Genomic DNA, 62,460 nt, shown 5'->3' with positions numbered 1-62,460 from the left:
CACTCGCAGCCCATGACGACTGTCCTAGATTCTGGGGCTCTGTAACACACAATGTTGTAACACGTAATCATGTTAGTAGCGAGATTGGACAGTCATTAAAATGTTTGTTGTTTCCTGAAAAGACGCGAGCTAAGCTGTCTGATCCAATTCACCAGATCCCGCCTTGTTTACAGCTTACTTCGTCTTGGGACCCGGACCCACACTCCATTCATAATCTCTACCCACACACAGACAGAGCCGTCCCTTCACACCAAACCCCTCGGAGAACCACAAGGGACTGATCCCACAGCCGGGGCTCGGTCGCGAAGTCAAAACCGGGGCTGAGGAGAGCCTGGAGTCTCCAGTCGAGACAAAACCGCGCTGCCCACTCAGTCAACAACTGGACACAGGACTTTACGTCACACAGCACCGGATTCAGTGCTGAAACCCAAATTTAATTTTGTTGTTCCACATCGTACGAAACAAAAGGTGTTTTAAAATTGAAGCGCTCCCCCTGACGTGACGTCACACAGGAGCCCCCACGCGCCTGACGTCACCCACGGTCTCCTCATACCTGCATCTGCTGTCACGAGCACGGTGCCTTACGTCACACACGCGCTGCTGTGCTCGAGCTTTTTCGGTTTAACGGCTGAGCAATTGAGCACGAGCCAACGCCCCCCTCCCCGAACAGTCAACAGAGGAATTGAATTGATTGCAGAGCTGCGCTATTCCCATTGGTGCGAAGTGATGTCAATCACTGGGTACACCCAGTAGTGAAGGCGGACCAGCCGAGCGGGCGTTGAGCCGTCTGCGGCTGCAGCTCGAACTGCACGTTAAAGCAGAACAAATTTCAAAGAAAATGTCCCGCTTTTTGATTTATATCTATTTCCATCCGAGGAAAGTTGGGGGCGTTTCTGAAGCGTCTCCGACAGCCGGAGTCTAAGGAGGTAGTAGGAGACCACACGATCCGTCGCTTGATGCCGCTTCCCCGTGGAGGGATCAGACATAAAAAGTGAGGAGAGGCGGGATTTTATTGAAAGAATGAAAATGGTGTGGGAGGGGGCGGACAGGATGTTTGTACCGGTGGGGACAGGAGGGGCTGATCTGTGGAAATGTCTGAGCCCACGGTGGTGTCGATCAGAGGGATTCACCACATTGGGGGGCAAACACCGGCAGACTGTTGCCCTGCAAGCGGGGCCAATGGTCCGAGGCAAAGTGACAATTATTTGGGATTTGTTGAGACTGTACCTGGAATATGGTGTAAAATCCCGATCCCCATACTAACACGGGTTATACAGACCAAAGAACAAACTGCCGGAGGAACTCAGTGGGTCGGGCAGCATCTGTGGAGGGAAATGGACCGTCAACATTTCGGGCCGAGACCCTCCCTCTGGACTGAGAGTGGACGGGAAATAGTCAGAGAAAAGAGGTGAGGGGTGGGGATGGGGCAAGAACTGGGGAGTGAGAGGTGGATCCAGCTGAGGGGGGAAGTGGGGTTGGAAATAGTGACAGGGGTGGGAGTTGAGTGTTTGGCGAAACACGGGGCTACAGAAGATGGAAATTAATTCCATATAGGATTACCAAAGTTTTCAGAGAGTATTTGTTACAGAGAGTGCGATGAAGATTCACCAGACTGATCCCTGGAGTGGTGGGTCATCAGATGGAGAAAGATCAAATGCGATAACCCTTTCATTTAGAGAATCGAGGACTGAGAGGTGAACACATTGAAATGAACAACATCATTACCGGTTGCACCAGGGATCCCAGTCTCTGGAAAAGTGGGTGGGCTGTCTGGGACTGAGATGAGGGGAAATGTCTCCACTCCACGGGTTGTGAATGTCTGTAAATCCCCACCACACAGGGCTGTGAAGACTTGGTGACTGTCCTCACATAAAACTGAGGCTGGCAGGTGTGTGGAGACCGAAGGGATCGAGGAAATGAGGATCGGGGAGGAACGTGTGGCTGAGATGGGACAGCAGCCGTCATCTTGTTGATGTTTAGAGGGGCTGAGTGTCCCACCTGTTTCTCACTTGATGTCTCAGTGTTCCTGTCCAGTGAGGCCAGAGGAATGTGAATAGAAATTAGTGTTTATAAACATAGACTGATTTAAATGAAACCTGCACATTCCCTGTGTGGTCTGAATTTTGTGTTTGACCGGGATGGAAATCGAAACTCTAACTCCGAGAACTCTGTGACCTGGCGGTGTAGGGAAAGGGATTGGTTAAGATACGGAGGGAAAAAGTTAAATACGTATCCGGTGTACGTATGAAAATAGGATAGGGAAATAATGAAATGATGTGGGAAATGTGGCGGTGGATTGGGCAGCGTGTGAGGAGAGGAGCAGAGACTCCGGGTCACGTGGGAGACACAAAGTCACGTGACCATGTTTCACCGCGGATCCGCAGCACATTTGGGTTTGTTTCTGAGGCCCCGCCCACTGCCCGATGACGCTATTACAGATCGCGCATGCTCCGTTGTTTTTCGTTCTTTGTGGAAGCGGGTCGGCGGAGGGATCGGGATCGAGAGGGGTCCTCCACCCCTAGGACGGGGAGCCAGGAACGGATTATTCTCTGCGGGGCAACACCAACAATTTCCCTTCGGTGAGTACTGAAGCCGGTCCCGAGCGGGGAGGTCTGACGTTGGGCAGTGAGTTAAACTCAAACAAGAGAAAATCTGCAGATTCTGGAAATCCGAGCAACACGTACAAAATGCTGGAGGAACTCAGCAGGCCGGGTAACAGCTAGGAAAAGAGTACAGTTGACGTTACCGGCCGAAACCCTTCGGCGGGACTGGAGAATAAAAGATGGTGGGTGGGGGGCGGAGAGAAGCACAAGGCGATCGGTGAAACTTCAAGGGGGAGGGGATGAACTTCCCCGAACTGGCGGCCTCGCCTCGCTTCCTTCACAGAATCTGCCGGGGTCGGTCCGGGTTGTAAGACCTTCACACCGACCCGTCTGAGATGAGCCGCCGCTCAGCGCCTGTTGCTCTGGTCCTGTTAGCAGGATGACGTTAAACGTATTTCTATCTCTTTACTGACGGAGAATTGTATAACTTATGTTCTGTGTTATCTGAATGTACTTGCCTGTGATGCTACTACAAGTCAGTGTTTCTCCGTACTTGTGCACTTGACATCAAATTCAGCAGGACCTGAGAAATCTCAGTGAGATTTGATCAATGATGATCATCTTGGCAGCTCGGTAGGTCGAATGTATGAGACACACACTGTTAAATGCAAAACCCTGAACAGTGTTGATGATCAGAGGGATCTCAGACTCCAAGTTCATCGCTCCCTGAAAGAGACTGTACAGATTGATCGGGTGGTTAAGAAGGCAAATGGCATGGTTGTCTTTATTAGTTGAAGCATTGAGTTCAAATGTCGGGAAGTTGTGTTGCAGCTTTATAAAACTAGTTAGAACACATCTGGTCGCCCTCATTTTCGGAAGGATGTCAGGGCTTTGGAGAAGGTGAAGAAGAGGTTTACCAGGATATTGCCTGGATTAGAGGGCATGAGCTATAATGAGAAGTTGGACAAAATTGTGTTGTTTTCTCCGGAGCTGTGCTGGCTGGAGTGAGACTGGATAGACGTTTATAAGATTACCAGAGGATTAGAAAGGCAGCGTCCATTATTAAGGACCTCCAGCACCCAGGGTTTGCCCTTTTCTCAATGTTAGTATCAGATAGAGAGGTACAGAAGCTTGAAGGCACACACTCAGTGATTCAGGAACAGTTTCTTCTCCTCTACCATCCGATTACTAAATGGACGTTGAACCCCTAAACACTACCTCACTTTTAAAATATATAGTTTTTCTGTTTCTTGCACGATTTTAAATCTATTCACAGAAACATACAAAACCCTCAGCACAATACAGGCCCTTTGGCCCACAAAGTTGTGCCGACATGTCCCGACCTTGGACATTTCTAAAGTTACCCATAGCCCTCTAGTTTTCTAAGCGAGTTTTTCTTTTTTTCTCTGATGTCTCCAGGTACCTATCCAAAAGTCTCTTAAAAGACCCTATCGTATCCGCCTCCACCACTATTGCCAGCAGCCCATTCCACACACTCACCACTCTCTGAGTAAAAGACTTGTCCCTGACATCCCTCTGTACCTATTCCCCAGCACCTTAAACCTGTGCCCTCTTGTGGCAACAATTTCAGCCCCAGGTAAAAGCCCCTGACTATCCACACGATCAATACCACTCATTACTTTATGCACTTCTGTCAGGTCACCTCTCATCCTCTGTCGCTCCAAGGAGAAAAGGTCGAGTTCACTCAACCTATTCCCATGCTCCCCAATCCAGGCAACATCCTTGTAAATCTCCTCTGCACCCTTTCTAAGGCTTCCACATCATTCCTGTAGTGAGGCGACCAGAACTGAGCACAGAGGGGTGTATCAAGGGTCCTATATAGCTGTGACTTTACCTCTCATCTCCTGAATTCAATCCCACGATTGATGAAGGTCGATACACTGTATACCGCCTTAACCACAGTGTCAATCTGCATAGCAGCTTTGAGTATCCTATGGACTCAGACCCCAAGATCCCTCTGATCCTCCGCACTGCCAAGTCTTACCGTTAATGCTATATTCTGCCATCATGTTTGACTTTACAAAATGAATCACTTTACACTTAACTGGGTTGAACTCTATTTGCCAGTTCACAGCCCAGCCGTAACCTCTGACAGCCCTCAACACTATCCACAACACCCCCAACCATTGTGTCGTCAGCAGATTTACTAACCATCCCTCACTTCCTCATCTAGGTCATTTATAAACATCACGATGAGCAAGTGTCCCAGATATACATATACTGCATATATGTCAAACTCAAGGCCCGCGGGCCAAATCCGGCCCGCGGTGGAATTATCTTTGGCCCGCGAGATAATATCTAATTACTATTAAAGCTGGCCCCAGTAATCGAAGCGCCTACCGCGTATGATATGGCTAATGCTGAGTTTATTCAGGTACCAGGTTTTCAGGGTTTTTAGTGTTTATTCGGCAGTCATCTTCATAAGAAACGGAATTTGTAAAGTGAAACACTTTGTAGTTATAGCAGAGACTGAGACACATGAGAGCAGGCTGAAAAAACGGAGGCAACAAAAGCTGCGTTCGCACGCGTCCGACTGATCCGGCCCGCATGAAGCTGCATTTTGCTCAATCCGGCCCGTGACCTAAAATGAGTTTGACACCCCTGATACTGTAACTGATCTAGTTATTTATTTATATTGTTTCATTTTGTGTTTTCTTCTCTTCTGTATTATGCATTGCATTGAACTGCTGCTGCAAATTTAACACATTTCATGACACATGCCGGTGATAATAAACCTGATTCTGATTCTGAGAGGCACATTCAGAGAGCTCAGAGGTAATCTACTGTAAACAGAGTACAATTTGTCCGTAAATGATTGAAAATGATTTTTTTTTCTGTGCACTTCTCTCACCGAATCACCTACTGCAAGTTCTAATCTGATTAAGACAGTGCCAAATCGTCACATCACGGTATTGTTCCTTGAGAATTGTAGCAACACCAGATTTGACACTATGCATTACACTCACTCCGTCACTAGCAAAAGCTACAAGGTTCTGTTTCAGGTAAGAGTCATCAAACGCATGGTTATTGAGACAGTTCAATAGATGCTTAGCAATAGTTACAGCTTTCTGATCAGGCAGTTCAATTAGATCTAAAAACATAAAATGGGGACCACCTGCCTTATCACTTTCACATTTCAAACCACCTGCCTTATCACGTTCACATTTCAAATAATCTATTAGGGTGGTCTTAATGCTTGTTGATTCATCCATGAGAACAGAAAATTTGACATTTATCTGCTTGATATACTGGCAAATTTTCTTTTTCATGTTAATGGCCACAGTTAAAATGCAGAAGTTTACACACATTGTAGCCAATTACATTTAAACTCAGTTTTTCACAATTCCTGACATTTAATCCTAGAAAACATTCCCTGTATTAGGTCAGTTAGCATCACTATTTTAAGAATGTGAAATGTCATAATAATAGTAGAGGGTGTAAAAGAGGTTTACAGGATAATGTCTAGATTAGAGTACATGAGCTATAACGAGAGGTTGGACAAACTTGTGTTGTTTTCTCCAGTTACCCGGGCTCATCAAAAATGTGTAGACTTCTCTTCATTTGCATTCAGTGATCCAAACCAGGAGTCCGGGCTGTCTATTTCCGCAGAATTGAAAAGGAAGTCCCGCCAGCAGGTCACTTGAGGCTTTTTACCGCAGATCTGGCCTGCCCTCTGTTTTGTGATGCAAGATCACGTGGTGTGTTCGTACAGTCCCCGGATGGGTGGTGATGCTTCCTCTGTGTTGTGTTGGGACATCTGATGTTGGCCACTGAGTCCCGTTAACTTCCCTCAACTGGCCTCGCTTCCTTCAGCTTTATGGCTGTTGTTTCTCCCCAGTTGTGGTGGGTGAGAAAGAAGAACGTCCCAGGTTGTGGGGATCTTTGATTTCACTGCCTGCTTTACCGAGGGACTGGGAGGCCTGGGGGGAGAATGGTTTCTGTGATGTGCTGATCCAAAGGTCTCTGTAGTTCCTCGCAGTCACGGGCAGAGCAGTTACCATGCAAAACCTGAACTGTTCAGATGGGAAAGTTTCTATGGTGTGTTGATAAAAATGTGGTGAGGGTCAAAGTATATATGGCAAAGTTCTTGTTGTTTGTTCTAACTTTGTCATTTTAGAATCTTTCATAAGGTAGTGTATGCTGTTAATTCAGTATCTGTGTATTGATCACTGATTGTCCTTGATCCCTTCTCCCACCTGGTTCCATCTGCTCATTCCCTGCCTATCTTGTTCAACCTCTGTCCAGTCTCCTCACTCCTGCTTCAGTGATATACATCAACCATCTGGGTCAACCTCGGTCCACCCTGTATCCCACCTCCGCAATGTTATATATCAGCAATCTTTCTTTTAACCTTTGTCTTCATTGTGAAGTGTTCTTTTGCACCTTTGGCCTTGCTGAGTTATTTCCAGATTGGTTTTTGTTAGCTGGAATGACAGAGGGTCATCAGGTACCAGTTGTGTTGTGCATTGGTGTGGAGGTGCCAGTTTTTGAATAATGACTGGCTGACACACTATAGCATTTTACTGGCAGCAAGGAGTACTGGGAGAGTTGGTGCTTGGGCTATAATCCTGCGATCGGCATTCCAGGCATATGGAACTGTTGGTGTTTTGGCTTTGACTTTGGTTAGTGCTTCTACAGATGGGGCTGGATGCTCGTCCTTCTGCAATGAAGAAGATATCTCGAGAAGCTGAACATTGGTTGTGGGGAAATCCCGGATTGCACTACCCAGTCTGAGATGTGCTGACGATGTGTGAGACTCTCAGGGTGGGTAAGTGGCAGGTTCAGCTGTGTGACTCTGTGAGGTTGGATATCACAGTTTTAGATCCAAGTAAAATGCCCTTGGGGATCAAGCTGTCAGGCAGTGGGAATCAAACAGAAACTCAAGATACTGGGCATCTGTTCTAAAAACTGAAAATGTTTGAAGCCATTCTCATGAAACGTTATTAACCTGAATTGCAAGGATTGTTCCTCTCCCCACAGCTGTTCCTTACCTGCTGAGTGTTTCTGGTAATTCCAGCTTCTGTTTATTACATTCACCCTGGAATGGTTTATATTTCCTGAAATGGACCTGTTTGAACCTGGAAATGGAAATGGCTCGTTCTGTGATAGTAGTACAGTGAAGAAAGCACAACTTTGCCTGCAAATTACCCTGGTACCAATTTGTCTCTTATTCCTGGAAATGTGTGCAGTACAGTTATTGCTAAGAAGGTTTGCAAGAATAATATCAGCAATGATTGGCTTTATGTATGAGGAGCATTTGATGGTTCTGGACCTGTGCTCAATGGAGTTCAGAGGGACAGTGGGGGTGGTGGAGGGATGTATGGTTAAGTAAACCTACTGAATGCTGAAAAGCCTGGATACAGTGGACATGGAAAGGATGTTTCCATTAGACAGATAATCTGTGATCTGATAGCACAGTCTCGAAATAAAGATGTTTCTCTGTAAAACTGAGATGTGAAAAAATATTTGGCCAAAGGTTGTCTGATCTGTGGAATTTGTTGCCGCAGAGGGTGGTTGAGGCTGCCATTTGGGTATGTTTATGAGAGATTAATATATTGATGATTGCTAAGTAGTTTCAGGGTTACAGGAGGAAGGCAGGAATATGGTGTTGGAATAAAAATCAGCCACGGTTGAGTGGTGGGGCAGACCAGATGGATCAAATCACCTAATTCTGTTCCTGTGTCTTATGTCTTACCATGACTGAATGATGGCTCCTGCTTATCCCATATCGTTTTGTGACGTGTGAGGGACAATAAAAGATTGTTCACTGAGATCATTATATCTGCCTTCAATGTTTACATTTCAGTGAGTTTTGCTCTTAGTAACATTAAGCAGAAATGTTTGGTTCTTTTTATTGTTAATGTGCTTCATTATCTTTCATGTTAAAGTTAGACCTGGGGTGAGAGATTTATTGGAAGAAAAACCCCAAATGGAAGGAAACCATGACTGAAGACTAGGGAACAGCAACAAGTGAACCAGCCCGAGGATTGAGAGCATCAACTGGAGAGAACCCATCTGACTCAGAGATTCCAGTGATTCAGTCAGGAGAAAGTTTGGTGAGTCAAATTTACTCAAACACTGGTCATTTAGACATTACATACCTGTACAAAGGAAGGTAGGAAATAGTTGGAGTGAGACTGTGCCCAGAGGAACCAGTTGTGCCTCTGTCAGACCCAGTTGCAATCACTCCAGGTCTGGTAATGTGCTTCCAGCAGCCCAGTCCTTTAAAGCCACTCCCATTCTGTGGAAGTCGATTCTGGAGAAAGTCACTCAGAGACCGTATAAATACAAACTCTTTACTCCAAGCACCCAGGCCTTACTCAGTCGCTCAAACAGGAACAGTCTATGACTGTTGCTGCTCAATCCACTAACTGACTAACAATTCCCCTTACACCACAGATATATCTGTCCATGTACTCCCCACACAAGACAGGCTGGAGCCAAAGTTATTTACTACGTGACAGCCCCTGAAGGCAATTTACAAAATAGTCATAATGGCATACACACACAGACCAGACTGCAGCTGTCCTATCTGTACGCATGAGTGCACAAGGAGATAAGCATCTTGAAGCCCTATCTATCTTCCCTCAAGAAGAAATACGGCTCAGCATGGCTTAGCACATCTGTTGAATATCAGCAGTTTCTTTCAGAAAAACAGGCTGCTGTTGTTTAACAAAGTGTTAACCCTTTTACATACATTATCATTCCTTCCTTTTGATCATTATGTACAACTATTGGGCCATAATGCAATATCATGCCCGACATATTACCTAACAGGTCTTCAACCCTTCGGTGAACCCATGTAAATCCTGCCCTGCTTTCTTGATGCTGTCAATCTCCGTGGCAGTGTGCTTGGAGAGGGATGTAATGTTAGTAGACTCATCAGGGATATAGGTGCAGCATTCTGTGTCAATAATAACACAGGTTCCCCCTTTCTCAGCTAGGATAAAATCTAAAGCCATATGATTCTGTAGGACTGTTTGCCGGATTGCAATCATTTCAGTGGATATTTCTGTTACTTGGCCTGTGTTTCTGTCAGGGCCCCTGCAGTATTGTGGCCAGCTCCTCAAGCGCTGTGGCCAAATTGATTATCTTTGGTGAATTCCTGGCTACTCCATAGGAGAGAAAAGTGATCATCCACAATCACTCAGTCTCAGTTATTCCTCTCCGCTGCTGGGCACCTGCAAGTATGGCCAGGATGCATGTTTCCCAGTCTAGGAAGTTCTGTTTGGTGGGGGCCTGAGGTACCATCCCTCAGAACACTGACAGCCACAGTCTTCGCTGACTGGACCACAGTTCCTCATCTCACTTCCCCCGGTGTTATTTGAGAAAGTCCAGGCTGAGAGTTCCTCACTGTGGTTGAGTGGGATTACTGTCATTGGAATCATAATTTTACCAGGCTGTGGAATTTTGACACAAACCCAGCAGGTTCTACATTTTTGGCATAGGTGTGGCAGAGTGACAGAAAAATGTTAATATGGGGGCCCCCGGATGCTGGGGTGAGCCCTCTCAAAGACATAAACACAAACACCACAATCAACCAATACATTTTCCTTTAGTCCGAGAGAGTCCTTCTACTCAGTTCCTTCAGTAACACGTTTGTAGTCTGTTTGATGTATCCACCGAGATTGCCCCTTCAGTCTCAGAGCCGTGGAGTGGTCAGTAACACCTGATATGGTTGTCTCCACCGAGGTCCGAGTTTCCCACAATCCCAGTTCTTGGTCAGAACAATATTCCCAGGTTCTCTGGTGGGATAGTCACTCCTCTCTGCGGGGTGGTTCTCTTCCTTGTAAGCCTGTCGTACCTGTGAATGTAATGCTTGGAAAATTTTGGTTGGCTGGCATATATATTTCCCCATCACTTCCCCTAGGGTATGCAAATCTAATTTTGCTGGTAGACTTTCTGGGAGCAATGGTACACAAGTCCCCAGGGTGTCCTCATGGGCCATCCATGCATGATTTCAGCTGATGACAACCCTCTTTTCCCCTGTGGGGTAACCCTCATGTAGAATAGGCTAGCAATACGACCTTCAACCGAGTGAGTCCAGTCTCTGCTGTTGGTTTGGCTAATTTACTCTTCAGAGTGCCATTGGCTCTTTCCACTATGCCAGCGGCCCGTGGGTGGTGTACACAGTGGAATTGTTGCTTGATAGCTAGTTTGTTACATATCTGTGTAGCTCAGCATCTGTGGCAGGCCATACCTGGGAGTTATTTCCCGTAATAATACCTTATCAACAGTCATAGCAGTATTATTGGTAGTTGGAATAGCTTCAATCCATCTACTGAACACATCTATAATAACTAAGCAGTATCTATAGCAATTTACTCTAGGCAATTCAATAAAATCAACTTGCAGACAAGAAAAAGGTCCATCTGTCGAGGGAGTCGTACAAGGAGTGCAGGGTACAGATTACCAACCATTCCCTCCTTTCCCAGATGCGTACAGTTATGTATATTACAAACCAGTATTGGTGAAAACTGTGTAGGAACACAAACCTGTCCCGCTGGGGTGATCCAGAAACCTAGGTCGGGGTCTTTCTGGCACCCCACCTGGGATCACAGTTTGCGCTCCTCCTCAGAGGTGTCCCGCTGAAAAGTACGTACCTCCCACATGTCTGGCAAACCCGTTCTGCTTAAGTCACGGAAGGTTGCTTGACTGGAATCCCTGTTTCGTCAAGGTGTAAGCGAGGAACCCTAGGCTGTTTGGCTTGAACCCAGGACAAACCCAAACGGTGGTATGGGGAACCACCAGTCCTCTCTGTCGCCAAAGGAAATCCGGAACTTTGGCCAGAAATTCACTGCCCTCTCTCTTCCTTTAGCCTCTCCAATCACCGTGACTGGGAACTAATGGTCCTCGAGGGGTGCATAGTATTGGCTTAACTTAGTTGAGCACCCCATAGGGTCGTAGCACAGAGTCACATGATAGTTGGCCGCTGCCAGAAGTGGTTCAAACGCAGTGGAGTCCAGATTAAGTGCCACCATTGGGTGGTCAGAAACTGGGGAAGATGTCTGGTGGTGACTGAAATGAAACGTCACGCTGGTTCCCCCGGAATTCCACCTGCAGAACCCAGATGGACTGATTGTGGCGTCTGATGGCTGAAATACCTTTTCTACTATTATTTCCTGATTGAGAGTGTTTGTGATTGCCCCCACATCAATCAGAAACAGAATTGGAATTCCAGCAACCTGCAATATTACATTAGGCTCTTTCTGAGGGGTGGTACTCACGGTAGGAAGCATCCTTTCTCGTCAATTTCTAAACGGGTCGTTGTCCCCACCTGTCCCTTGGTAGGTTTTTGTTCCCATTTCTGATCCCCAGATATAACCCGCGTCCTTCTTCCTGCTGAACATATTCACTTTTAGTATTAGTTCCCTTCAGGGTTGATTGGGATTCAAAAGCCCGGTCACAATAATATGTCAAAGCTCGTCACATTCGATTTCGGTCATTGTGAGGCCAATCCATATAATTTGTTTTAATCATGTTGGCTAACCTAGTTGGTAAGCATTGGAGGAGTAAGTCATTAAACCTGCGGGACAGATTCCCATCTTTAAAGTCATGGTCTCCTACAGAAGGGCCATAGCAGGCCTCAAATCTCTCCCAATAGTCTGGTCTCAATTCCCCAGGCTTTGGTTTGCATTCAAGTGCTTTAGTGATGTTTACAGGTTGCTGGAGAGCCCTTTCCAAGGCTTGAATGAAATGGTCTATCTGTTCATTCTCATTATGGTTTCCCGCCTGTAACTCCTGACAGGTTTGGTATCTCAATTCTACCTTCCATTTCCACTCCTCAGTAGCTGAGAGAATCGTGCAGCAGAGACCGAATAAATCTTGCGGGGTGGCATTACACATTTGTATAGTACTGCGGACACACTGAGCAAACTGTGCTGGTTTTTCTTTTCTACCTGGGACCTGATTCATGATCATTATAAGTTCTGGAGGCTTCCAGGGTGCATACACAGGAATCACTGAGGGCTGTCCCTCCTCCTGCTCGTGGATTGGGCAGCATTCGGGTGGGCAATTGTCTTTGTGGAGCCATTAACTGGGGTTTTATTGGATTCTTCCCTCCCTGTCTCGGAATAATTCTCGGTATTCCCTTTCTGGATCTCAGGGTATAGGGACCTCCCATTCCCTGCCACCGCTGTTTTACCCGAGCCGTCTCCATGTCTGAGGTGGGTGGGGGGGGGTACGGTGGGTGCCCATTCCTCATCACGGTCACTGTCCTCAAACAGGGTTGGTATGCCAGACATGGGTTCGGGATCCCTTGTTTCCCTATCAGTTCGAACTTCAGAGTGAAGTTCCTGCCCTTCTTTCCTATCTAGGCCGGCCTTGGTTTGATTACGTTGTTTTTCCTGCTCTCGTTTGTGGCTCCCATCCAGCCATTCACGTTCCGTTGTTAGCGTCTCCCAACCTTTGGTGTTCCTCCTGCAGTACATACCTCTATCCCTTTGTCGCATGCATTATTCCTCCAACTTGCTAATGATATATTGTTCCACTTTACTTCTGCCTTTTTCTTCAAATCCCTTTTCAACAATTTCCACTTCTTTCCACATTTCTTTCTCCATATCAAATTTACTGCTTGTTTTCATGAGGTAGTATCCCTGGTTCCTCCCCAGTGGCCACATTTTGTTCCCCAATTTCTTATTCAGCGCTGCACTCAACATTCGCAAATCTTTTTCCTTGTCTGGAAAACTCTCACTCATATTGAGTAGGGCTGCTCCTGGCCCATTCAAAGCAATCGACGGCAATTGACCAATGTTCTCCAAGTAATATACCCTGCTGGTACCTCCTGCCCACGTAATAAATTTACCCAGCACATCTGCCTCCAGCCCACTTAGTAAAATTTTGCCTACCTTATACAAGTCTCCCGACAGATTCTTTCTCGATCTCATCAAGGTATGCGAACAGCCTTGGGCGAGGGACCATTCCTCCAAAGGAACTAACGGAGAACGACAAAAGATAAAATATCTATTGGGCACCCAGTCCATCTCCGCAGTCCCCAGAGTGGTCCAGCCGCTTACTCAGCCCGTCTGCTTGGCACTCCCTATATTGGGATCCTGTTGGTGACGCCAAATGTTAAAGTTGAATCTGAATAAAACTCAGGAGACCAGCTTCTTGTCATCACCACAGTTTATTGTGCATTCTCCTGTAGGAGTTTGAGACCCAGTTGTCAAAGGGAAGGCACGTAAGCACTGCCACCATCTGACAAGTGGACTGACTCAGTCAGGTTACAGCCGTGTATTTATACATGAACCCAGACATTTATATATAGTAAGCCCCAGACTTTACTATTGCAAAACTTAATTACATAGATAAGAGAGTTCACTAAATGAAGGTTTTAATTACAGGTGGATGTACTGTCCAGTCCTTATCAGTTATTCCCATTGCAAGGCCCTGACTTAATTACAGACAGATGTTCATTCCTGTCCTTATCAGCGAGTCCTCCTCCCTTCACTCAAATGAGGGTACAATGTATAATGTTATCAGCTAATGAGGGTGCAATGCATAATGTTATCTGCTCTCAGTGTGTCTCTCTGCAAGCCACAGAGAACTGGTAATGAGCCTGTCTTAGCAAACCACTGAACACAAAGTTGACTTCAGTTCAAAAATTCCTGTTCAGTCCCAAATATTCTTTTAGCCAGAGCTTACATAGGGTCAAAATGTTTTTTTATGTATGTATCCTTAATTCCTCAGGAGGTTTCATGGGAAATATTTATGTCCAATATAGAAACTGGTGTTACCTATGTGTATTGTGGTGATGCAAAAGTTGCTGGAAAATTTACAAATGGGAAGAAGTGGAGTGATATTTGAAACTCTGACTTTTTAAACCATAATTTAGCAAACAAACCACTTACGGACAATATGCAAGACCTTTGGTGAGAAAATCCTTCATTGACCTACAAGTATCTGGGAGTACAGTTAGACGAGAAGCTAGACCTCAGTATGTGCGGTTGGGAGACTGTAGGTCTGACACGGTGGTCAGCAGCACAGGAGCGCCGCAGGGAACCGTACTCTCTCCGGTCCTGTTCACCCTGTACACATCAGACTTCCAATATAACTCGGAGTCCTGCCATGTGCAGAAGTTCGCTGATGACACGGCCATAGTGGGGTGTGTCAGGAATGGACAGGAGGAGGAGTATAGGAAACTGATACAGGACTTTGTGATATGGTGCAACTCAAACTACCTGCGTCTCAATATCACCAAGACCAAGGAGATGGTGGTGGACTTTAGGAGATCTAGGCCTCATATGGAGCCAGTGATCATTAATGGAGAATGTGTGGAGCAGGTTAAGACCTACAAGTATCTGGGAGTACAGTTAGACGAGAAGCTAGACTGGACTGCCAACACAGATGCCTTGTGCAGGAAGGCACAGAGTCGACTGTACTTCCTAAGAAGGTTGGCGTCATTCAATGTCTGTAGTGAGATGCTGAAGATGTTCTATAGGTCAGTTGTGGAGAGCGCCCTCTTCTTTGTGGTGGCGTGTTGGGGAGGAAGCATTAAGAAGAGGGACGCCTCACGTCTTAATAAGCTGGTAAGGAAGGCGGGCTCTGTCGTGGGCAAAGTACTGGAGAGTTTAACATTGGTAGCTGAGCGAAGGGCGCTGAGTAGGCTACGGTCAATTATGGATAACTCTGAACATCCTCTACATAGCACCATCCAGAGACAGAGAAGCAGTTTCAGCGACAGGTTACTATCGATACAATGCTCCTCAGACAGGATGAAGAGGTCAATACTCCCCAATGCCATTAGGCTTTACAATTCTACCGCCAGGACTTAAGAACTTTTTAAAAGCTATTATTAATGCTTTTTGAGATAGTGATTTAGATGCATATCATATTTTTTTTACTGAGTTAAGTATTGTATGTAATTAGTTTTGCTACAACAAGTGTATGGGACATTGGAAAAAAAAGTTGAATTTCCCCATGGGGATGAATAAAGTATCTATCTATCTATCTATCTATCTATCATAGCACCATCCAGAGCAGAGAAGCAGTTTGAGCGTCAGGTTACTATCGATGCAATGCTCCTCAGACAGGATGAAGAGGTCAATACTCCCCAATGCCATTCGGCTTTACAATTCAACCGCCAGGAGTAAGATATGTTAAAGTGCCGGGGTTAGGACTGAATGTATTAAGTAAACTACTTAAGAACTTTTTAAAAGCTATTATTAATGCTTTTTGAGAGAGTGATTTAGATGCATATCATATTTTTACTGAGTTAAGTATTGTATGTAATTAGTTTTGCTATAACAAGTGTATGGGACATTGGAAAAAATGTTGAATTTCCCCATGGGGATGAATAAAGTATCTATCTATCTATCTACAGGCCTGCTATATAGTGTGAGAGAGCAGATGAACTCGATCGAACCCAGAGGAGATCAAAGTTCTTATTGACAGTGATTTGCTAGCTGTTAAAATGAATACCTCACTATATAAAAATCACTATGCACATTTTGTCACTGGGTAAAAAAATGCACAGTACAAGATTTATGTACACACCGGTGATTACAAATTAGAGGGGACATTGGTGGGAAGGTGGGGAGACCTCCAGTATCCCTGATGCCCTCACCTACAAGATGTGCATCCAGCTGCAGCTTGTAACCCTGCACCTTAAGGAGTTGGAACTTGAAATGGATGAATTCTGGATCAGCTGGGAGTTTGTTATATACATGAGGGGTAGAAATCTTTACGTTACGTCTCAATCTAAATGTGCAATGTGTAAGTTATAGTAATTTCTAATAAATAGTTTGTACATAGGATAGTCAATATAGCAGAAATGCAATTCCATCAGCATGAATTAATCAGTCTGATGGCCTGGTAGAAGATGATGTCCCGAAGCCTATTAGTCCTTTTGCTGTGGGACCGTTTCCTGGATGGTAGCAGCAGGAACAGTTTGTGGTTGTGATGAATTGGGTCCCCAATATCCTTTGGGCCCCTTTTAAACACCTGTCTCTGTAAATGCCCTGAATCATGGGAAGTTCACATCTACAGATGCGCTGGGCTGTCTGCACCACTCTCTGCAGGTTCCTGAGATTGAGGGAAGTACAGTTCACACACCAGGCAGTGATGCAGCCAGTCAGGATGCTCTCAATTGTCTCCCTGCAGAATGCTCTTAAGATTTGGGCCCATACCAAATGTCTTCAATGATCTGAGGTGAAAAAGGGGCTCCTGTGCTCTTTTCACAACACGGCCGGTATGTACAGACCATGTGAGATCCTTGTTGATGTTTCTGCTGAGGATCTTAAAGCTGTTCACCCTCTCAACCCCAGATCCATTGATATCTTGATGTCAATATGGGTTAGCCTGTCTCCAATCCTCCTGTCATCCACAATCAGCTCCTTTGTTTTTGTGCCAATGAGGGAGAGTTTGTTTTCTTGACACCAGTCAGATGTTGTTCATACCTCAGACAGTCAGCAATCAAATGGTTGAACATGGTGCGATGAATGTGCTGAGCTGTGTATATCACAATGCAAGAAGCATCGTAGGAAAGCCCGATGAGCTCAGGACAGGGAATTATGATATTGTAGTCATTACTGGGACTTGGTTGCACCCAACAGTCTGAGGGATTTAGAGGAACAAATTTGTAGAGAGATTGCAGACCATGCCAAGAAACAAAGGTTGATTCAGTAAATGATTTTAACTTTCCATATATTGACTGGGACTCCCATACTGTAAAAGACTAGATGCGGCAGAATTTGTCAAATGTGTCCTTAATCAGTACGTAGAATTCCCGATGTAGAAGTGTGCAATAAGCCGTTAGGAAGTGATCCAGGGCTGGTGACAGAAATTAGTGATCATAATCCATGAAATTCAAAGTAAAGGTGGAAAAAGAGAGGTCTGGACCACGGGTTGAGATTCTGAATTGGAGAAAGGTCAATTTTGATGGTATCAGAAAGGATCTGACAAGTGTGCTATGGGACAGGCTGTTTTCTGGCAAAGGAGTACTTGGTAACTGGGAGGCCTTCAGAAGTGAAATTCTGACAGTGTAGATCTTGTATGTGCCTGACAAAATAAAAGTTGAAAGGTAACTGGTGCAGGGAACCTTGGTTTTCAAGAGATATTGAGGCCCCGGATATTTTGTTCCTCTAAATGCCTCAGACTGTTGGGTGCTACCAAGACTCATTAATGACTACAATATCATAATCCCATGCCCTGAGCTCATCTGGCTTTTTTTTAGTCATCTTCTGTTGGTTTCTAAAAGCTTCCATATAGGTTTTGCTCTATATTTTGCCCTCTCTTTGGCTTTGGCTTCTCAGTTTAGCTACAGTTTTGTCCTCCTGCCTGTCCAATGCTTCCACTCCCAGGAATCCATGCAGCTCAGTGGGAACAGGGAATGGAGACAGTCAAATTGAGCCAGGGCACAGATTGTACATGGCAGAAGTGCCCCATTCTTAGAGATAGGAAGAGCATCAGAGAATTTGAGGGTCATTCCAGATACCAGCTCTGAGTCCAGTTAGAAGATGATTTCTCTCTCCAGCTTGGGTTGAACTTCATTGTAACAGTTTAATGCCAGATGACACCTTGATAACCCAAGTTTTCTCTTCTGAAAAGATGCCCTACACCCATTGATGGATTTTGTAAAATTTTTTTACAGGTTAAAAATGACGAAGACCTTGTCTACGGGAATCTCGAACACAACACACCAGTTTTGTTGTCTCTGTCCAGATATTTAAGAAGTGGAGCAAGGGATTCACTCGATCATCCTTCCTGCTCAGACTGTGGGAAGGGATTCACTTGCTCATCTCAACTGAAGGTACATCAGCAAGTTCACACTGGGACAAGGCCATTCACCTGTTCTGTGTGTGAGAAGGGATTCAGACAGTCTTCCCACCTGTGCACACACCAGTTAATTCATATTGGGAAGAGGATGGCCGCCTGCTGAATTTGTGGGGAAGGATTCACTTGGTCATCTGACCTAATGGCTCACCAGCAAATTCACACCAGGGAGCGGCCGTTCACCTGCTCAGACTGTGGGAAGGGATTCACTCAGTCATCTAAACTGAAGATACATCAGAGAGTTCACTCTGGAGAGAGGCCATTCACCTGCTCAGACTGTGGGAAGGGATTCACTCAGTCATCTCAACTGAAGGTACATCAGCGAGTTCACACTGGAGAGAGGCCGTTCAGCTGCTCAGACTGTGGGAAGGGATTCACTTGCTCATCTAATTTGAAGGTACACCAATCAGTTCACACTAGAGAGAGGCCTTTCACCTGCTCAGACTGTGGGAAGGGATTCACTCAGTCATCTAAACTGAAGATACATCAGAGAGTTCACTCTGGAGAGAGGCCATTCACCTGCTCAGACTGTGGGAAGGGATTCACTCAGTCATCTCAACTGAAGGTACATCAGCGAATTCACACTGGAGAGAGGCCGTTCAGCTGCTCAGACTGTGGGAGGGGATTCATTTGCTCATCTAATTTGAAGGTACACCAATCAGTTCACACTAGAGAGAGGCCTTTCACCTGCTCAGACTGTGGGAAGGGATTCACTCAGTCATCTAAACTGAAGATACATCAGAGAGTTCACTCTGGAGAGAGGCCATTCACCTGCTCAGACTGTGGGAAGGGATTCACTCAGTCATCTCAACTGAAGGTACATCAGCGAGTTCACACTGGAGAGAGGCCATTCACCTGCTCAGACTGTGGGAAGGGATTCACTCAGTCATCTCAACTGAAGATACATCAGAGAGTTCACACTAGAGAGAGGCCTTTCACTTGCTCAGACTGTGGGAAAGGATTCACTCGTTTGTCCTCCCTAATTGCTCACCAGCGATTTCACAACAGGGAGTGGCTGTTCATCTGCTCAGACTGTGGGAAGGGATTCACCTCATCATCTCAACTGAAGATACATCAGAGAGTTCACACTAGAGAGAGGCCTTTCACTTGCTCAGACTGTGGGAAAGGATTCACTCGTTTGTCCTCCCTAATTGCTCACCAGCGAGTTCACAACAGGGAGTGGCTGTTCACCTGCTCAGACTGTGGGAAGGGATTCACTCGGTCATATAAACTGAAGAAACATCAGCGAGTTCACACTGGGGAGAAGCCGTTCACCTGCTCAGAGTGTGGGAAAGGATTCACTCGGTCATATAAACTGAAGAAACATCAGCGAGTTCACACTGGAGAGAAGCCGTTCACCTGCTCAGAGTGTGGGAAAGGATTCACTCAGTCATCCCACCTACAAGCGCACCTGTCAGTTCACACTGGGGAGAGACCGTACACCTGCTTAGACTGTGGGAAGGGGTTTGCTTCATCATCTCAACTACAGAGACACCAGCGAGTTCACACTGGGTAGAGTCCTTTCTCCTGCTGTGAATGTGGAAAGGGATTCACTCAGTCATCTAACCTTATGTAACTCTCACTTCGCCCAGCAGCTTAATATAGGGGGTGTTCGCCCCCACCCCCAGCACGGCCAAACTTAAGAAATCTCGTTTGGGTGGATGCTGCGCGATGTGTCCCCTGTTACAGATCAGTACCCCGAAATAACAAACAGTACACAATATGTCATTAAAAGACTGGGCTCTATAATTCTTACTTTCACTATAGGGTAAGTAAAGAAAAAATACGGGCCCATGTTCTCCATTTGTGTCTTCTCATCTGTCCCGGCAAGCGACCGTGAAAATCTCTCTTCCAGACTCAATGAAAGAACATTTCTCTCATTGGATAGCATCGCACACCAAAACCCTGTTATCTCTGCTACAGAGAAACCATTACCTCAGCAGTGAAACATTACCGAGAGGCCATTACATTAGCAGTGAAACATTGCAGCATGTTACACATGTGACACTCTACCGGGTTCACACTGGGGAGAAAGTTTCAATAAGGTGCATGCTGGATATTTGTCCATCACCGTTGCTGAATGCAATTTTGAGAGTGACTGTCGGTGCTGAACTCTGCAATTATTGCTGCTGCTCACCACACCCAGTTCTGCACCCTGGTCACTGGGCACGGGAGGAGTTCCTTCTGCTGCATATTCACCTTTAATGGGACTGGATCAGTGACAAATAAATCAGTTCTATTTTAAACTGTCTCCGGTATGTAGTGAATTTATAACACACCTAGTGTACAGTAGAGAGTTAACTCATGCCGGCTGGACCCTGCCAGTGATACTGTTTGCAACAGTCCTTTTAAATCCTCCCCTGTTGTTCATCTGTCACTCTCCCTGTGGGAGGGGTTCCTGTCACCACTCTGTGGGTGAAGAGGTTTCCCTTGAATTTTCTGCAGAGTGAAGAAGTCGAGCTGACTGCAGTTCTGTCTGAGTTGTTCTTCCCCCCTCAAATCTCTGGGCTGAGGAAGAATGACAATGGGAGCTAATCCCCTTATTCAGGGATCATTTCCACATTATGGGTCATTTTCCCTGCTTCTAAAGGGTTGTTAGAAAACACCACTGTCCTCTAAACACTGAAAGCAGAATGGGAAACCATTACTTGGATGTTCAACGGAGCAGGGTCAGAAACCAGAGGCAGAAACAGGGCAGTGTTTGAGGCTCTGGATGATGGTCAGGGTAAGAACGTATGATGAGGAGAAGGGAATCAGCAACAGGGTGTGGCAACGAATGACAGATTAGTAACCTTTGGAAGCTGATTGACAGAGAAGATAATTCAGTTATCTGACTGATGACACAAACAATGCCTGTTGTGAGGTGCTGCACTGGCCGAGGAACGTGTGTGTGTTGGGAATGGTTTTGTCTATTGAGGGAGTTGTTCCTGCTTGTTTATCCTGTAATATTATATCCAGATGGTTATTATAGATTGTCCTATCTGATATAATGTATTGATTATCATATAATTTGTAAGATTTTGACTCTAAAAGTGGATCAGGCTTGAACTTACGGTGCCTCGATGAAGTGATGGAGGGCATTCATGCGTTTGTATTTTAAAGCAAGGTTTTGGTGAATCATATTTGCCACTGATTGTACCTTTGTAAGTAATCAGATTGAGTTGAACTGCTGTCGGGTCCTGAAATGTGTTGGATTGTGTCTGATTTCTCTTGGCATTTTCTACACAGACAGACAGACAGACATACTTGATTGATCCCGAGGGAAATGGGGTTTCGTTACAGTCACATCAACGAGTGTAAAAATTACTTACTGCCTTATTGTTTGTATTTCATGTACTTTCGATTTTTCTTTCCTTTCGTTGACCACATTGATGTGTATTTCTGCAAGGAACCCCTTGTCAGGTGATTTTTGACAGGTCATGACCATTGCATCTGTTATCTCTTCAGCAGCCTCTCTCAGGTGTTACGAATCCCTCGGTTTCGTTTGCAGTGGACTGTCACTTTAAGGAAGTTCCTGAGTGAGGCGGGACTAACAGTGACGTCAGCCAGCAGCTATCGCAGCTCAGAGAGAGAGCGAGATAGAGATTTAGAGAGCGCGATATATATGGATAGATATGAGACACACACACACAGTCGGAACGAGGGAGACAGAACAGCTGCTCTCGTAGTCTGAGTCAGACTTTTATTTAAGAACTGCCAGGGCAAGGTTTGCTCCAGAATGTGTGTCTGTCACTTCGTATAATCCAAAGGAGTAGATTTAGGAATGTAATGTGGGACCACTTGAAGTTAACCCTTACCTGGATATGTTATGTGGTAGTCACTTGAAGACGACATTCGTCTGATATATCGAAGTGTTTTTTGGTTCGATTCAACGGACAAGATCTTCGATGACAGTTTGCGTTTACCTGTGGAATTCGACGTAATTGCCTTCGCTCTACAATTACCCTGGACTACAAATATCTCTCACTCTGATCATTTATTCCTCGGATTACTGAACTTTCCTACATTACCATCTCAAGACTCTAAGCCTTGATCCCCCAGGCCCGATAGTTTAGGAGTTATATTTACCCATATTTATACGCATAACAATGTTAACTTTTGTTTAATTTGTCTAACTTACAATATTATAAGTAGTTACTAATAAATATAATGGTTTTAGCATCAAAACCAGACTCCGGTGTGAACTGTATTGCTGCTGGGTTGTTTCTAAAACGTTACACAGGACTCTGGGATATGCTCCATCTGGTCCAGGTGTCTTACCCACTTTAAGAACCTGAGTTTGCCTCGCACGTTTTCCTTTGTAATAACAATGACATTCACTCCTGCTCCCTGACTCTCACGGATCTCTGGCACACTGCTGTGTCTTCCACGGAGAAGACAGATGCAAAGTACCTATCAAGTTCATCTACCATCGTTTCCCCATTTCTACCTCATGAGCATCATTTTCCAGAGGTCCAAAATAAACTATCACCTCCCTTTCGCATTTTTATAATGGTGTATATTATTGTCTAGTTTGCTCTGATATTTCACCTTTCCCCTTCATATAGCTTTTTGCAATTGCCTGTTGTTGGATTTTCAAAGCTACCCAATTATCTAACTTCATATTCACTTCTGCTACCTGAAAAGCACTTTCCTTGGCTTTTATACAGTCCATAACTTCCTTTGTCAGCCACGGTAGCCTAGCCCCCCCGTTTGCGAACTACTACTGCGGGACATTATGACCTATTCTGTACATTATGAACTATTCCCAGAAACGTCAGCCACTTCTGCTTTGACGTCATCCCCACCAGTATCCTTCTCAAATCCACCTGGGGAATCACCTCTCTCATGCCTCTGTAATTCCCTTCATTCCATTGTGATACTATGCATGTGACCTATGCTTCTCCCTCACAGATTTCAGTAGGAATTCAATCAGTATGGTCACTGCCTTCTGATGGTTCCTTTACATTAACCTCCCTAATAAGATCTGAGTTATTACACAACACTCAAACTAAGATAGCGGTTCCTCCAGTGGGCTCAACCATCAGCTGCCCAAAAAATCCATTTCATAAGCATTCAATACATTCCCTCTCGTGATCTCACACCAATCTGAATTTCCCAATTTTCCTACAGAATGAAGCCACCCGCTGCTTTTACAAAGGAGAGAACGTGTTTTGGAAGCTGAAAGGCCTGAAGAACACACCAGGGTGCGGAAAGAGGTAGCTGAATAGATTGTGAAGGCATTAGAGTCATAGAATACTACAGCACTGGAAGATCTAGTCCATGCTAAAGCATTAGTCTGCCGAGTTCCAACAACCTCCACCTGGACCATAGTCCTCCATATCCTATTCATCCACAAACATAAGCAAACTTCTTTTAAAGGTTGAAATCATCCCTGCCACTTGCTCTGGCAGCTCATTGCACACTCTCCCCGACTTTGAATGAAGAAGCTACCCCTAAGTTTTCTCTGAATGAAGAAGCTACCCCTAAAGTAATGAGTAATGATCTATCACGAATCACTAGATTTTGGAACGGTTCTGGCAGACGAGAAAGTTGCATATGTCACTCCACTCTTTAACAAGTGAGGGAGGGCAGAAGAATGAAAATTATAGGACAGTTAGTCTGACCTCAGAGGTCAGAAAAATGTTAGATTGTATTAAGGGTGTGTGTTTTGGGGTACTGTAATTTGGAATGCATGATAAAGTAGGCCAAATTCAGCAGGTACCTTTAGAGGAAATTGTGTCTGACAAATCACTTGCAATACCTTGAGGAAGCAACAGGCAAGATAGATAAAGCAGAAGCAGTGGATGTATTTTACTTGGATTTTCAGATGATGAGTTCATGAGTTACTTTTCAGATTCATAAGTTGAGATTTAAGGGGCAAAATTTAGGAGTAACACGAGGGGGAATTTCTTTACTCAGAGTGTGGTAGCTGTGTGGAACGAGCTTCCAGTAGAAGTGGTAGAGGCAGGTTCAATATTGTCATTAAAAAAAAGGATATGTATATGGACAGGAATGGAATGGAGGGTTATGGGCTGAGTGCAGGTTGGTGGGACTAGGTGGGAGTAAGCGTTCAGCACGGACTAGAATGGCGGAGATGGCCTCTTTTCGCGCTGTAATTGTTATACGGTTATATGATCTTTAACAAGGTGCCCCCATGCAAGGCTTATTGAGAAAGTAAGGAGGCATGGGATCCAAGAGAACATTGTTTTGTGGATCCAGAACTGGCTTGCGTACAGAAAGCAAAGTGTGGTTGTAGTTGGGTCATGTTCAGCCTGGAGGTCAGTCACCAGTGGAGCACCTCTGGGATCTGCTCTGGGACCCAAACTGTTCGTGATTTTTTAAAATGACATGGATGAGGAAGTGGGGGGATGGGTTAGTAAATTTGCTTGTAACACTAAGGTTGGGGGTGTTGTTGATAGTGTAGAAGGTTGTCAGAGGTTACAGCGGGATATTGATAGGATGCAAAACTCATTGAGTTTAACCCAGAAAAGTGTGAGGCACTTCATTTTGGGAGGTCAAATATGATGGCAGAATATAGCACTAATGGTCAGACTCTTGGCAGTGTGGATGATCAGAGGAATCTTGGGGTCCGAGTCCATTGGACACTCAAAGCTGCTATACAGGTTGACTCTGTGGTTTTGAAGGCATAAGGTGCATTGGCCTTCCGTGGGATTTACTTTAAGAGCCGATTGGAAATGTTGCAGGTATACAGGGCCCTGGTCAGACCCCACTTGGAGTAATTTGCTAAATTCTGTTTGCCTCACTACAGGAAGGATATGGATATGATAGAAAGGTGCAGAGAAGGTTTCCCCAGCACTGGTCTTGACCTGTCAAGAATCACTTGCTTTTGGCATGGTCCCGGAGGACAGGAAGATTGCAAATGTCAATCGACTCTTTGAGAAGGGAGGAAGGCAAAAGAAAGCAAATATTAGTCTAATTAGCCTAATCTCACGCTGGGGAAGTGTTTAAGTCTATTATAACAGATGAGATTTTGGGGTACTCGGAGACTAATGATAAAATAAGTCAAAGCCAGCATAGCTTCTGTACAGGGAAATCTTGCCTGAACAATCTGTTAAGAGTTCTTCGAGGAAGTCATAGCAGGATGGACAAACAAGAGGCAGTGGAGATCATATACTTGGATTTGCAGAAGGTATCTAATAAGATGTGACACATGAGACTGCTTATCAGGATAAAAATCAGAAGAAATACTGGCATGGATAGAGGAAAGCTGACAGCCAAGAGGGAGAAAATGGGAATAAAAGAAGCCTTTTCTGTTTGGCTAGCAGTGACTTGTGGTCTACAAGGGTCAGTATTCGCTCCGCTACTTTTCACATTGTTTGTCAATGAGTTGGATAATGGAACTGATGGCTTTGTGGCAAGGTTTGCGGATGATACAAAGATAGGTGGAGGCGTTGGTAGTGCTGGGGAAGCATTGCGATTGCAGCAGGACACAGATAAATTTGAAGAATGGGCAAAAAGTTCCAGATGGAATACAATATTAGGAAATGTACGATAATGCATTTTGGCAAAAGGAACAATAGTGAACTATTATCTGATTGTGGAGAAGGATCAAACAACAGAAAAAACAGAAGAAAATATGAGTCCTCGGGCAAAACTTCCAGAAGGTTAATTTACACGATGAGCCTGTGGTAAAGAAGGCAAATGCAATGCTGGCATTTATTTAAAGTAAAGTTGAATATATAAGCAAGGAGATAATGCTAGGACTGTGTAAGACACTACTTAGGCCGCACTTAAGAGTATTTGGGACACATAATTGTCGCTGGAGAGACTCCAGAGGATGTTTCCGGGAATGAAGGGGTTAAGATACGAGGAGCGTTTGCCAGCCTTGGGCCTGTACAATTGCACTGACCTATGTTTAATAAATGCGGGTGGGGGTGCTAAATGTCACTGAAAACCACCGAATGTGGAAAGGTCGAGATAGGCTGGATGAGGAGAGGACTTTTCATATGGTGGGGGGTAGCCATAACAGAGGGCACAGCCTCAAAACTGAGGAGCGATCTTTTAGAGTAGTTCAGGAGGATTTCATTTAGTCAGAGAGCAGTGGATCTGTGGAATTCTCTGACACAGACGGCGGTGGGGGCCAAGTCTGTATATTTAAGGCAGGAGCTAATAGTTTGTTAATCAGTCAGGGAATTACGGAATATCCCGAGGAGGCTGGTGCATGGGGTTGAGTGAGAACCGGGATCAGCCATGATAGAACGCTGGAGCAGACTCGATGGGGCTGAATGGCCTAATTCTGCTCCTATGTCTTATGGTCTTATACTGCTAGTGTCTTACACAGTGAAGATTGGCACAAAATACCCGTTACGTTCAGCCGCCATTTCTTTGCTTTATTACTAACTCGCCAGCATCATCTTCCAGTGGTACAATATCAACGCTTGCCTCTCTTTTACTCTTTATGTATCTGAACAACTTTTGATACTTGATATTATTGGCTCACTTACCTCAATTTTTCATCTTGTCTTTCTTGTGTGTGTTTTTTAGTTGTCTCCTGTCGGTTATGTAAAAGTTTTCCAATCCTCCAACTTCCCATTATTTTCTTGCTATATTTTATGACCCCGCTTTTGTTGTTATCAAAAACAGGAGAAAATCTGTGGATGCTGGCAATCCAAGCAACACAGACACAAAATGCTGGAGGAACCTAGGAGGCCAGGCAGCGTATATGGGAAATAGTAAACAGTTGACGTTTCGGGCCGAGACACTTAGTCAGGACTGGGGTAAAAGATGAGACGTCAGAGAAAGAAGTGTGGGGGTGAAAGGGGTGGAAGAAATGATAGTTGATACGTGAAACTGGGAGAAGGGGAGTAGTGAAGGAAAAAAAACTTCTATATAATTTCCTTAACGATTCTTGAAAGATCAATGCTAATGCCTCCACTTCACTTCAGCCACCTCTTTTATATCTCTGGGGTGTACACCATCTGGTTCAGGTGACCTATTTACCTTCAGACCATCTCTGTTTCCCAAGATCCTTCTCCCGGGTAACGTAACTTCACACATTCTAACCACTAACATTTGGGACTTCCATAGTCCTGCAAGTGTCTTCGACAGATAAGGGTGATGTACAATACTTATTCAGTTCATCTGCCATCACCTTGCACCCCCACCCTATTACTGCCTCTCCAGCATCATTTTTTGAGAGGTCTGATATCCACTTCCACCGCTCTTTTACATTACATGCACCTGAAGAAAAATTTGTTATCCTCTTTAATATCACTGGCTAGCTCACCTATGTATTCAGTCTTTTCCTTCTGAATTATTTTAGTTGCATTCTGTTTTTAAAAGCGTCCCAATCCTCTTAAAACTAATTCATGTTCTTTGTTCTCTCTTTGGTTTTTAAGTTGTGTTTGGTTTCTCTTATCACCCACGGTTTTGTTACCTTACCTTTAGAGTACTAGTTCCTCTTTGTAATGTGTATATTCCGTGCCTTCTGAATTGCCTCCAGAAATTCCCCATTGCTGCTCTGTTTTCAACCCTGCCAGTGTTCATTTCAAGTCAGTTTTGACCAATTTTTCTCTCATGCCTCTCTAATTCTCTGTATTCCACAGCTGACTTTAGCTTCTCGTTCGATAATGTCAGGTTGAATTTGATCATATTAAGATCACTTGTCTCTAAGGGTTCCTGAACGTAAGTGACCTAATTAATTCCAGTTCATTACAACACCCAATCCTGAACAGCTGATCCCCAAGTTGTCTCAACCACGAGCTGCTCTAAAAGAGCATCTTGTCGGCATTCTAGGAATTCCTCCTCTTGCGACCAACACCATCCTAATTTTCCTAATCACCTGCATGACAATCCTCCACGACTTTTGTAGCATTGCCCTTTTGCCACGCATTTTCTATCTCCCACTGTAATTTCTGGACCACATACTTATTACTGTTTGGGGGGGTCTCTATACAATTCTCATCAGGGATTTTTTTTTTTTTTTTTTGCACTTACTGCTCGTTAATTCTACCCATAGAGATTCTACACCTTCCAACCCTATGCCACCTTTCAGATAAATCTAAGTATATATTTCCATCAAAAATGAACAGAGTTTAATGTTCTATGTGTGTATATGCAATTGTGATAAGAAATACAGACCATGAAATATAAATCAGAGGCTATCTCAGAAAAATAAGTCATCAATATAGAAGCAAACATTACCCAGTGGAATGAGTATGAACCTCCATGGGAGACATCCAACGATCTCAGCAGACAAGATGTTGACAAGGCAGCATCGAGCACCTGACTGAGAGTTGAAGACCTCTTCCCAGAAACAGGGTTCCTTGGAGAACTACAGGACAAGGTGGTTAACAAAAAGGAAAAAAGTATATAGATATAAAGCAAACAAACAAGGCAGTAAGTGCAGAAAATGGCAAGAGAAACCAGACACAATCCAACACATTCCAGGATCTTGCAGCTGTTTAACTGAATCTGATTACTTATGCAGGTACAATCAAATGGCAAATTACATTCACCAAAATCTTGCTTAAAATTACAAGCTCATAAAGGCACCATGAAGTCAAGCCATATCCACTTTTAGAGTCAAAATCTTACATGATATGATAATCTTATATGATAATCATTACATTATTTCAGATAGGACAATCCATAATAACCATCCTGATATAATGTTACAGGATTAACAAGCAGGAACAAATCCCTCAATATATAAAACCATTAACAACACACATCGACCAATGGGGTACATCACAACGGGCATTGTTTGAGTCATCTGTCACGCCCCGCTGCTGATTCCCTTCTCCTCATCATACATTCTTACCCCGACCATCGTCCAGTGCCCCAAACTCTGCCCTGTGCAGACCCGCCTCTGGTTTCTGACCCTGCTCCGTTGAACATCCAACTAATGGTTTCCCATTCTGCTTTCAGTGTTTAGAGGACAGTGGTGCTTTCAAACAAACCTTTAGAAGCAGGGAAAATGACCGATAATATGGAAATGAGCCGTGACTAAGGAGGTTAACTACCAATGGTATTCTTCCTCAGCCCAGAGATTTGAGGGGGGAAGAACATCTCAGACAGAACTGCAGTCAGCTCGACTTCTTCAGTCTGCAGAAAATTCAAGGGAAATCTCTTCACCCACAGAGTGGTGACTGTTTGGAACCCATCACCACACGCAGAGCGAAAGAAACAAATGGGAGGATTTAAATGGACTGTCATGGAACAGAATCACTGGCAGTGTCCAGTTGGCCTGAGTTGACTCTCTACTATACATTAGGTGTGTTATAAATTCACCAAGTACTGGAGATAGAGTTTAAAATAGATTTGTCTCAGATCCAGAATACTAAACTCCAGTCCCATTAAAGGTGAATATGCAGCAGAAGAAACTCCTCCCATGCCCAGTGACCAGGGTGCAGAACTGGGTGTGGTGAGCAGCAGCAATAATTGCAGAGTTCAGTACCGACAGTCACTCTCGAAATAGCATTCCACAACGGTGATGGACAAATATCCAGCATGCAGCTTATTGAAACTTTCTCCCCAGTGTGAACCCGGTAGTGTGTCACAAGTGTAACATGCTGTGAGATTTCACTGCTCATGTAATGGCCTCTCTGTAATGTTTCACTGCTGATGTAATGGCCTCTCTGTAATGTTTCACTGCTCATGTAATGGCCTCTCGGTAATGTTTCACTGCTGAGGTAATGGTTTCTCTGTAATGTTTCACTGCTCATGTAATGGCCTCTATGTAATGTTTCACTGCTGAGGTAATGGTTTCTCTGTAGCAGCAATGTTTAGGTTAAGCCTGGAGATAACGGGGTTTTGGAGTGTGGGGCTATCCAATGACAGAAATGTTGTTCTTTCTTGTGAGTCTGGAAGAGAGATTTTCGTGGTCTTTTGCCAGGGAGAGATGAGAAGACGTGAATGGAGAGAGTGGGCCCTTTCTCTTTATTTCTTGTTTTTTTACTAAACATATGGTCAAAGTAAGATTTATAAAGCTCAACCGTTTAACCATTTCTTGTTTGGCCAGGTTAGGGGGGCGGGTGCAATAACGCCCAATAATAAGCTGCTTGCTGAAGCGAGAGTTACATAAGGTTAGATGACTGAGCGAATCACTTTCCACAGTCTGATCAGGTGAACGGCCTCTTCCCAGTGTGAACTCGCTGGCATCTCTGTATGTCGGACGACCAAGTGAATAACATATAACAATCACAGCACGGAAACAGGCCATCTCAGCCCTCCTAGTCCGTGCCGAACTCTTAATCTCACCTAGTCCCACCTACCCGCACTCAGCCCATAACCCTCCACTCCTTTCCTGTCCATATACCTATCCAATTTTACCTTAAATGACACAACTGAACTGGCCTCTACTACTTCTACAGGAAGCTCATTCCACACAGCTATCACTCTCTGAGTAAAGAAATACCCCCTCATGTTTCCCTTAAACTTTTGCCCCCTAACTCTCAAATCATGTCCTCTCGTTTGAATCTCCCCTACTCTCAATGGAAACAGCCTATTCACGTCAACTCTATCTATCCCTCTCAAAATTTTAAATACCTCGATCAAATCCCCCCTCAACCTTCTACGCTCCAATGAATAGAGACCTAACTTGTTCAACCTTTCTCTGTAACTTAAGTGCTGAAACCCAGATAACATCCTAGTAAATCATCTCTGCACTCTCTCTAATTTATTGATATCTTTCCTATAATTCGGTGGCCAGAACTGTACACAATATTCCAAATTTGGCCTTACCAATGCCTTGTACAATTTTAACATTACATCCCAACTTCTGTACTCAATGCTCTGATTTATAAAGGCCAGCGTTCCAAAACCCTTCTTCACCACCCTATCAACATGAGACTCCACCTTCAGGGAACTATGCACTGTTATTCCTAGATCTCTCTGTTCCACTGCATTCCTCAATGCCCTACCATTTACCCTGTATGTTCTATTTGGATTATTCCTGCCAAATGTAGAACCTCACACTTCTCAGCATTAAACTCCATCTGCCAACGTTCAGCCCATTTGTCTAACTGGCATAAATCTCCCTGCAAGCTTTGAAAACCCACCTCATTATCCTCAACACCTCCTACCTTAGTATCATCGGCATACTTACTAATCCAATTTACCACCCCAACATCCAGATCATTTATGTATATTACAAACAACATTGGGCCCAAAACAGATCCCTGAGGCACCCCGCTAGTCACCGGCCTCCATCCCGATAAACAATTATCCACCACTACTCTCTGGCATCTCCCATCTAGCCACTGTTGAATCTATTTTATTACTCCAGCATTAATACCTAACGACTGAACTTTCTTAACTAACCTAATCTCTTCCCACACACTGAGGAATAGCCTCTACCCAGTGTGACCTCCCTGATGTACCTTCAGCTTAGATGACAAGTGAATCCCTTCCCACAGTCTGAGCAGGTGAATGGCTTCTCCCCAGTGTGAACTAACTGGTGTCTCAGTAGGTTGAATGACAGAATGAATCCCTTCCCTCAGTCTGAGCAAGTGAACGGCCTCTCCCCAGTGTGAACTCGCAGATGAACTTTCACTTGGGATGACTGAGCAAATCCCTTCTCGCAGACTGAGCAAGAGAATGGCCTCTCCCCAGTGTGAACTCGCTGGTGAAGATGGCGATTGCTTAGCTGCTCCGAACTTTTGTTCCGTTACTGTCACTATCTTTACACTAAATGTCTCCATTTTTTAAACCTTAGTCAGGAACTTTTTCGGTATCTCTTACTTGCCTGTGAATATATCTAACTTACAATGTCTAGCAAGAGTTCTAAATCCGGGAGAAAGGAAGCTCCGGCTCTCTCAGACGAGACCCTGGCTGCTCCGAGACGAAATTTTAAAGGAATTTAAAACCACTTTCAAACAGTTGGAAGACAAACTGGATCGGATCAACGATAAAGTGGACAAACATGCTGAACACCTATCTCGCATCGATTCGGTTTCTGAAGATTTAGAAAGTCGTGTTCGATACTTGGAGACTCTCTGTTCCAGCTTAGAGGAAAAATGTAACAAACTCCGTTCCAAAATGGTGGATCTTGAAACTCGCAGCAGACGCTGCAATCTTAGAATTCTTGGATTGCCAGAGGCCACCAAACAGGGATCAACAGTGAAGTTTTTCGCCGAGTTTCTCTGTGAGATATTCGGGAAAGATTTGCTTCCGTACCCGCCTGAGCTCGAACGGGCACACAGGGTTTACGTTCCCCCGGAATTCTGGGCTCCCGCCCGCGACCAGTAATCTTGTGCTTCCATCAATACCAGGTAAAACACAGTCTGATTGTGGAGGCACGTCGCAGAGGGTCTTTTCCTTTCCAGGATACAACCATTCGCTTTGTGGAAGATTTTGCACTCCAGACCTTAAAGATGCGCGCAGAGTGAACTCGCTGGTGAGCCATTAGGTCAAATGACCGATTGAATCCCTTCCCCACAAATTCAGCAGATGTCCAGCCTCTTCCCACTGTGAACTGACTGGTGTGTCCACAGTTGGGAAGACCGACTGAATCCCTTCTCACCCACAGAACAGGTGAATGGCCTTGTCCCAGTGTGAACTTGCTGATGTACCTTCAGTTGAGATGACCAAGTGAATCTATTCCCACTGTCTGAGGAGATGAATAGGATCCTCCTGTGTAAAATAATGGACGTGCCTGTTGGTCAGATGATCGAGTGTATCCCTCCCTACAGTCTGAGCGGGAAGGATGTTCGTTTGAATCCCTTGCTCCATTTCTTAAATATCTGGACAGAGACAGCAAAACTGGCATGTTGTGTTCGAGATTTCCGTAGACAAATTTGTTGTCATGTTTAACCTGTAAAAAGATTTACAAAATCCATCAGTGGGTGCAGGACAGCATTTCAGATGAGAACCCTTGAGTTGTCAAGGTGTAATCTAGCAGAACACTGTTACAGTGAAGTTCAAGCCATGTTGGAGTGAGAAATTATCTTCTAACTGGGCATCCTGCTGGTATCTGGAATGACCATCAAATTCTCTGAAGCTCTTCATGTTTCTATAAGAATGGGGCATTTCTGCCAACTCCAATTTGTGACCTGGCTCAGTTTGACAATCTCCATTGGTATTATTCCCTGTTCCCACTGAGCTGCATGGGTTCCTGACCCCACAGTAACTGAAACACTCTCACACAAATAGCCAGCAGTGCATTCCACGCACCCTAAAATCTGTGTGTAAATAAACTTACCCCTGACATCCCCTCGGTATCTATTTCCAAGCACCTTAAAACTATGCCCCCTCATGTCAGCCATTTCACCCTTGGGGAAAAAAAAACTTTGGCTATCCATACCATGAATGTTCCTCATCATTTTATACACCAAAAACAATCTCCAAACAAAAACAAGGAGATTATACATTGCTTTGAGGATTTGTTAGCAGGATACAAAATTATGAGGGTATAGAAAGGGTAAATGTAAGGAGCTATTTCCACTGAGGTTGGGTGGGATGACAACCAGAGGTCGTGGGTAAGTGGGGAAGGTGAAAATTTAATGGGAACATGTGGAAAAGCTCTTTACTGAAATGGTTGTGAGAGTGTGCAATGAGATGCCAGCACAAGTGGTGAATATGAGCTCAGTTTCATGATTTAAAAGAAGTTTGGATGGGAGCCTGGATGGTAGGGGTATGGAGGGTGATGGTCCCGGTGCAAGTAGTTGCATTAGACTGCTTAAATGGTTTTTTTGGCATTGACTAGATGGGCCAAATACTCTGTTTCTGCAACAATACGAATGGTATTGCCTCGGTAAGTCAAGGTACCTCTCCGGCGTGCCTCCATGATCAGAAGATTTTTCATCTGATATCGATGAAAACACAAGATAATTGGATGTGCTCTAGAACCCAAAACAGTTCGAGGAATAAATATTCTATGGGCTCTTTCTAACTCAGGTGGAGTTGGAAGAATTTCTTTCTCAAAGATCTCACATAGGAAAGAAGAGAAAAATTCAATGGGAGAGCCCGTTTCAGTGGCCTCTGGCAAACCAAGAATTCGTAAATTATTGAGTCAGCTCTGATTTTCGAGATCTGCCATTTTGGAAGTAAGTTTGCTGTTTTGCTCTGTTAAATTGGAGCACAGAGTTTCCAGCTGCTGAAAGCGGCATTTTAAATCTTCGGAAGTTAGTTCGATGCGAGATAATTGTTCGGCTTGGTCATCCACTCTGGCATTAATTTGATCCAATTTTGACTCCAGCTGACTGATAGAAGCCCTAAATTCAGTCTTGATATTGATTATAATGTCCTGTTGATTCTGTTTCAGAATAGAGAGAATCTCAGCAGACAGAGACGTGAAAGCTTCTTTTTTCCCAGATTTAGGAATCTTTGTAGTCATTGTGGAATAGACATCTTTGCAGGCAGATAAGAAAGACAAATAAATTAACAAACTGAAATTAAAAAAGGGAGGTACATAGTGTAAAGGTAAGAAATGTAACGGAGCAAAAGTTTGAAGGCAACGATACAATCACCATCAAACCGTTAGTCCATACCCTGTTTCTCTACTGAACTTCTCCATGTTTCTCTGACAGAGAAGCTGGACAAACCTCTCTGGAAGGGGAAAGGTAGGAGTGACAACGGAGCAGCAATGGCTGGAATTTCTGGGAGCAATTCAGGAGCTGAGTGATAGATACATCCCAAAGAAGTGGAAGCATTTGAAAGGCAGGAGGACACAACCGTGGATGAAAAGAGAAGCCAAAGACAACATAAAAGCCAAAGAGAGGGCAAACAAAAGAGCAAAAACTATTGGGAAGCTTTTGGAAACCAACAGAAGACAACAAAAAAAAAGTCAGATGAGCTCAGTGCGTAGAATCATGATATTGTAGTCATTAATGAGTCTTGGTAGCACCCAACAGTCTGAGGCATTTAGAGGAACAAAATTTCCGGGGCCTCAATATCTCCTGAGAACCAAGGTTCCCTGCACCAGTTACCTTTCAACTTTTATTTTGGCAGGCACATACAAACTCCACACCCTCAAAATTTCACTTCTGAAGGCCTCCCATTTACCAAGTACTCCTTGGCCAGAAAACAGCCTGTCCCAAACCACACTTGTGAGATCCTTTCTGATACCATCAAAACTGACCTTTCTCCAATTTGAAATCTCAACCCGTGGTCCAGATCTCTCTTTTTCCACCTTTACTTTGAATTTCATGGAAAGGAATGAAGGGTTATGGGCTGAGTGCGGGCCAGTGGGACTAGGTGAGAGTAAATGTTTGGCACGGACTAGAAGGGCCAAGATGGCCTGTTTCCGTGCTGTAATTGTTATATGGTTACATGAATAGGAATCTTTGAACTGAAGTAAACTCTGTGTTCAGCGGTTAGCTAAGACAGGCTCATTACCAGTTGTCTGTGGCTTGCAGGGAGACACGCTGAGAGCAGATCACATTATACGATGTACACTCGTTAGCTCATAACATTATAGATATTGTACCCTCGTTTGAGTAAAGGGAGGAGGGCTTGACGATAAGGACAGGAATGAACATCTGTCTGTAATTAAGTCAGGGCCTTGCAAAGGGAATAACTGATGATTGGACAGTACATCCATCTGTAATTAAAACCTTAATTTAGAGAACGCTCTTATCTACGTAATAATGTTTTGCACCAACATACTTGGTGGGCGTACCAGTTCAAATACCATCTTGCAAATTGTAATGTATGTGGCTTACTATAAATACACGACTGTAACCTGACTGAGTCAGTCCACTTGTCAGATGGTGGCAGTGCTTACGTGCCTTCCCTTTGACAACTGGGTCTCAGACTCCTACAGGAGAATGCACAATAAACTGTGGTGACGATAGCTGGTCTCTCGTTTTTTATTCAGATTCAACTTTAACATTTAGGATCCCAAAATAGGGAGTGCCAAGCAGACGGGCTGCATAAGCGGCTGGACCATTCTCGGGACCGTGGAGACCGACCGGGCATCCAATAGGTATTTTACCTTTTGTCATTCTCTGTTAGTTCCTTTGGAGGTACGGTCCCTCACCCAAGGCTGTTCGCATACCTTGATGAGATCGGGAAAGAATCTGTTGGGAGACTTGTATAAGGTAGGCAAATTTTTACTAAGTGGGCAGGAGGATGATGTGCTGGGTAAATTTATTAAGTGGGCAAGAGGTGCCAGCAGGGTATATTACTTGGAGAACATGGGTCAATTGCAGTCGAGTGATATGAGTGGGACAAGAGCAGCTGAACACAATATGTGTGAGACAAGGAAAAAGATTTCTGAATGTTCAGTGCAGCGCTGAATGAGAAATTGGGGAACAAAATGTGGTCACTTGGGGGTGGGGGGGCACGGAATCTGGGATATATACCTCATGAGAACAAGCAGTAAATTTGATATGGAAAAAGAAATGTGGAAAGAATTGGAAATTGTTGAAAAGGGATTTGAAGAAAAAGGCAGAAGTAAAGTAGAATATATGATTAGCAAGTTGGTGGAATAATGCATGTGACAAAGGGATAGAGGTATGTACTGCAGGAGGAACACCAAAGGTTGGGAGACCCTAACAGCAGAACGTGAATGGCTGGATGGGAGCCACAAACGAGAGCAGGAAAAACAACGTAATCAAACCAAGGCCGGCCTAGATAGGAGAGAAGGGCAGGAACGTCAGTCTGAAGTTCGAACTGATAGGGAAACAAGTGAACCCGAACAGGTCTGGCATACCAACCCTGTTTGAGGACAGTGACCGTGATGAGGAGTGGGCACCCACCGTACCCCCCCTACCCACCTCAGACACGGAGACCGCTCGGGTAAAAGACTGGCGGCAGGGAAGTGGAGTTCCCTATAACCTGAGATCCAGAAAGGGAACACCAAGGACTATTCCGAGACAGGGAGGGAAGAATCCAATAAAACCCCAGAGTTAATGGCTCCAGAAAGACAATTGCCCAACCAAATGCTGCCCAATCCATGAGCAGGAGGAGGGACAGTCCTCAGTGATTCCTGTGTATGCACCCTGGAAGCCTCAAGAAATGATAATGATCATGAATCAGGTCCCAGATAGAAAAGAGAAACCAGCACAGTTTGCTCAGTGTGTCCACAGTACTATACAAATGTTTAATGCCACCCCGTAAGATTTATTCAGTCTCTGCTGCATGATTCTCTCAGCTGATGAGGAGTGGAAATGGAAGGCTGAATTGAGATACCAAACCTATCAGGAGTTGCTGGCAGGAAACCATAATGAGGATGAACAGACAGACCAGATTATTCAAGCCTTGGAAAGGACTCTCCAGCATCCTGTAAACATCACTAAAGTATTTGAATGCAAACCTAAGCCTGGGGAGCTGAGACCAGACTATTGGGAGTGATCTGTGGCCTGCTATGACACCTTCGCAGGAGACCTTTAATAATGGGAATCCTTCCCCCCAGTTTAAAGCCTTACTGCTCCAATGCTTACCAACTAAGATAGCCAACATGATTGAAACAAATAATATGTATTGTCCTGACAATGACCAAAATTGAATTCAGTGAGCTTTGACATATCATTGGAACCCGGCTTTCAAATCCTGATCAACCCCGAAGGGAACTAATATTAAAGGTGAATATGTTCAGCAAGAAGAAGGACGTGAGCCGGCTATATCTGGGGATCAGAAATGGGATCAAAAACCTAGCAAGGGGCAGGTGGGGACAACAACCCGTTTAGAAATTGACAAGCAAGGAAGCTTCTTACCGTGAGTACCACCCCTCAGAAGGAGCCCAATGTAACATTGCAAGTTGCTGGTATTACAATTCTGTTTCTGATTGATATGGGGGCAATCACAAACACTCTCGATCAGGAAATAGTATCGGAAAAGGGATTCACGTACCCAGCCAGTGCAGGTGGAACTCCAGGAGAACCAGTGTGAAGTTTCATTTACAGTCACCACCAGGTGGGGTGTAATCTAGCAGGGAGAGTCTTACACTGTGCACTGGAATTCGAGATTTTATGTACAGACAAGGATATCACCCTGGGACTAGCGAACAACTGACAGGGAGCTCAACTGAGGAAAGACAATATTATGCACCCCGTGTGTGACAGTAGTTCCCAGTCACGGTGATTGGAGAGGTTAAAGGAAGAGAGGGCGGTGCATTACTGGCCAAAGTTCTGGATTTCACCCTGTACACCAGGTACGACTCCCTAGACAGTTGGACCTTTTTCATATCTACAAGCTGATTTTTTTGAATTGCCTGGAGTACATTGCCATACAAACTTCTTAGTTATTATAGATGTGCTTTGTAGATGGGTTGAAGCTATTCCAACTACCAATAAGACTGTTATGACTGTTGTGAAGGTATATTATGAGAAATAATTCCCAGTTACAGCCTGCCAGAGATGCTGAGCTCTGACAATGGCCGACACTTTGTGGTGAAAGTAAACTAAGGGGTATGTAACAGCCTAGCTATCAAGCAACAGTTCCACTGTGTACACCACCCACAGGCCGCTGGCATAGTGGAAAGAGTCAATGGCAGTCTGAAGAGTAAACTGGCGAAACTAACAGAGGTTACTGGACTCACTTGGTTGAAGGTCCTACCATTAGCCCTATTCTACATGAGGGTTACCCCACAGGGGAAAACAGGGTTATCACCAGATGAAATGATTTCTGGACTGCCATGAGGACACCCTGGGGACCAAAACTTTGTGTACCATTGCTCCCAGAAAGTCTACCAACAAAATTGGATATGCATACCCTAGGGGAAGAGGTGGGGAATTACATATGCCAAATAAACAAAATTTTCCAAACATGACATTCACAGGTACAACAGGCTTACAAGGAAGAGAACCACCCCGCAGAGAGGAGTGACTATCCCACCCTAGAACCTGGGAATTTTGTCCTGACCAAGAACTGGGATTGAGGGAAACTCGGACCTCAGTGGAGAGGACCATATCAGGTGTTACTGACCACTCCCACGGCTCTGAGACTGAAGGGGCAATCTCGGTGGATACATCGAACAGACTACAAACGTACGACTGAAGGAACTGAGTAGAAGGACTCTCTCAGACTAAATGAAAATGTATTGGTTGATAGTGGAGTGATGAACCCCTAGGTTTCTTGCCGTGGACTGTCATTTTAAGAGAGAGTGCCTGAGTGACGTCAGCCTCCAGCTTTCTGGGCTCCTGTTTGATTCTTACTAAGAGAGAGATGGGGCTGGACTATTTGACTATGCAGCATGTTTACACTTGCTCACAGCTTGTGTTTACATAGCTTGCAGTTTGTTTTATTTAAGCAAGGACAGTCCCAGACACTCAGTCAGATGGAGAGAAAGAAAGAAAGAAGAAAAAAGACTCTCCTATACCCACAAGGGTGGGTTGATTATTGATCCAGCGGATACTGAATGTGTGATTGTCACTTCGTTTAATTCACTGGAGTGGATCTTTTGGTTTGGGAGTATCCTGTGAAGACCACTTGTGCTAACCCTTGCCTGGGTGGGGTAATTCACTTGAAGACGGTAAGCCTGTGACAAACCGCTGTTGGTGATAATTCATATCATCCATATGTGGATTTTGTTGGAGGATCCCATGGCTACCACTTTTGTTAACCCTTAGCTGGATTTGTGTGTGTTATGTGGTAACCACTTGTGAGAAGGAATACTCTGTGGAAATCACCGTCGGTAATACTTTGTGTGTTGGATCTGGATTGGGAGTACCTTGTGGAATCTACCTGTGTATTAACCCTTGACTGGGTGGTAGTTCCCTTTGAAGATGGTACCCCTGTGTTAAGCTACTTTTGGTGATAATTCATACGTAGATTTGGAATGACAACGGATCAGACCTACGGCGACTGCTATCCTGTTTTACCACCGTGGAATTTGTAGAATTTGACGTAATTGCATCTCTTGACATTCACCTTGGATTACAAATATCTCTCTCATTGTTTATTCTATGGATGAACTGAACTTTTATACTTTACCATCTCAAGACTTTAAGCTTGGTATTCCCTGGCTCAATGGTTTGGGAGTTACACAGATACATACTCATAAAACTGTTATCTTTTGACTATTTTGCTTAGGTTCTTATAATATAAGTAGATACAAATAAAGATAATGGTTTTAACAACAAAACCATACTCCAGGTGTGGCCTATTGCTGCTGGTTCATTTAAACCATTACGGGTACATAACAGTGGTGTTCACGTTTAGGTCTTTGAGAGGGCTCACCCCAGCATCCAGGGGCCCCCATGCTAACACCTTTCTGTCTCTCTGTCACACCGATGCCAAACAGGTAGAACTAGGGTCCTGCTGGGTTTGTGCTGAAATTCCGCAGCATGGTAAAACTATGATTCCAATGTCAGTAATCCCGCTCAACCAGAGTGAGGAACTCTCAGCCTGGGCTTTCTCAAACAACACCCAGGGAAGAGAGACTGCTGTGGTCCAGTCAGAGTTCACTGTGACTGTCAGTGTTTTGAGGGATGGTACAGAAATTGTACTGTTCTGTATCTTAACATACAAAGAGCATTTGATGGTTCTGGGCCTGTGTTCACTGGAATTCAGAAGAATGAGAGATGGCCTCTCAGGCCCCCACCAAACGGAACTTCCTATACTGGGAAACATGCATCCTGGCCATACTTGCAGGTGCCCAGCAGTGGAGAGGAATAACTGAGACTGAGCGATTTTGGACGATCACTTTTCTCTCCTATTGAGTAGCCAGGAATTCATGAGAGATAATCAATTTGGCTACAGCACTTGAGGAGCTGGCCACAATACTGCAGGGGCCCTGACAGAAACACAATCCCAAGTAACAGAAATATCCACTGAAATGATTGCAATCCGGCAAACAGTCGTACAGAATTGTATGGCTTTAGATTTTATCCCAGCTGAGAAAGGGGGAACCTGTGCTATTACTGACACAGAATGCTGCACCTATATCCCTGATGAGTCTACTAACATTACATCCCTCTCCAAGCACACTGCCAAGGAGATTGACAGCATCAAGAAAGCAGAGCAGGATTTACACAGGTTCACCGAAGGTTCGAAATGGTGGTCTTTGAAGGCCGGTTTGTTAATATGTGGGGAATGATATTGCATTATGGCCTAATAGGTGTACAGATCATTGTTATAACTACTGTTGTACGCTGTTTTTACCCACTGATAAGTCAATGCTGTACTCAGTTGCTTTATCTGTAAATAATTACTGCCTTGTTGATCATGTAATGATCAAAAGGAGGGAATGATAAAGTATGTAAAAGGATTAACACTTTGTCAAACAATAGCAGCCTGTTTTTCTGAAAGAAACTGCTGATGATCAACAGATGTGCTAAGCCATGCTGAGCCATATTTCTTCTTGAGGGAAGCTAGCTAGGGCTTCAAGATGGTTATCTCCTTGGGCACTCATGCGTAGAGATAGGACAGCTTCAGGCTGTTCTGTGTGTGTAAGTCATTATGACTATTTTGTGATTTGTCTTTCGGGGCTGTCATGTAGTAAATAGCTTTGGCTTCAGCCTGTCTTATGTGGCGGGGGTGGGGGTGGGTATCTGGACAGATATATCTGTGGTGTAAGGGGAATTGTCAGTCTGCTAGTGGATTGGGCGGTAACAGTCTATGACTGTTCCTGCTTGTGCGACTAACTGAGTAAGCCCCAGGTGCTTGGAATAAAGAGTTTGTACATATACGGTCTCTGAATGACTTTATCCAGATTCAACTTCCACAGAATGGGAGTGGTTTTAAAGGGCTTGGCTGCTGGAAGCACATTACCAGACCTGGAGTGATTGTAACTGGATCTGACAGAGGCATAACTGGTTCCTCTGGGCACATTCAGTCTCACTCCATCTATTCCCTACCTTCCTTTGTACAGGTATGTAATGTCTAAAGGACCAGTGTTTCAGTAAATGAGACTCACCAAACTTTCTCCTGACTGAATCACAGGAATCTCCGAGTCAGATGGGTCCTCTTCAGTTGATGCTCTCAATCCTCGGGCTGGTTCACTTGTTGCTGGTCCCTCGTCTTCAGTCGTGGTTTGCTTCCAGTTGGGGTTTTCATTCCAATAAATCTCTCACTGCAGGTCCAACTTTAACATGAAAGATAATCAAGCACATTAACAGTAAAAAGGAGAACCAACCATTTCTGCTTAATGTTACTAAGAACAAAACTCACTGAAATGTAAACGTTGAAGGCAAATATAGTGATCTCAGTAAACAATCTTTTATTGTCCCTCACATGTCACAAAATAATATGGGGGAAGAAGGAGCCATCATACAGTCATGGTAAGACATAAGACACAGGAACTGAATTAGGTGATTCAATCCATCTGGTCTGCCCCACCACTCAACCATGGCTGATTTTTATTCCAACACCATATTCCTGCCTTCCCACTGTGACCCTGAAGTGACTTAGCAATCGTGAATATATTAATCTCTCTCATAAACATACCCAAATGGTAGCCTCAACCAACCTCTGCGGCAACAAATTCCACAGATCAGACATCCTTTGGCCAAATATTTTTTTCACTCTCAGTTTTAAAGGGAAGCATCTTTATTCCGGGACCGAGCTCTCAGATCCCAGCCTCTCCGTCTAATGGAAACAGCCTCTCCATGTTCACTGTATCCAGGCTTTTCAGCATTCGGTAGGTTTACTTAATCATACATCCTTCCACCGCCTCCACCGTCCCTCTGAACTCCATTGAGTACAGGTCCAGAACCATCAAATGCTCCTCATACATAAAGCCGATCATTCCTGAGATTATTCTTGTGAACCTTGTTAGTGACAAGTGTACTGAACACATTTCCAGGAATAAGAGACAAATTGGTACCAGGATAATTTACAAGGAAAGTTGTACTTTCTTCACTCTTCTGCTATCACAAAATGAGCCATTTCCATTTCCAGGTTCAAAGAGGTCCATTTCAAGAAATATAAACCATTCCAGGGTGAATGTAATAAAAGAAACTGGAATTATCAGAAACACTCAGCAGGTAAGGACAGCTGTGGGGAGAGGAACAATTTTTGCAATTCAGTTTAATAACGTTTCATCAGAATGGCTTCAAACATTTTCAGTTTTTAGTACAGATGCCCAGTATCTTGAGTTTCTGTTTGATTCCCACTGCCTGACAGCTTGATCCCCAAGGGCATTTTACTTCGATCTAAAACTGTGATATCCAACCTCACAGACTCACACAGCTGAACCTGCCACTTACCCACCCTGAGAGTCTCACACATCGTCAGCACATCTCAGACTGGGTAGTGCAATCCGGGATTTCCCCATAACCAATGTTCAGCTGCTCGAGATTTCTGCTTTATTGCAGATGGACAACCATCCAGCCCATCTTAGAACCAAAGTCAAAGTCAAGACACTGACAGTTCCATATGCCTGGAATGTAGATCACAGGATTATAGCCCAAGCACCAACTCTCTCAGTACTCTTTGCTGACAGTAAAATGTTGTAGTGTGTCAGCCAGTCACTGTTCATACACTAGCACCTCCACACCAATGCACAACAGAACTGGGACCTGATGACCCTCCAGCATTCCAGCTAACAAAAACCGATTCTGGAAATAACTCAGCGAGGCCAAAGGTGCAAAAAACATTTCCCATTGAAGACAAAGGTTAGCAGAATGATACCTGAGATATAACATTGAGGTGGTGGGATACAAGGTGGACTGAAGTTGACCCAGATGGTTGATGTACATCACTGAAGCGGGGTTGAGGAGACTGGACAGAGGTTGAACAAGATAGGCAGGGAATAAGCAGATGGAACCAGGTGGGAGAAGAGATCAAGGACAATCAGTAATGATCTTCCAGTAATACATAGATACTGAATTAATAGTACATACTACTGTATAAAAGATTCTAAAATGACAAAGCTAGAACAAACAACAAGAACTTTGCCATATATACTTTGAACCTCACCACATTTTTATCAACACACCATAGAAAGTTTCCCATCCGGACACTTCACGCTTTGTATGGTAACTACTCTGCCTGTGACTGCGAGGAACTGCAGAGACCTTTGGATAAAGATCAGCACATCACAGAAACCATTCTCCCCCCTAGGCTTCCCAGTCTCTCGGTAAAGCAGGCAGTGAAATCAAAGATCCCCACAACCTGGGACATTCTCCTTTCTTGCCCACCCCAATCCGGGAGAAGACTCAACAGCCATAAAGCTCAAGGACAAAAGCGAGGAGCCTCAGGAAGCGAGGCCATTTGGGGGAAGTTAATGGGACTCAGTGGCCAACATCAGATATCCCAACACAACATGGAGGAAGCATCACCACCCATCCAGGGACTGAGACGCACCACGTGATCTTGCGTCTCAAAGCGGGGGGCAGGAGAGATCTACAGTAAACAACCTCACATGACCTGCTGGCGGGCTTCAATTCTGCAGTAATAGACAGCCTGGCCTCCTGGCTTGGAACATTCAATGCAGATGAACAGAAGTCTACACATTTTTTGTGAGCCCAGGTAACTGGATACTAAATGCGTAATTGGCCCTCAGTTTGGGGCTCACAGCCAGCACCAGATTTCCCCGCTCGGGATCGGCGTCAATACTCACCAATGGGAAAGTGATATCATCGGCCCACAGACAGTGATCCTGACCCCTGGCTCACCGACCCATGTGGCGAGGACACTTTCCCCATCCCGTAGACAATTCACTTCAGCACTGAGTGGAAAGGAAAACACCAACCATCCGGAGACTTACAGCATGCATGATTGTTAAATCGAAAATGGGGTTACGTGACCGGTAGAGTCTACCATCACTGCTGACAGAGCACTCCAGCTACCCACCACTCTGTGGAAAGAAACAAACTAGTCCCTCACATCTCCTCTCACATTAACTGTATCAGACATTTCAACCCCCCAGGAAAAAAACATAACGTCTGTCTACTCTATCTATTCCTCTCCTAATCTTATAAATGTCCATCCAGTCTCACCCCAGCCTGCGCCACTCTGGAGAAAAAAAAACAAGTTTGTCCAACCTCTCCTTATACGTCCACCCTCTAATCGAGACAATATTCTGGTAAACCTCTTTTACACGCTCTTCTATTATTCTGACATTGCACATTCTTAAAATAAAGTAGTGATCCCAACTGACCTAAGACAGGGAATGTTTTCTAGGATTAAATGTCAGGAATTGTGAAAATCTGAGTTTAAATGTATTTGGCTATGGTGTATGTAAACTTCTGACGTCAACATATATCAAGCAGATAAATGGCAAATTTTCTGTTTTCATGGATGAATCAACAAGCATTGTCCACCCTAATAGATTATTTGAAATGTGAAAGTGATAAGGCAGGTGATCCCCATTTTATGTTTTTAGATCTAATTGAATTGCCTGATCAGAAAGCTGCAACTATTGCTAATCATCTATTGAACTGTCTCAATAACCATGGGTTTGATGATTGATACCTGAAACAGAACCTTGTAGCATTTGCTAGTGATGTGGTGAGCATATTGCATAGTGCCAAATCTGGTGTTACTACAATTCTCAAGGTACATTACATTGATGTGACAATTTGGCACTGTCTTAATCACTGATTAGGATTTGTAGTAGGTGATTCAGTGAGAGACGTTCATGGAATAAATCATTGTCAATCATTTATGGAGAAATTGTACTCTGTTTACAGTAGATTACCTCTGAACTCTCTGAATGTGCCTCTCGGAATCAGAGTCAGGTTTATTATCACCGGCATGAAATGTGTTAACTTTGCAGCAGCATTTCAATACAATGCATAATACAGAACAAAAAAAAACACAAAATAAAGTAATAAAAATAAATAACTAAATCAGTTACAGTATACGTATATCTGGGACACTTGCTCATCGTGATTTTTATAAATGACCTGGATGAGGTAGTGGAGGGATGGGTTAGTAAATCTGCTGATGGCACAAATGTTGGGGGTGTTGTGGATAATGTTGAGGGCTGTCAGAGGTGGGGATATAGATAAGATGCAAAATTGGGCTAAGAAGTGGCAAATGGAGTTCAACCCAGATAAGTGTGAAGTAATTCATTTTGTTAAGTCAAACATGATGGCAGAATATAGCATTAAAGGTAAGACTTGGCAGTGTGGAAAATCAGAGAGATCTTGGGGTCTGAATCCATAGGACACTCAAAGCGGCTACGCAGGTTGACACTGTAGTTAAGGTGGCATACGGTGCATTGACCTTCATCAATCGTGGGATTGAGTTTAGGAGCTGAGAGGTAAAGTTGCAGCTATATAGGACCCTTGTCATACCCCACTGTGCTCAGTTCTAGTCGCCTCACTACAGGAATGATGTGAAAACCTTAGAAAGGGTGCAGAGGAAACTTACAAGGATGTTGCCTGGATTGGGGAGCATGGGAATAGGTTGAGTGAACTCAGCCTTTTCTCCTTGGAGTGACAGAGGATGAGAGGTGACCTGACAGAGGTGCATAGATAGTGAATGGTATTGATCATGTGGATAGTGTGATGAGCAAACTGAGCTTGAGATGGGGTCCAGAGTTGACCCCACTGTGAACTATGCTGCTAATGTGAGAGAGAGAGAGCGAGAGAGACAGAGAGTGTTTACCTTTTATCCAAGGACACTTTTGCCTGCTTGCTAAGATTCTTGCAGAGACAGCAAGGCGGACTGGGTTGATGGATGGCCAGTGCCCTGAAAGGGGAGATAAAAAGCAGGTCTGCTAAGACGCAGATGGACACACTACAAGACACTGAAAGAGCATTGTGCACCCACGTGAAGGTGGGGGGGGGGGGGGTTTGGAGGATAGAATCGGGAAATCCATCAGTGACTCACAGTGTGTGAAAGTGCGACCGGTGGGGAACTGTTTGTGTGCCACCCTTGCCTGGGTGACAGGTCCACCACTGAAGAATGGTCATATGTGATATGGTCATAATCCGTGACCATAACAGGAAGACAGCATACAGTTCGACAGCAACGGCATCACCTCTCGCTCTCCAACGTTACACAAGCAACTACCATAGCCTAAACTGAACTCTTCACCATCATAAGACTATCCATTTACCCCTAGTCTTTGAAAGAGCTTGAGTTTGCTTCCTATTTCCACACATCTGTATATATCATTGCTAACCTGTTTCATATATGTGCATTTTCAGAGTGCTGTATTGCTTAGTTTACTAATAAACACTATTACTTACAGTAATACCAGACTCCAATGTGTTTTCCATTTCTGCTGGTTCGGCAACCCGGTCATGGGGTACGTGACAATAGTCAGAGGCTTTTTCTCAGGGCTGAAATGTTTGCCACACGAGGACACAGGTTTAAGGTGCTGGGGAGTAGGTACAGAGGAGATGTCACGGGCAAGTTTTTTTACTCAGAGAGTGGTGAGTGCGTGGAATGTGCTGCCGGCAATGGTGGTGGAGGTGGATACGATAGGGTCTTTTAAGAGACTAAGAGTCTTTTAAGATAGGAACCTGGAGACATTAGAGAAAAAAAAGAGAGAAAAACTAGCTTAGAAAAATAGAGGGCTATGAGTAACCCTAGTAATGTCTAAGGTCGGGACAGGTCGGGAAAACTTTGTGGGCCAAAGGGCCTATATTGTGCTGTAGGTTTTCTATGTTTCTATGAATAGATTTTAAATCGTGCAAAAAACAGAAATACTATACATTTTAAAAGTGAGGTAGTGTTTAGATGTTCAATGTCCATTTAGCAATTGAATGGCAGAGCAGAAGAAACTTCCTGAAACACTGAGTGTGTGCCTTCAGGCTTCTGTACCTCCTTATCTGATAATAACATTGAGAAAAGGGCATGCCCTGGGTGCTGGAGGTCCTTAATAATGGACGCTGCCTTTCTGAGAAACTGCTTCTAATCCTCTAGTAATCTTATAAACGTCTATCCAGTCTCACCCCAGCCGGCACGGCTCCAGAGAAAACAATACATCTTGTCCAACCTCTCGTTATAGCTCATGTCCTCTAATCCAGGCAATATCCTGGTAAACCTCTTCTGCGCCCTCTTCAAAACCCCGACATCCTTCCCAGAACTGTATGAAACACTCCAGATGTGGTCTAACTAGTTTTATAAAGCTGCAACACAACTTCCCGACTTTTGAACTCAAAGCTTCAACTAATAAAGACAACCACGCCATTTTCCTTCTTAACCACCCGATCAATCTGTGCAGTCTCTTTCAGGGAGCGATGAACATCAACACTGTTCAGGGGTTTGCATTTAACAGTGTACTGTCTGATACATTCGACCTACCGAGCTGCCGAGATGATCATCACTGATCAAATCTCACTGAGATTTCTCAGGTGCTGTTGAATTTATTGCCAAGTGCACAAGTACGGGATGGTACAGGTACAGAGAAACACAGATTTTCTCTTGTTTGAGATCGAGAAAGTTAACTCACTACCCACCGTCAGACCTCTCCGCTCGGGACCGGATTCAATACCCACCGAAGAGAAATTGTTGCTGTTGCCCCGCAGAGAATAATCCATTCCTGGCTCCCCGCCCTAGGGGTGGAGGACCCCTCCCGATCCCGATCCCTCCGCCGAACCGCTTCCACAAAGGACGAAAAAACAACGGGGCCCCATCCTGGCCTGAGCATGCGCGATCTGTATTAGCGTCATCAGGCAGAGGGCGGGGCCTCAGAAACAAACTCACTGGTGCTGCGGATCCGCGGTGAAACATGGTCACGTGACCTGGAGACTCTGCTCCTCTCCGCACACGCTGCCCAATCCACCGCCACATTTCCCACATCATTTCATTATTTCCCTATCCTATTTTCATATGAACACCGGATACGTATTTAGCTTTTCCCCTCCATATCTTCCCCGATCCCTTTCCCTCCACCGCCAGGTCACAGAGTTCTCAGAGTTAGAGTTTCGATTTCCATCCCGGGCAGACACACAATTCAGACCCACACAGGGAATGTGCTGGTTTCATTTAAATCAGTCTATGTTTATAAACACTAATTGCTATTCACATTCCTCTGGCCTCATTGGACAGGAACACTGAAACATCAAGTGAGAAACAGGTGGGACACTCAGCCCCTCTGACCATCAACAAGATGGCCGCTGCTCTACCATCTCAGCCACATGTTCCTGCTAATCCTCATTTCCTCGATCCCTTCGGTCTCCACACATCTGCCAGCCTCTGTTTTATGTGAGGACAGTCACCAAGTCTTCACCGCCCTCTGTGGTGGGGATTTACAGACAGTAACAACCCGCGGAGTGGAGACATTTCCCCTCAGCTCAGTCCCGGACAGTCCACCCACTTTTGCAGAGACTGGGATCCCTGCTTCAACCGGTAATTATGTTGTACATTTCAATGTGTTCACCACTCAGTCCTCGATTCTCTAAATGAAAGGTTTATCACATTTGATCTTTTTTCATATGATGACCCACCACTCCAGGGATCAGTCTGGTGAACCTTCATTGCACTCTCTATAACAAATATTCTCTAAAAACTTTGCTAATCCTATATGGAATTAATTTCCATCTTCTGTAGCCCCGTGTTTCGCCAAACACTCAACTCCCACCCCCGTCACTATTTCCAACCCCACTTCCCCCCTCAGCTGGATCCACCTCTCACTCCCCAGTTCTTGCCCCATCCCCACCCCTCACCTCTTTTCTCTGACTATTTCCCGTCCACTCTCAGTCCAGAGGGAGGGTCTCGGCCCGAAATGTTGACGGTCCATTTCCCTCCACAGATGCTGCCCGACCCACTGAGTTCCTCCGGCAGTTTGTTCTTTGGTCTGTATAACCCGTGTTAGTATGGGGAGCGGGATTTTACACCATATTCCAGGTACAGTCTCAACAAATCCCAAATAATTGTCACTTTGCCCGGACCACTGGCCCCGCTTGCAGGGCAACAGTCTGCCGGTGTTTGCCCCCCAATGTGGTGAATCCCTCTGGTCGCCACCACCGTGGGTTCAGACATTTCCACAGATCAGCCCCTCCTGTCCCCACCGGGACATACATCCTGTCCGCCCCCTCCCACAGCATTTTCATCCTTTCAATAAAATACCCCCTCTCCTCACTTTTTATGTCGTGATCCCTCCACGGGGAAGCGGCATCAAGCGATGGATCGTGTGGTCTCCTACTACTCCTCAGACTCCGGCTGCCGGAGACGCTTCAGAAACGCCCCCAACTTTCCTCGGATGGAAATAGATATAAATCAAAAAGCGGGACATTTTATTTGAAATTTGTTCCGCTTTAACGTGCAGTTCGAGCTGCAGCCGGAGATGGCTCAACGCCCGCTCGGCTGGTCCGCCTTCACTACTGGGTGTAACCAGTGATTGACATCACTTCGCACCAATGGGAATAGCGCAGCTTTGCAATCAATTCAATTCCTCTGTTGACTGTTCGGGGAGGGGGGCGTTGGCTCGTGCTCAATTGCTCAGCCGTTAAACCGAAAAAGCTCGAGCCAACGCCCCCCTCCCCGAACAGTCACCGTGCTCGTGACAGCAGGTGCAGATATGTGGAGACCGTGGGTGACGTCAGGCGCGTGGGGGCTCCTGTGTGACGTCACGTCAGGGGGAGCGCTTCAATTTTAAAACACCTTTTGTTTCGTACGATGTGGAACAACAAAATTAAATTTGGGTTTCAGCACTGAATCCGGTGCTGTGTGACGTAAAGTCCTGTGTCCAGTTGTTGACTGAGTGGGCATCGCGGTTTTGTCTCGACTGGAGGCTCCAGGCTCTCCTCAGCCCCGGTTTTGACTTTGCGACCGAGCCCCGGCTGTGGGATCAATTCCTTGTGGTTCTCCGAGGGGTTTGGTGTGAAGGGACGGCTCTGTCTGTGTGTGGGTAGAGATTATGAGTGGAGTGTGGGTCCGGGTCCCGAGACGAATGAAGCTGTAAACAAGGGGGGATCTGGTGAATTGGATCAAACAGCTTAGCTCGCGTGTCCTTTCAGGAAACAACAATCATTTTAATGACTGTCTAATCTTGCTGCTAACAAGATTACGTGTTACAAAATTGTGTGTTACAGAGCCCCAGAATCTAGGACAGCCGTCATGGGCTGCGAGTGCAGATAGGGAACGAGGTCACTGAATTGTACATCAGAGAGGTCCACGGGTTTGTACAGCCTCCTGTGAGATCTGCTGGCACATCGGGAGTCTGAATGGGAAAGGTAATAGGGAAGGGGCTGAGGAGAGAGTTTAAAGATGTTCAGGGGTGGAGGGGTACAGGAGCTGTCTCATAGATCGTTTTGATTGTTTTTTGTGTGTAATCTCACAGGCTTGTTGACGGAGGATACCCAGAGGCGAATAGGTCAGACACAGAATCAGGAATTGAATTGAATTGACTTTATTTCTTACATCCATGAAGAGTAAAAATCTTTACGTTATGTCTCCATCGAAATGTGCAACGTGCAATCATAGTAATTTATAATAGTTTATAATAAATAAAACCGACAATGTAATATAGAGTACACTCAAATCAGCATGTGTTCATCAGTCTGATGTCCTGGTGAAGAAGCTGTCCCAGAGCCTGTCGGTCCGGCCTTTTATGTTGTGGTACCACTTCCTGGATGGTGGCAGCTGGAATAGTGACAGTGATGTGATTTCCTGTGTCACGGGTACAGACTGTCGACTCAAGTGAGGAGTTTGTGTGGAGATGCAGCTTCCCCGGAGGTGGAGGAAAGAGGACACACCAACAGGTGGAACCAGCTGTGGGAAGACATGGTTTGTCAGGTCTGATGATGAGCTGAATGTACCATCACCTTCAGACTGAATCAGTAAACCATTCTGAGGGTATTTGAAATGTCAGAAGCAGGGGCAGGCATTGTGTCTCCATCAGACCCTCAGTGAGATGGTTCAAGTTACAATGTGCAGGGATGAAAGCACAGTGTTTTGGGGCAGATTTCGTCACTGATTCTGTCACAGTGAGAGGGTTAGTTTTGCTGTAAGGGAGCAATATTAATGGAAGAAGACACAGGAACTTCATCAATTGCCAGTTGTTCAGCAGAAGTGACCAATCTATGTTACCTTGAGAGAAACAGATACTTGCAGTGGCGACAAAGGGGTGCAGTCTGGTTTATTTCTGGTTGGACAGGGGTGTGGGATTTTGAAATCAATGCCTTGTGGTGCCACCATCGTTAATTTAGTGTGTCCAGAGTAGAGGGTCACACAGTACGGAAACAGGCTTTTGGCCGGCCATACCCGTTCTGACCATCCACTCACTGTCTACACTGGTCCCATTTATCAGCACTTGGTTCATACCCGACTGTATCTCAGCAGTTTCAATTCTCATCCACTTTGTAAATGTTGTGAAGGGACCTGCCTCCATCACCACCTCGGACAGTGTGTTCCAGATTTCAGCTACCCTCTGAGTGAAAAATCTCTTCCTCAGATCCCTCTAAACCTCTTCATCCTCTGCTTAAATCTGTGCCCTCTGATCTGTGACACGTCTGTCCCAGGATCGAGGTCGATACGGGCATCAATGAGGCCTCTGCTAAGGTTCAGCATGGGAAGTTGCTGTGGAAAGTTAGATCACATGGGATCCAGGGAGAGCTGGCTAACTGGATGCACAGTTGGCTTGATGGTAGGAAGCAGAGAGTGATGGTGGGAGGCTGTTTATTGGACTCAAGGCCCAGCCTAGTGAGGTTCTCCAGGGTTACACCCATTGCTTTCATTATTCATTGATATTTAATTATATTTGCATTTGCACAGTTTGTTGAATTCTATGCTCTACTTGATCTTTCATTGTGTCATCCTGTTACTATTCTATAGATTTGCCAAGTGTTCCTGTAGGAAAAAAAATCTCAGGGTCGTATGTGGTGACAAATGTGTACGCTGATAATAAAATGTAATTTGAACTTTGAACATTGCTACTTGTCATCTAGATCAAAAATTAGGTTGAGAACGTACAGGACATGGATAGTAGGGTTATAGCCAGTAAGTTCAAACAATTAGTTTTTCTGGAAGATATTAAGTATAAATTCTCCGCTCTGTTTCCCTCTCCGCACTTGACCACCCCCTGCCCTTACTGTCTGCCCTCTCACCCTGACATTGGACATCAGTTCAGGGTGAAAGTGTATTATTTTCGGGGAACCTGAAGGGGAATTCTTCACTCACAGTTTGGTCAGAGTGGAATGAGCTGCCAGTAGAAGTGTTGGATGTGGGTTCGATTTAGACACGAAAGAGAAATTTGAGTGAGGACATGGATGGGAGGTGTATGTAGGCTCTGGGGCAGATAGTTGGAACCAGGCAGTAACAACAAAAAACAGGTCAGCATTGACTAGAAGGGCCGAAGGGCCTGTTTTGGTACTGCTGGGCTCTGTGACTCTTATAATATTTTGATCTGTAATTTCTGCTGTCAGTGTTTTGCTGCTAATAACTGAACCCAGAAATTCACACAAACGAATTGAAAGACACTTAGCTGGCTACAGAAAGCACTTACACGCTATAAAACTCGCTAAAGTGGGTGTTACTAAGTACTGACCATACAGGGTGCCCAAACATTTGCTTCTGGCCCTTTTCCTTTTTTGTTACTTTGAAACTGTAAAAGATGGAAATAAGAAAAGCAATCTTGCTTAAACCATTAAAGAGATGTGTCATCTTTAACTTTATGCCTTTTGGAAATCAGGTCATCTTTTACTCACTTAACTATTCACAGTAACAGAAATTTTGACCAGGGATGCCCAAACTTCAGCATGCCACTGTGTATATCCTGTGCCTTCCGAATTACTTCCAGAAATTCCAGCCATTGCTGCTCTGTTTTCATCCTTGCCTGCATTCTTCTCAAATCAATGTTGACCATTTTTTCTCTCAAGCCTCTCTAATTCTCTGAATACATCTGACTTTAACTTCTCCTTCTCTTATGTCAGGGTAAATTTGATCACATTAAGATCACTTGCCCCTAAGTGTTCTTTGAACTTAAGTGCCCTGAGAATTTCCAGATCATTACAACACCCAATCCAGAATAGCTGATCCCCAAGTAGGCTCAACCACGAGTTGCTCTAAAAAGCATCCTGTGGGCATTCTAGGAATTCCTCCTCTTGAAACCAACACCATCCTAATTTTCCTAATCACCTGCATGACAGTCCCCCATGACTATTGTATCATTGCCCTTTTGGCACGCATTTTCTATCTCCCATTGTAATTTGTGGACCACATACTTACTACTGTTCGGAGGTCTCTATACAATTCCCATTAGGGACTTTTTTTTTTACATTTGCAGTTCCTTTATTCTACCCACAGATTCTACACCTGCCAACACTATGCCACCTCATTCTAATGATTTTATTTAATATTTTACCAACACAGCCACACAACCCCACTACCAGCTTGTTCTTTCAAGAAACATATAACTATCTGTGAAACAAGAAGACCCGCAGATGCTGGAAATCTAGAGAACTACACACAAAGTGTTGGAGGAGCTCAGCATGTCAGGCAACATCTATGGATGGGAATCGACATTTCGGGCCAAGACCCTTTATCGAGACTCTTGATACCCAAATATCTGGAATACCAACAAGCAAAGACAATAGAAAGTAGTGCGAAATAGGGAAAGCCTTTGACAGAATGTAGTTCAAGACTTAAAAATTCTGCCAAACAGAGCTCAATAGTTAACAAATACAACAAAGGCAATAAACACTTTCATCAATACCGACATTGACATTTTTTAATAAAAGTATCTTGGTCCCATTTCAATCAGTAGAATTTACAAAGATAAATAAGAACTTTAGAAAAGTCTATTCACACTCAGATACGGGTGAATCTGCAGATGCTGGAAATAAATAAAAACACAAAATGCTGGCAGAACTCAGCAGGCCAGACAGCATCTATGGGAGGAGGTAGTGACGACGTTTCGGGCTGAAACCCTTCATCAGGAGTGACACATTTAGATTAACACTACCTTGGATTCAAGGCGGAAGAGGAACAACACACATGAAAAAAATCAGACAACAGTCAGATAAAACTTTTAAGTATATATTTTCATCAAAAATGAACAGGATTCAGCACTCCATGTGTGTATATGCAATCGTGATAAGAAATACAGACCAGAAAACTTAAATGAGAGGCCAAACCAGAAAAATAAATCACCACTCTGGAAGAAAACATTAACCAGTGGAATGAGTATGACCCTCCATGGGAGACATCTCAACGATCTGAGCAAATGAGATGGTGACAAGGAAGCAACATGCACCTGACTGAGTGTTGGAGACCTCGTCCCAGAAACCCAGGGGTTTCTTGCAGAAATACAGGACAAAGTGTTTAACAAAAGGGGAAAAAAAAAAACGAAAATACATGAAGTACAAACAAACAAGGCAGTAAGTGCAGAAAATGCCAAGAGAAACCAGACACAATCCAACACATTCCAGGATCCTACAGCAGTTTAACTCAATCTGATTACTTACAAAGGTACAATCAAGTGGCAAATACCATTCACCAAAACATTGTTTAAAAATAAAAACTCATGAATGCCCTCCATAACTGAATAAAGGCACCATAAATTCAAGCCTGACCCAGTTTTAGAGTCAAGATCATACAAATTATATGATAATCAATACATTATTTCAAATAGGACAGTCCATAATAACCATCCGGATATCATATTGCAGGATAAACAAATGGGAACAACTCCCTCAATAGACAAAACCATTCCCTACACACGCATGTTCCTCAACCTGTGGAGAACCTCACCACAGGCATTGTTTGTTTCATCAGTCAGACAATCGACTGATTGTCTCTGACAAACAGCTTACAAATGTTGTTACTCTGACATTTGTTGCCACACCCCGCTGCTGATACCCTTCTCCTCATCATACGTTCTTACCCCGACCATTGCCCAGAGCCCCAAACTCTGCCCTGTGCAGACCCACCTCTGGTGTCTGACCCTGCTCAATTGAACATACAAGTGATGGTTTCCCATTCTGTTTTCAGACTTTAGAGGACATTGATGTTCTCTAACAACCCTTTAGAAGCAGGAAAAATGACCCATAATGTGGAAATTAGTTGTGATTAAGGAGGTTAACTACCAATGTCATTCTTCCTCAGCCCAGAGATTTGAGGGGCGAAGAACATTTTAGACAGCACTGCAATCAGCTCGACTTCTTCAGTCTGCAGAAAATTCAAGGGAAACCTCTTCACCCACAGAGTGGTGACTGTTTGTACCCATCACCAGAGGGAGAGTGAGAGATGAACAAAAGGGGAGGATTTAAATAGACTGTCATGGGACTGAATCACTGGCAGGGTCCAGCTGGGCTGAGTTGACTCTCTACTGTATACTAGGTGTGTTATAAATGCACTAAGTACCGGAGACAGAGTTTAAAATAGAACTGATTTATTTGTCTCAGATCCAGTCCCATTAAAGGTGAATGTACAGCAGAAGAAACTCCTCCCATGCCCAGTGACCACGGTGCAGAACTGGGTGTGGTGAGCAGCAGCAATAATTGCAGAGTTCAGCACCGACAGTAACTCTCGAAATTGCATTCAGCAACGGTGATGGACAAATATCCAGCATGCAGCTTATTGAAACTTTCTCCCCAGTGTGAACCCGGTAGTGTGTCACAAGGTTACATTACTGAGTGAATCCCTTCCCACATTCACAGCAGGTAAACAGCCTCTCCCCAGTGTGAACCCAATGATGCACATTTGATGGAGATGGCTGAGAAAACTCTTCCCAATGTCTCAGCAGGAGATCGTCCGTTACCCAAAGTGAACTTGCTGGTGTCTTTGTAGATTGGATCCCTTCCCACGTTCTGAGCAGGTGAACGGTCTCTACACACTGTGAACTCGCTGGTGTGCCAGCAGATGAGATGACCGAGTGAATCCTTTCCCACATTCACAGCAGGTGAACGGCCTCTCCCCAGTGTGAACTCGCTGGTGTGCCAATAGTGAGGATGACCGAGTGAATCCCTTTCCACAGTCTGAGCAGGTGAACGGCTTCACCCCAGTGTGAACTCGCTGGTGTCTATGAAGGTTGGATGATTGATGGAACCCCTTCCCACAGACTGAGCAGGTGAATGGTCTCTCCCCAGTGTGAACACGCTGATGTATCTGTAGATCAGATAACCGAGCAAATCCCTTCCCACATTCACAGCAGGTGAACGGCTTCTCCCCAGTGTGAACTGACTGGTGTCTCTGTAAGTTGGATGACTGAGTGAATCCCTTCCCACATTCTGAGCAGGTGAACGGCCACTCCCCACTGTGAACTGACTGGTGTACCAGTAGTTCAGATGATTGAGTGAATCCTTTCCCACATTCTGAGCAGGTGAATGGCCACACCCCAGTGTGAACTGACTGGTGTGCCAATAGGGAGGATGACCGACTGAATCCCTTCCCACAGACTAAGCAGGTGAACTGCTTCACCCCAGTGTGAAATTGCTGGTGTCTATGAAGGTTGGAAGATTGATGGAATCCCTTCCCACAGACTGAGCAGGTAAACGGCCTCTCCCCAGTGTGAACTCGCTGGTGTATCTGTAGATCAGATGACCGAGCGAATCCCTTCCCACATTCACAGCAGGTGAATGGCCTCTCCCCGGTGTGAACTCGCTCATGTGTCAGTAGATCAGATGACCGAGTGAATCCCTTCCCACAGTCTGAGCAGGTGAATGGCCACTCCCCACTGTGAACTGACTGGTGTGCCAGTAGTTTGGATAACTGTGTGAATCCCCACATTCTGAGCAGGTGAACCGCCACTCCCCAGTGTGAATTGACTGGTGTCTCTGTAGGGTGGATGACTGTGTGAATCTCTTCCCACAGTTTGAGCAGGTGAAAGGCTTCTCCCCAGTGTGAACTTGCTGGTGTCTCTGTAGGTGGGATGACTGAGTAAATCTCTTCCCACAGACTGAGCAGGTGAATGGCCTCTCCCTGGTGTGAACTGACTGGTGTCTCTGTAGGGTGGAAGAGTGAGTGAATCTCTTCCCACAATCTGAGCAGGTGAAATCCCTCTCTGCAGTGTGAACTAACTGATGTAGCAGTAGGTGAGATGACCGAGTGAATCCCTTCCCACAGTCTGAGCAGGTGAATGGCCTCTCCCCAGTATGAACTCGTTGATGTACCTTCAATTTAGATGATTCAGTGAATCCCTTCCCACAGTCCGAGCAGGTGAACGGCCGCTCCCCAGTGTGAACTCGCTGGTGAGCCATTAGGTTAGATGACCGAGAGAATCCTTCCCCACAAATTCAGCAGATGTCCAGCGTCTGCCCAATGTGAACTTGCTGATGTACCTTCATTTGAGATGACCAACTGAATCCATTCCCATTGTCTGCGCAGGTGAATGGCCTCTCCCCTTGTAAAATAACAGGTGTGCCAGTCGTTCAGATGACTGAGTGAATCCCTCCCCACAGTCTGAGCAGGAAGGATGATTGAGTGAATCCCTTGCTCCACTTCTTAAATATCTGGACAGAGACAGCAAAACTGGCGTGTTTTGTTTGAGATTCCCGTAGACAAATTCCTTGTCATTTTTAACCTGTAAAAAGATTTACAAAATCCATCAGTGGGGGAAGGACAACATTTCAGATGAGATCACTTTAGTTGCTGAGGTGTGATCTGATATCACACTGTTACAGTGAAGTTCAACCCAAATTGGAGAGATAAATCATCTTCTAACTTGGCACAGTTGCTGGTATCTGGAATGACCACCAAAGTCTCTGATGCTCTTCCTGTCTCTACAAGAATGGGGCAATTCTGCCATCTCCAATATGTGACCTGGCTCAGTTTGACTCTCTCCATTGGTATTATTCCCTGTTCCCACTGAGCTGTATGGGTGCCTGGCCCTACAGTAACTGAAATACTCTCACGCAAATAGCCTTTGTTGACACGCAGATGGAATTTCTTTTATGTACTGTTAATTTAAATTGCCACAGTTTTAACGCCATGTAAATATCTCCTACTCAGATGTATGGTTGGTCTGTCTGCACAGCTGCTAAAAGGAATTAGAGCAAATATTAGTATTATTTCAGGTTCTTGTCACAGTCAAAGAGAAATACAACACAGAAACAGACCTTTTGGCCCATCTGATTTGTGTTGAACTATCTAAACTGCCCACTCCCATACACCTGCCATCCATCCAAACCTCTTAAATGTTGAAACTGAGCTTGCACGCACCAGTTGGGCTGTCTGCTCATTCCACACACGGATGACCCATTGCGTCAAGAAGTTTCCCCTCGTGTTCCCCTTAACATTTCACCTTGCACCCTTAACCCATGGCCTCTGGTTGTAGTCCCACCCCATCTCAGTGGTAAAAGCCAGCTTGCATTTACCCTATCTATACCCCTCATAATTTTGGTATACCTCCATCAAATTTCCCCTCAGTCTTCTGTGTTCCAAGGAATAACGTCCTGACCTGTTCAATCGTAAGGACCCAAGTCCTCTAGACCCGGCAACATCGTTCTGAATTTTCTCTGAACTCTTTCAACCTCTTTTAAATTTTTCCTGTAGGTTGGTGACCAAAATTGCACACAATACTCCAAATTAGGCCTCACCAATGCCTTGTACAAAGTCAACATATCATCCATATCCTGTAGTCACCACTTTGGTTCATGAAGGCCAATGTGCCAAAATCTTTCTTTCCATCCCTATTGAACTGTGACACCACTTTCAGTGAAATATTGACCTGTATTCCCAGATCCCTTTCCTTTACAACACTCCTCCATGCCCGACCAGTCACTGTGTAAGACCTATACTGGTAGGTCCTACCAAAGTGTAACCCCTCACACTTGTCTGCATTAAATTCCATTTTCCATTTCTGAACCCATTTTTCTAGCTGGTCCAGTTTACACTGCAAGCCATGGTAGTCTTCCTCACTGTCCACTACACACCCAATCTTAGTGTCATCCACAAATTTGCTGATCCAGCGAACCATGTTCACATCCAGATTACTGATATAGATGACAAACAACAACAGATCCAGCACTGATCCCTGTGGCAACCATTAGTCACAGGCCTCTGGTCAGAGAGGTAACCATCTGCTATCACACTCTGGCTTCTCCCAAAGACAGTGTCTTGTCCAATTTACTATCTCATCTTGAATGCTGAGTGACTGAACCTTCTTGACCAACCTCCCATATGAGACATTGTCAAGTGCCTTGCCGAAGTCCATGTAGACAACATCCACTGCCTTGCCTTCATCCACTTTCCTGATAACTTCCTCCAGAGACTCTATAAGATTGGTTAGACATGACCTACTATGCACAAAGCCATGCTGCCTGTCTGCCAATCCTCCAGTACCTCACTTGTCACTAAGGATAATTTAAATATCTGTGCTTGTGCCCCGACAATGTCTACACTTGTCTTCCGCAGGGTCCCAGGGAACAACCTGTCAAGCCCTGGGGATTTATCCACGCTAATTTGCCTCAGGACAACAGACACCTCCACCTCTGTAATCTGTACAGTGTCCATGGAGTTGATGCTGCTTTGCCTCACTTCTATAGACTCTGTGTCTGTTTCCTGTGTAAATAGGGATGCAAAAAAATAATCTCCCTCATCTATTTTGTTACCTCATATGTATTACCATTCTGATCTTTCACAGGATTAATTTTTTCCCTTGCAATCTTTTTGCACTTAACATATCTGCAGAATCCATGAGGATTCTCCTTCACCTTGTCTGCTGGGGCAACCTCATGCCTTCTTTCATCAGTGTTCACTTGAATTTCCTGTATCTCATAAGTAGCCCATTTGTTCCTATCTGCCTGTATGCACCTCCTTTTTATTGATCTGGGAGATGAAAACCAAAGGGGTGATAGAGCTGCATGGTGGGGGGTGGGGGTAAGGGGGGTTAAACTAACGTCTCAGGGGGAATGGATGCCTGAATAACAGAACAGATAGTGGAGGTGTTGTGGAGACAGGTGTTGTTCAGACCTCAGACAAGGTCAGGAATGAAAAACGTTGAGCATGCTGCAGTGAATATGCTGAACCCTGTATATCTCAATGCAAGGAGCGTGATAGGAAAGGCGGATGTGTTCAGGTCATGGATCAACACCTGGAATTAAGATACTAGGATCTGGCAACTGTGGACTGGGACAGGCTGCTTTATGGCAAAGGTGTGCTTGGTAAATGGGAGGCCTTCAAAGCAAAATTTTGAAAGTACAACGTGTCAGAATAAAAGGTAAAGATAGAAACTATAGGGAACCTTGGTTTTCAAGAGATATTGTGACCCTGGTGAAGCACTAACAGGGATAGCAAGTAGGTTCTAACGGAGTTTAAGGAATGCAAGAGAACACATAAGAAAGTCCTGACGAAGTGTCTTGGCGCGAAACGTCGACAGCGCTTCTCCCTATAGATGCTGCCTGGCCAGCTGTGTTCCACCAGCATTTTGTGTGTGTTGTTTGACATAAGAAATAAATCAGGATTGCTAAAAGAAGGCATGAATGAGGATGCCCTCACAGAAAAGATGAAGGATAATCTTCAGGGATTCTAGAGATAGATTAAGAGCAAAAGAATTGAAGAATTTAAGAGCAAAGTTGGTCCTTTGCAAGACCAGAATGGCAATCCACCTGTGGAACCAAAGCAGATGGGGGAAATCTTAAATACTTTTATCATCTCAATTACTCAGGAGATGGACACAGGATCTATGTGAGAGTGGAAAAGCTGCATTAAAATCGTGGACCCTGTTCAAATTAAAGAAGCTGAGATGTTTGTTATCCTGAGGCTGATGCGGGTGGATAAATCTCCAGGGCATGACAAGGTGCTCCCTTGGATCCTGCGTGAGGCAAGTGCAGAAATTATCAGGGTTCCGAGCAGATAATTAAATCATGCTTGGTGACAGTGGGAGGTACCAAAGGATTGGATGTTTCAATGAATCACACAAGTGGTTGTAGACGGGTCATATTCTGCATGGAGGTCGGTGACCAGTGGAGTGCCTCAGGTATCTGTTTGGACCCTTACTCTTTGATTTTTATAAATGACCTGGATGAAGAAGTGGAGGGAACAGGCTGAGGGTAGCAGACACCAACAGAATCAACAAACTCAATTGTAAGGCCAGTGATGCTGTGGGGGTGGAACTGGACTCTCTGACGTTGGTGTCTGAAAGGAGGACGCTGTCCAAGTTGCATGCCATCTTGGACAATGTCTCCCATCCACTCCATAATGTACTGGTTAGGCACAGGAGTACATTCATCCAGAGACTCATTCCACCGAGATGCAACACTGAGCATCTTGGGAAGTCATTCCTGCCAGTGGCCATCAAACTTTACAACTCCTCCCTCGGAGTGTCAGACATCCTGAGCCAATAGCCTGGTCCTAGACTTATTTTCACTTGGCATAATTTACTTATTATTATTTAATTATTTATGGCTTTATTTTGCTATATTTCTTCACTATTCTCGGTTGGTGCAACTGTAATGAAACCCAATTTCCCTTGGGATCAAAAAAGTATGTCTGTCTGTCTGAAAACCAATGTTCCCTG

The 62,460-nt window shown here is 44.7% G+C and overlaps 1 protein-coding gene, 2 long non-coding RNA genes and 1 pseudogene across 5 annotated transcripts in view; 1 reads left to right on the top strand and 3 right to left on the bottom strand.

Annotated features, from left to right (window-relative positions):
• Nucleotides 1–8, bottom strand: part of LOC140721673 (uncharacterized) — a 428-nt gene extending 420 nt beyond the window's left edge. Inside the window, exon 1 of the long non-coding RNA XR_012097432.1 lies at nucleotides 1–8. This exon is cut by the window's left edge and continues 102 nt beyond it. This is a non-coding gene — a long non-coding RNA (uncharacterized lncRNA).
• A 2,443-nt stretch (nucleotides 9–2,451) lies between these two features.
• On the top strand, nucleotides 2,452–31,532 carry LOC140721669 (uncharacterized). Of its 3 annotated transcripts, none has more exons than XR_012097430.1 (4): nucleotides 2,452–2,579; nucleotides 8,453–8,620; nucleotides 23,448–23,533; nucleotides 29,322–31,532. XR_012097430.1 is itself a non-coding variant. In XM_073036468.1 (3 exons), the coding sequence occupies exon 3, from the start codon at nucleotides 18,478–18,480 to the stop codon at nucleotides 19,849–19,851; it is 1,374 nt and encodes a 457-aa protein (XP_072892569.1). In that variant the 5' UTR covers nucleotides 2,452–2,579; nucleotides 8,453–8,620; nucleotides 18,154–18,477; the 3' UTR covers nucleotides 19,852–22,775. The 3 variants fall into 3 exon arrangements, 1 of the variants encoding a protein (XP_072892569.1); XR_012097429.1 differs by having other exon boundaries at nucleotides 29,208–31,532; XM_073036468.1 differs by lacking the exons at nucleotides 23,448–23,533; nucleotides 29,322–31,532 and adding an exon at nucleotides 18,154–22,775.
• A 969-nt stretch (nucleotides 31,533–32,501) lies between these two features.
• LOC140721672 (uncharacterized) lies at nucleotides 32,502–48,684 on the bottom strand. Its single transcript, XR_012097431.1, has 3 exons — nucleotides 48,560–48,684; nucleotides 42,079–42,246; nucleotides 32,502–33,093 (listed from the first exon to the last, which is right to left on the bottom strand). It is a non-coding gene; the product is annotated as an uncharacterized lncRNA (long non-coding RNA).
• Nucleotides 48,685–55,026: 6,342 nt separating this feature from the next.
• The window catches only part of LOC140721666 (uncharacterized), a 9,211-nt pseudogene continuing 1,777 nt past the window's right edge, over nucleotides 55,027–62,460 (bottom strand).

The sequence above is a fragment of the Hemitrygon akajei genome, unplaced genomic scaffold (genome assembly GCF_048418815.1).
Source record: "Hemitrygon akajei unplaced genomic scaffold, sHemAka1.3 Scf000059, whole genome shotgun sequence".
Taxonomy (NCBI): domain Eukaryota; kingdom Metazoa; phylum Chordata; class Chondrichthyes; order Myliobatiformes; family Dasyatidae; genus Hemitrygon; species Hemitrygon akajei.
The sequence above is the reverse complement of the archived record's forward strand: the minus strand, read 5'-3'. Positions and strand labels throughout refer to the sequence as shown.

What these genes read in the sequence shown, in the direction of transcription:
- LOC140721669 (XM_073036468.1), top strand. Translation starts at nt 18,478, where the DNA reads ATGGCTCACCAGCAAATTCACACCAGGGAGCGGCCGTTCACCTGCTCA.